Source organism: Populus alba, chromosome 3 (genome assembly GCF_005239225.2).
Source record: "Populus alba chromosome 3, ASM523922v2, whole genome shotgun sequence".
Lineage (NCBI taxonomy): Eukaryota > Viridiplantae > Streptophyta > Magnoliopsida > Malpighiales > Salicaceae > Populus > Populus alba.
This window is the reverse complement of record NC_133286.1, coordinates 15,216,416-15,281,159: the sequence shown is the minus strand read 5'-3', so window position 1 is coordinate 15,281,159 and position 64,744 is coordinate 15,216,416. Positions and strand designations below refer to the sequence as shown.

Genomic DNA, 64,744 nt, shown 5'->3' with positions numbered 1-64,744 from the left:
CTAAATAGTTCCACATGTCACCCTTTAATTGCTCAGTCAAAAAACATGTTTTTCTTCTTCTTTCTCATCCTGTTGGCTAATTCTGGAGGCTTCTGCAAACTTGCATTATGAAGAAAGAAAGAATCAAGATTTCAACATTACAATAGTGTGAACACCATGAAGCTGACCTCTATTCTAAGTTATATAACATTGTCATGGCCACGTTATGTGGTTGAGATGTCGAGCTGGGTCAGACAGACACGCGTGGATGTGACTGTACTTTTCTGCTGACTCTGCGTCTTTCTATTGGCCCGTGATTTTTTTGGATTGGTTTGAGTTCGAAAGAGAAGGCCCTCGCCACTTGTTTCGCACATGAGAAGCTTATAATTTCTATTATATTAATATAGGCACGATTAGCGGACCAGGAATGTGTTCAATTGGACATTGATTTGACGATAATATTAATTATATCCTAATGTTATATCAGTTAAGTTGTTGATAGTTTAATGATTATTTCGTGGGGGGCTCATACCTACACGTCATGTTTAGGCCTTTTGTTGCTGTCCTTTGCTTATTATTTTTTACCCGCGTGGATGTCCTACCCCTTCATTGCTGTGTTTATTTTATTAAATTTATTTTTTTAATTTTTTTAAATTATTTTGATGTGTTGGTAGAAAATATAATTTAAAAAAATATTTTAGAAAATAATGATAGAAAATTCCTAACCCCACTTGTGCGCCGATCACACCCTTCATGGCTGTCATAGATTTTGTAGCACTAGGAGGAGATCCAAAAAGTAAATAATTTAATCTAAAAATGCTTCTTTGATGAGAAATGGATGAGAATCTCTGCCCAGTCTAGGTTGACAAATTAAACAAATATAGGTATTCGACTCATTATATAAGACTACTTTTTTTTTTTTATTATTATTATTAACATGGGTGTTCGGGCCAGCTTGCGCTCACCACGACTAATCTCATGGCTCACTGAACATCCTGCAAGCCCAGTAAGCAGGTAAGGCACCGGGAGTAACAACATACCGCACAAGGAGGACCCAATAGAGATAGAAAGGGGACAAACTCTTCAACCCCATTTTCACTAGACTCGAACCAGAGTTTGAAGAAAAGAAAATTGCCCCAACAACCACTGAGCCACAGGTTGGTACTACTTGTTTTATTTTATTTTGCCTTTCGGTGCCTGTCCCTGTACAATGGTATTCTCTCTCTCTCTCGCTTTCTTTTTTTTGTTATTTTATTTTTGTCTTCCGATCTAACTGAGTCCTGGAATTATTATGCCACGGCAACTCCGCTGGATCTTTAGCTTTGTTTATGTCCACCCATCATGTACGTGGCATGCTGTCTCACGGGGCTAGCCTAATTTTTTTAAACGTAACAAAATGTTAATGCAATCCAAGTATTCATAAAATAACAAAAAAAAAATATAAGGCTAGTGTTATTAACTACATTAAATTCAATAAACTCAACTAATTTAATAAGATAAATACAAAACATATATAACAACAAAAAAAATAAAAAAATTGACCCGAGCCTATTCGGGCTAGCACGTCAAATATACGGCGTGATTGTGACACCAAAGGTAACCCCACCAAATTTTTTTTGATAAAATCATAGAGCTCAATTATCAAATAACATGATGCTGAAGAGTCAAACAATATATATATATATATATATATGAAACAAATGAAAAAAACTTGAATCAAATTATATTAACATGCTAACCCAGCAATCATGAATAAAAGATTATGGTCACCTCATATAAAAAAAAATATATAAAAACTAATTCTCAATCAATCAAATATTAAAAAATAAAATTGAAATAAATAATTAATTTTAAAAATTAAATATTGAAGGATTTTATCTAATAACAAAGCAAAAATTAAATGTGAACTCAATAACTCCGTAGAAAACAAAATGAAAAAAAAATTTTGAATGTTGATTTCTAACAAATAAAATATTGAAAGATAAAACTAAAAAAAAATATATTCAAAAAAATGTTAGAAAAAACCCAACTCGAGCTCACCTAGATTAGCATGCAAAATCTATGATCTAATTGTGGTACTTAGGTAACCCTTTAAGTAAATTAAATAAAACTATAAAACTTAATTACCAATCAATCCAATATTAAAGATGAGATAACAAAAAAAACTTTTAAAATAAATAAAAAATCCAATAGACAACAAATTAAAAAAATAGAGCCCAATTTTCAATTCAATAAATGCTCAAGAACGAAACTAAAAAAATATGAGTTTAAAAAAAATAGAAAGAAAAAAAAAAACAAGCAAATCAGAACAATTTTCTTAAATCTGGATTAACCTATTAAACTCGCAACTCATGAAATCATATACCTGATCTCAATTAGAAAGATCAATTTCCAATTAATTTAATGTTGAAGGATGAAAGCATAAAAAAATATCAATTTAAAAATATCTCAAGGGAAAAAAAAATCAAAATAGTGATAATAAAATCTAATAGGAAAGAAACAAAGAAGTATGAGATCGTTAAAAAAGTCAATTTTAAAAATTATTTTAAATAAAATAAATAGTGATAAAAAAAAGACAATCTAATAGATAAAAAATTAAAGGATGATGAAATTTTAAAAATATTTTAATTTTATAAACTATTTCAGATAAAATAAATTGTAATTAGAAGAATATAGACCAAATCTGAAAGAAAAACAACTTGAATGACTACTATGAAAAATTAAATGGTCAAATGTTGAAATCAAGGAGGAAAGAAAAGGAAGAGGAAAATAAGAGAGGAAAAGGCCGTTGACGCGAAACTATAGATCCGTTGGCTGTATGCATCACCTAGAAAATGAGGCACTGTCGAGATAAATCGAACACCACCCAAAAGGCACCATTTGATCGTTGGACAACGCCGTACCCTTCACCTAAATGGTGTTGGCAACTCATTTTTTTTTTTTTACATAAGATATATTATTTATTAAAAATATCAAATTGCCCCTTACCTTACTTAATTACAACAAAAAAAAATATCCAAGTTTTAAATACAAAATTATGCTTAAAAAAATAAGAAGATGAAAAAGTCCCACAACACAATTTTAATATTTTTTTTTATTTTAAGAGTAATTAAGTTATTTTATTGTGTTGTAAAAATATAAGAAGTCCAATTTATTCTAAAAAAAAAACTAAATTGCCTTTCATAGCAAGTTAGTTGATTTTCTTCGAGAATAACAAAATAATTATTACATTATTTTAAATTACAATGCAATGAATCTAGAGACACGGTGATTTGTTAATCCCTTTTATTTTTTTCTTAATGTATTATATATATAATGTTGTTTTAGGATGTTAATATCATTTTTTTTAATGTATTATATCTATAAGGTTATTTTCACAAAATACATGTCCGCATGATTTTCGTCCTAATAAAAAAAGAATGCTAATCTCATTTATTTATTTATTTGAATTTTAGTCTACATTTTTTTCTATGACTGTAACAATAATAGTAATAATATAAATAATAATAATAGTAGTAGTAAATATTAATTATCATATTTTCAAATACCCTTGAAATTCTATGCCATTCCTGGAAAAAAACACATGTCTCCTCTTACAGCATAAATATAAGTGAAATTGATGAGACCATTCACAGGACGTCATTACATGGACAAATGCAAACTGCAATTACAGACCCTACCACGTCATTGAAAATCTGGTCTCCTTCCTTCCCAAATTCGCTTTGGATTCCATGACAAAATATCTCTTAGCTTGAAGGACTTGATGTAAACTAGAGTAATTTTGCAAGTTGATAATAAAATAAAATTGAACATTTTACTAAAAAAAATAAAAATAAAAATACATTGCCTTCTATTCAATAAATCATACACTCTCAAAATAAAGTGAAATACATGATAATTTCAAACAACTACTAAGAATTTAATTATTTCGTTCGTTAATTAACAGTCAAAGATTCTCAAATTCATCTCCCTCAACTTAAAACATCAAACATAAATTAGTTTAATCTTATCCTCTTAGTCAACTTTTGGTCTGATTTGTCGAAGTTAAATCAATCTCTAGAGATGGAATAAGCAAATTTATTAAGATTTCTACTTCTCACATCCTGAGAATTTTGACCTTCAATAAAACAAAATCACTCGACGTATTGTTCAAAAAAAAAAAAAAAATCACGCCGTGAATTTAGCACAGTGCAATATTATGTTACAAATAATACTATCTAAAAATATATAAAATTAATGGTAATATCTTAAAAAAAAAAAAATCTAAAATCCAGCCCGTCAGAAACAGACAACTGTATTTTGCTTTGTGTTTTCCCGTCTTTCCACTGGCTGTTTCTGTCATCAAAACAAACAAATAAAGAAGTCTCAATATGTGTGTGCATACTGCATACATACATATTACCCGCGATACGCGTCTTTTCTTCGAGGCTTCCTTTACCTCCCTCTGACGACTCTCCTTTGTTTCCTTTCATCCGATCTCTTAATTCTACACAACTTTCTAGCCCTCCTCTCCGTTTTTGGGATTCCTCTGTGTTTGCTATGCTCTGTTTTTTTTCTTGATGGGTGCTAATCTTTCTTTAACCTTTACAGACCCCAACACCTGTTCTTTTGTTGGGTCTCTATGCTTACAAATATCATCGCCACCAGCAACAAAGCCTAGTCTTGGAGATTTACCAGAGGGTTGTGTGGCTTTAATTCTTGAATATTTAAACCCGCAAGAGATTTGTAAATTGGCTAGATTAAACAGAGCATTTCGTGGTGCTTCATGGGCTGATTTTGTTTGGGAGTCAAAATTGCCTGTGAATTATGAAGATTTGATTGGAAGAGTTTTGGGTGATGATTTGAAAGATAAGTTGTGTAAGAGAGAGATTTATACTAGGCTTTGTAGAGCCAACGCTTTTGATGATGGCACCAAGGTACGATCTCTTAGCTTTTATTTGTTTGGATTATGAGAGGAAATAACCTCTGGTTTTTGGTATTTTATTATTTAGTACATTAAAAATGGAAACTTTGACAAAAAGGTTTCCTTTTGAGTTGTGGCTCTTCTCCGGTTTTTGCAGCAACTATAATGGAATTTGCATGTTTTCTTAATAGTGGAACCCTGATATATTTTTTTCCTCATTTTGTTTGTTTTGGTGGATGAGAAAATTTAACGGAAGGCAGATTTTTTTTGCTGGTTTGATTTTGAAATATTCAATTACATAGAAATGGATCATGATTTTGAAAAGACAGGACGGTTATTGATTTTGAGTGTTCAATTCTGTCAGGTTTTATTCTTCTGGCTTCTTTACTTGTTGAATTAAAAATTTGCATTTGTGCAGAAAGCATGGCTAGATAAGAGAACAAGAGGTGTCTGCTTATCCATTGCTTCCAAGGGGTTAGCGATAACAGGAATCGATGATCGAAGATATTGGAATCATATTCCAACAGAGGAATCTAGGTGTGATTACTGAAACTTTTGCTGGAATTTTGATTAGAATTGCAAAATGGTCAGTTTTTCATTATTTATTTTTTAGACATGGCTGTTCAAGTCCAAGTTGATCGGGGCATTTTCTTGTCGAACTTCTTCAAAGAGGTTTTTTAAGTATCTTTCATTATTCAAAGATTTCTAGTCCATGATGTTTGAGAATTTGGAATCCAGCAACTATTTGTAGTTGAGTACCATATGAGCTTGGAGGTAATTTGATTGGATCTTCAAGGGGTAAAGTGAGTTTTGGATTATGTCAAGAGTTTTTATGACTTCCATTTCCTGGCATCAGGAATTTTTTTTTAATGTAGAAGTAGATTCTTTTGACCCTGAGCGTGAAACTAATAATGTGACTGGGGAGCATAATCTGATAATATAATTTACAGAATTATAAGTTATTGAACAACTTGTCACTAACGAACCTGCTATGGTTGCCTAGCTGCCCCCAACCCCAAGAAGGCAAGAATCCTCTTCTTTTTTCTCCTCCATAGAATATGGGCAACGAGGAAGGACCCTTGACCTAAGTTAATTTTTCTGCATTCCTTCTTGAAACAATTAATTGGCATACACGGCTGGGACCTGCATCTGATTTGGCAGTTTGGATAGTTGCATCGCTCCTTTCTTAACTATGCATGATTTTGCAGTTTGTTTGTGTGTGTGTGGATGATAATTCCAAGATCCAATAATGTTTTTATCCTTCTCGTAGCTACTGCTTCTTCACATGGTAATTCTGGTTGGATTAAAGGATGTGAATGTCTTTGTTTCTGTTGACACTTTGCATCCGTGTTATGCTTTTTATAAGTGGGTTGATGTTCATTGGATTGGTTGTTTCTATGTTTGTGATCAAATTGGTGATTATTTCCCATATAGATGTAGTCAAAATAGCACTGCAATTGATCCAAAGTTCCTTTGTTTTTCTTGTAGGTTCAACTCAGTTGCATATCTTCAGCAAATCTGGTGGTTCGAGGTTGATGGGCAATTCGAGTTCCCATTCCCAGCTGGGACCTATAGCCTATTCTTCAGACTACAATTGGGGAGGGCTGCTAAGAGGTTTGGCCGCCGCATCTGTAACACTGAGCATGTCCATGGTTGGGAAATAAAACCTGTGCAGTTTCAGATATGGACTTCAGATGGTCAGCATGCCTCTTCCCAGTGTTTTTTGAACGATCCTGGGAAATGGAACCTCTACCATGCTGGGGATTTTGTGGTTGATGGCTCCAATACATCAACAAAGCTCAAATTCTCTATGACACAGATAGACTGTACACACACCAAAGGTGGTCTGTGTTTGGACTCTGTTTTAGTATATCCATGTAAATTGAGAGAAGGGTTGAAGCATTTTTAAACTGCACTTAACCTTTTAGAGTAGAGAGGATGTTCTGCCCCTGTGGTGAGCTAGGACACATCTTTGAGATGAAGCGGAATCTAGTATTATTAGTTGGTTGGTTCTTCAGCCCTTGTATCGATTGTTCCCAAGCCAATGTATATATTGTCGTTGGTTTAGCTAGTTGATAAAGAGTGTATTTCTTCTTCGTTTCTTTCCTCGAGGAAATGCTCACTGCTCTTTTTGTTGTTGTAAAAATAGCTTCATGGATCATCCATTTTGGCTTTTTCTGTGGACGAATGTAAAGAACGTTTGCCTCCATGCTTAAATTGGAAACCATTAAGAGAAAACCAAGAGAAAAAGGAATTGATTAGCTTTCTCCGGTTTTAGGTTCTGTGTTGCCAGACAACAATGCGAGTTGGCGAGGGAGACAAGACGGTGATGTTACTCGCAGGTTTCCTTGGCTTTTACGAGATATTTTTGCACACAGATCGCACTTATCAGTACTTCTTTGTCTCGTATAATTCACGGCTGGATTTCATTTAGGGATCCATCATAAATAGAAACACTGCACCAGTTAGAAAGAATAATTTGCCAAGTCTTTCTGGCAAATTCATCAATTTGGATGGCAAAAAATGTTCCATCACTCTTACCATATGAGCTGTAATAAGAGTGACCATGAAAGAATGTGTGGCGAATAACGTGTCAAGACAAGAAAGAGTAGATCGATACATCAAATACGAGGGACATTCCACAGCATCAGCCTCTAAAAATAATAATATATAAAACAAAAAAACTAGCAAAAATATCGTGCGACTTAGTTTACTATTCACTGCATTGGTAAAATAATGGTTTTGTGATTTTTTAAAAACATTTGTCTTTATTCTTGAGGTATTTTACCATGTATTAGTTATTAAAGGATTTTAAGAATATAATTGTATTTTCTATTTTTTTAAGCACAATAAAAAAATTTAATTTTTTCCAAAATAAAAAATTTATAACAAGGAATGATTGTCTTTTCATTCATTTATGTACCATGACAATTGACAAGTATACGCTTGAAATAAAAAAATATAAATAATGAGTTCAAAATGAGCCTTTTAATCTTTTCATTTAGATTTTTTTTTTAACTATCAGGATAATTAATGATATTTTTTACTTTAAATATTATTTAAACCTAAAAAATTAGTGTAGTGCACATGTTATTTTGTGGAAAGCACATGCGTCATATGCACAGTGCGCGCTGCCTGATAGCATAAAATGTCATTACACCATGTTGTTGGATGTGTAGCCGCATCCTTTTTTTCTTGGTATGACATGTGTGGTTTGTGGTATGATGGTTGTGTATAAGATTTTTCAATTTAATCCTTTATTATTTTTATTTTTTTCTCTGACTCTTTTATAAAAGTTCTAATGTTTTTAATTTTATTTTTCAATCTAAGTTTATGCTTTATTAGTTTTTTTCTAATTTGATCCTCATTCTTTTATTTCTTTTTAGATTTATTTTTCTTTTCAATATAACCTTCCAATAAAAAAAAAATCAGATTTCTCTAATAACCGAGGTCACGAGTTTTAAAAAGGTAATGCAGTTCAACATATTTTTTTTAAACTTTTTTTTTTTTTCAATCTCATCGAATCAACATTAGTTTTTTTTTTTAAAAAAATGATGTGGTGTTTCTTTAATTTCTTTTCTATTAAGTTATCCCGATCTTATAACATAAACCATAGATTTTAAGAGTTAACATGGGTTATCTTGTCTCTTATTATCCAGGTTACATGTTTATCATGCTATCTCGAGTTGACTTGAACCACCTCCCTCTTTTTTTCTAATTATGTAATTTCCTAATGTATTTTTTCCAAGTCATTGTTGTATTATTTTTTTTAAAAAAAAATGATTGTTTTCTATTATTGATAAGTTTTTATTTTATCATCTAACTAAAATAAAATTAACTTATTAAACCCAATAAAAACTATAACATTAAACCCAAAAGAAACTATAACCCTCGATTCGGTAGGAAAGAAGGAATAATTTGAATTTTTTTGTTGGGGAGGAAAATAATTGTTTGTTTTTTCTTATTTTCTTGAAATGCGTTTGAACCACAAACATCTTTATCGTTTTTTATAAGAGAAAAAATTACACCGCAATCCCATGTTTATGTCTAGTCAGCCCTATAACAGAACCAGATCACTATACGAAGTTCAAACCCAAAATTTCCTTGTTCCCTTGCATCTAGTCCACGGTGATTGCGCCATTAACCACATGTACAGAAAGACCAGGCACAACAATTTCACAGCCTAACAAGTTCTGTGATCTGAACGTTGGTTATCAGCTACGAAATAGCTACACATATTTAGAAATAGGCAAAGAGAAGACAGCCTTGGCATGCAACAAATCCAGGGTCGTAAAAAAACATTGAAGCCACTTGCAATTCAGCGTTGGCTTTCTGTGGCATGTAATTCATGCACGGTGCCATGCTTATCTTGAAAAACCTGAAAAAAACTTAATATGGCAAACAGACAAGGATGTGATAAAAACAGTATGGTACCATATTTCATTTCTAGGGTAAGGTTTAGACTATGGGGTAGTTAATAGTTCATGCTGACATCACAGCATCTAATCTTCCTAATCAAGTTAATTGCTCACGAAACTGCAACTACTATCAAAAGCACTTGCGGAAAGAAACTCTCAAGGTCCTATACGTACGTATCTTCTATTGAATCACCCCCCAGAAGGATGGAACAGAAAGTACAGAAAAAAAAAAAAAAAAACACTTACAACCACCATCCCAACCACATAGCTCATGCTGCCACAACATGAAAAAAATCCTATTTCCATTTGAAGCATTTTCAGGATCTCAGGAAACTAATGCCTTCGTGGAAAAGTTGATGAAACCAGCACTGTCACCAACCTTGGAAGAATCCGTATTAGGAGTCATGAACACAGGTATTTGCCATAATAATAATTGACGCATTTCCTGAAGGATCGAGCAGCGACATGTTGTGACCAAAAGTCATCCCATCCGTAGCAGCATCTTGCCCTTGGCACCTGTTTGCAAGCCAGATATAATATTACCTATCTTTGCGTTAACTGCTTCATTCTCAGCCCTAATGATGATCTCCTCGAGCAAATTTTGGACTTTATGTTCCCGTCTATGCTGGCCGCCCCCAGAGGAATGGAGACCGGGAAACGCAAACTCCTGGATGACTTCTGCAATCAAAGTCTTGGGACCTTGAGATGGTGTGGAAGATGCATTTCTGCATCTTCCACACCTTTTGTATGAAAGTGACGTCTGCTCCAGTTCACCCACATTCAAGTTGATGCAAGTTTGTGATGGATATATACAGTGGCACGACACATCAGAGATATTCAATAGAGCACCCTTACTCATGCTCGAGTTATCATTGCTGTTGCCACCAAGAGCATGAGAAGCAGACAACTTATTTGGATCAGTTGGCAAACCTTGAAGGACCTCGAGCTGCTCTTTTTCTTGCAATTCATCTTTGTGGAGTTTGGTTGTTGAAAATTGCTGGGTATATTTCTTCAAGCTCTCTGCATTTTAGGTTTTACATCAGAAATGACTTTGCAAGAATCAATTGGAAACTGCCTTAACAAGTACATTAAAGTTTACAAGGCAACATAGAAAAACAGAGAATTGTAAGGCTCGAGCAGCTATTTCCAAGGGTTTTCAGTTTTAACCTTTTTAAGATGACACACAAAGATATAAAACAGTAGATATCACTTACCAATGGGTCCAATTTGATTATCCCAGCTGAATGTCATTAAGTCTTTCATGCAGTTGAGTATGTCTGCAATCTGTCACGTAATGAACACGGAATACAGAAGATCCTGAGTAGAATTCAGGTGAAAATAGACAAATCAAAACAAGTTCTCTTACAGACCTGCAAGCAACGGACATATCTCTTCGAAAACCCCAAATCACCAACCAGTTGCAAGCCTAAATGTCTTTCAAGCTCACGCCCAGCTGATAATAACCTACAAGATGGACCAGATTTATTTATGAGTTACAATATTGTCGCCAAAAACATGTTTTTCAAATATGACAAGAAGATAGAAAATTGGGGCCTCCGTAACTAATTATCAAGAGAACAAAATACAAATCAGTTTCGGAAAGCAATTTGTTTGCTGCTTGACATTACATAACATGCTATGGGGTGGTGGTCCTGCTTATTGGGTCAAATCCAATATGTTGTAAGAAGAAATTTTTAAATATCAATCTCCTCAATCTATCATACAAAATCCTATTAATCCGATAACATTTTTGAGAAATAGGAGACATCTAAGTCATACAAGTAAGATATCTATTCATTGATAAGAAAGGGAAAAATGGTGAACGGTGACATGTATCATGCTTGACCAATTCATAGAATTAGTAAGAGCAGTAAATAAAACCTCCAGGGGTTTCTTACATCGTGCAATTTTCTTGTAAATCACACAGTGGTGTACTATATGATCCGATATCATCAATGTTGGTTTGATAGTTTTTTGAAGCATGAACTAACTCATTAACCTGCATACAGGAGCATCTGTTCTGTCAAATTTAAATCTCAAAAGGATGCATCAACAATGTTCTTAGGTAGAATTGAACTTGATGGATTTATAAACAACATACAAGGACCACAATGGATCCAACATGATGGTTCAGACTGCAGATCATTTGTACCTGAGGTAGAATTGAACTTCGAGGAATTAGTTCTTCATGGTCCCGAGAACAAAATTCCCAGAGTATTATCTGAAAAGCATTCCGTGAATATAAGATCAATGTGTTATAGAATCCACCAGCTTCATGCTATGGGCTATAGCTCACCTTTAAATTATGTGCGAAGATGATACGAAGTTTACCCTCACGAACAACATGAAGTTGGTCATAGAGAGTCTCATGAACTACCTTTCCATACTCCAACACCATTAATCCAGAAGGGAGTGTGAACTCAAGAGGGCATTCAAGAAACAGAAGTTCATTGATAACACCGCTATCAAACTGAATATTATTAAGCCTGGGAAGTACTTCAAAAGTTGCCTCTGCCAAGAAATTAAAAAAAGAAAGAGATAAGTGTTCCATGGAAAAATGTTAAAAAGCATTAAAAAAAATTAGCTTTTACCTAACACCTCAAGCCTTTAAGTTAGACATTAGGGTCCAACGGTAATGAATTTGGACAGCCAGGCAGATGGAGGTAAACATTATATTTTACAGAATTTTAGCAACATGTCAATAATAAACTGTTCTTTTAGAAAGCACCATAGTAACTGACTTATAAACAACATGTAGTGCTGATTTGCTTACCAAATCCCCTGCCAGATTTGGTCCTGCACAAGTCACAATGCCATGTACCCTGCAAAATAAAGGGAAACAGGGAACAAATAGAATAAGTGAGGACATATTTATGCATGAAGAACTAGATGAATGTGTGCATCTGCCTGAATGCATCTATTTATGATTGATAATAAAAGGTATGTGAAACAAATATCAGTGTTTCAACGGTGGAAAAAAGGATATATTGACAACCTAAAACTAGCCATATCTACCTGGGAGAATACGCCTATGGCATGAAGTCTGGCACTATCACATGAAGACAAACACCACCGTTTCTTAGCACAGGGAGCATAATACTCTGCAACAAATTTTCTCCAATAAGAAATACCACTGTCCTACAGATAGAGAGAGAGAGAGAGAGAGAGTTAGAACAGCTTCAAGGTGTATCACTTTGTTGAAGTCTTGAAGAACTAGTGGTCGGACATTAAGATAGAAATAAAGTATCAACAAAAGACCCGGAACAAGTAAACATTAACATCTAAAACTACTAACAAAATATGAGAGGTGGTACTTATTAAAGAACATTAGAAATGATTACATTCTTGATCACATAGTCACTCACAGGAGGTCGTTGCCGCTGATGATACATGTATTGCATTAGCCTGCGTGAACATACATTAGCATTGAATGAAAGCATAGATTGGACTCGTGGCAAGGCCAGACTTTGCAGGTAGTCCCTCATTTGTCGCTGCTGCTGCTGCTTCATATTAACTCCCAGCAATTGAAGAGTTGACTGCAAAGTATCCTGCTGCTTTTGATTCCCTAACTTATTCTGTGGGACTAATGCATGTAGAGCTGGGAGTGCAGCTTGCAGTTGCACTGAATCCTGACTTGGCAGTAGCTGCTGAATAATATTCTCTTGTAGAATAGCATTTTTCTGATTGTCTAATCTGATTTTCTTATGTAGCTGAGGTGAAGAGGAAAGCCCCTCTCTTTTGACATCAAGAAGTGAATCTAGACTCTTTTGCAATTCAGACTGAAATGTGGTACGTATATCTCCTTGTTGACGTTTCCTTTCCTGAATTTGTAGCCTATGTTGGCCTAGATGGACATCGTCCTCTGCTATCGAGTAGCCGGCAGTGGAAGATCCAAAATTGCTTAAATTAGGTGACATCAAGAGGGGGAATGTGGATAAATCAAGATGATCCGTGTCAGTAGAAGCGCTTCCTTGTAACTGGGGACCTTTTGGAACAGCTGAATTGGACCCGGTTGCTAAAAAACTTGCTGCAAGACTCGATTCTAAGTTAGTAATGCTATTTAAAATAGTTTTTTCCCTATCCTCGGATACTTCGGCCACATTCAAATCTGGAATCTTGATTAAAGATACTGGAAATTTTCCAGATGATGCATTTGAGCAACAACCTAGTGCAGCGTGGATTTGACCTCTTTGTACTATGTTCTCGGAATTTGAGGACTTTACCAAGTCTGTGGTCACCTGACTCGAGTCCAAGGAGCTCAGTGCCAACAGGTAGTTGTCCAAGTAAGCTTGTAAAGCCATTGCTATTCCCTTGAAGCTTTTAGAGTAAAATAGAAATCTTGATTAAATTCTCACATTTAAAAGACAAATATCAACAGAAAATTCAGATGCAACAAACATCCAGTAATTCATGCTCACACACCTAGCAAAGAGCATATACACCAGCACTAATACACGCATAGAGTCAAACTGCTCAGACCTGGATGAATTTCAATCAAGGGATATTAAACCATTTTATGTAGGCATTGTATCTATTTTAAGTTCCCTGTGTCCCTTAGCTCCACTTGTTTTAGAAATAGCAATGCCTCAACGTGTATAAAGTCTAGCATGCAACCAGGTTTTCCTTGGACTCCGTAAAATAGTTCTTTAGCACCATAATGATCAATATTTTCCTTGGAAAGAAAGGTAAAGGCTCCCTGCTGGAAATATTTTCCGAGAAAAGACCATAAAGACGGGCCCGTTTAACCGCATAGGAATGTCAACAAACATGTAACAAGCAAGGTTAACCAAAGTCCCCAGCTACAAATGTCCAATCAAGCATTAAAAATAGTGCTTTAAATGAAACAGACAATAATGGGTTTATAATGTTCAAGTCTTCACGCATACAACCAACTCAGTAGCTTTAAACAGCCAATTCAAGAACAGACCGTCTCATTATCATACACATTCATGAAAGACACCAAGAACGCTGTTAATGCATAATCATACTAAAAAATATATGAATACAAAGAAACTACACAGAGCATCAAATTAAGTTAACCTTGAATCCTCAGCTGGCTTCAGAATTTAATCGGGCAAAAAATAAATTATGCTTTAAGTAACAAACACATCTCAGGAAACTTGTTTCCCCCCCTTTCACTCATTAACGAAGCAAATCCTCGGTATTACCATTTTTTTGAACATACAAAGAACTCCATAACAAAACATAAGAATATCCTAAATAAAATGGTTACATTAGTAGCCTTAACAAAAGACCCCAATTTTAAAAAAAGAAACACCATAAAGTTCAAAACTTTAGCTTCTTTTCCCACATTTTCTAAGAAACCAAACAGTCATTTCTCAAAGAAAGTGCTAAAAAACAAAAAGAACAAGAAAGGCACGAAGCTTTTAAAGGTGGCACCTTTTTAAGAGAAAATGAGAGATTATATGCTAAACCTGAACTTTGATTTTGAAACCCTTTTGACAAGGGGTCTAACAGAGTATACAGATTGTATTGTACGGAACCTTCATGGCTAAAGTGAGCGTTTCTTTTTTCTTCTTTTTGTGGGTTTTTCATTTCTGCTAAGCTGGGTTTATGTAGAGCGGGAAGAGGCACCGACTCGTAGAGAATGGTGACTGGCGGGTGACAGTTGGCTAACCTTGTTTACCAGTGAGACCGGTGAAAGTAAGGGACAGGTGGCATGTTAGGACAAGCCACGTACTTCTGTCCTGGATTGCAGGATGGATTGTTTTGTCTCCTTCTGGATTTGAAGAAGAGAATTTCCTTTTACCTGTGATCTTTTAGATTATTGCATCAATGCCCTTGTTGAATTTGACCTGCTTTCTTATTACTGTTGCTCAAACGCTAAAATAACTTAGTGAGGTTACAAACAGTAACCATTTTTTTTTTCAACACTTTAACTTTCTTAATTATAATTCCATCCCTTTTCATTTCAGTCCTCTAACGTTTTTTATTGTAACTTCGTCTTCTCAAGTTAAATTAACATGGTTTTATATATTGAGATTTCTTTTGATTTATATTCTTCCATGTATATAAAATGTTGAGGGATTCAATGCTTAATCCCTTGAATTAATGGTAACCACTAGGGATTTTTTTAAAAAATATCCTCAAGGTTCCTATAAAAAAACTTTTAACAAAACTAGGAGCACAAAAATTCAATTCATCAAAATTAAAATATGCCTTCTTTTACAAGATTAAAATCACAGGAATATTAAAATAATAAGCATGAATAAGATCACTTTGTCTTTTTATAAAAATCAAGGTATTTCCCTAATTTTTCTACATACTTTTCCTTTCTCATTCGTATTTTTTTCTATCCACTCATTTTCTCTCGGTCTTGCTTCCCCGTGTGTTTTTCTCCAAATTCTTCAATCCTATTTCTAATGGTAGAAACTTTTCTTTTAATTATTTCACACTCATGGTTTGCCTTATTTTCACTCGGCCACATATTCTCATTGTTATTTTTCATCAATTCTTGTTCATTTTTCTTGGCTTTCTTAAGCTTCAATTGATCATCATATGTTTACTTTGGTGATGATGGAGAAAGTGTGTGAATCTTTATATCCTTCTCCATAACATACATATTTTTGAATTCATCATACTTGTCCTTTCTATCGGACTACCAACATCTCCTCAATAATTGGTGTGTAACATACATAGAAACTACATCACATACAACCTCATACTTGAACTTTTTTATTGTGAATGAAATCAAAACATGCTCAGTCGCCCCTAACTTCTCTATATTCAATCAACCACTAAAGCTTATATGGTATATCATATGTAGATGTATACATGTTCAATTTTATAACACAAAGTTAAGTTAGTAAAATTATTACAATTACTATTATCGATCATCATACCACATGCCTTATTATCAATGTAACACCTAATATGAAATATATTCTTTATTTGTTGCTCTGTATTCTTTTAACAAACCTGGAACACTCAATGATCTTTTTATAACTAAGAATTCTCAATGAATAACATATTATAAATCATTACAATTATAGTTTTTACATCCCCTCCAAATCGTCCTCACTAGTCGATCTTAGCTCACCATCATATATTATAATCATAATTCTCTTATTACTGATGCATAATTGTTAGATAGCTAATTTGAAGTTTTAAGAAAATTCTGCAGCTTGACCCAATTAAAACCTTACTTTGAAAAACTAAAGTTATATGCAATAAATTACCTCCACCCTACACCTATAATAAGATGCTAACGGGAAATATAAATCAAGTCCAGTTGAGAGAGAGGTTTTTTAAGTGATAATTGTTTTTTATTTTTAAAGTAACACATGCTTTTTATTCATTAAATAGAGAATCATAACCATAAGTTTAGCTAAGAGGGAAGGTTTTTTTAGTGGTAATTTTGTTATTTAAAGCAATATGAATTTTTTTGGTATAAAGGCAAACTTGTAAATAATCCATTATTTTTTGTTGTTTTTTCTGGTGCCATATAAAGTGCTGTAAATTTATAAAAGTTAAGATGTTTTTTTATAATTCTTAAAAGAGTACAGTAAAGCGAAAAAAAATATCTAAGTTATAGGATGTTCATGGTAATTTTCCCTTCAAAATACCATGATGTTGATAAAAATTGAACTTATTTGAATATTTTTAAAAATATTTATTTTAATTACCATAAAAATTTAATAAAAAATATTTGCTGATGTAATTTTATCATGTTTAGAGTGTAACTAATAATATTTTATAGTTATTTTTTGAAATCAATTTTAAAAATTAAAAAAATAAAAATAAAGAAGAGAAAAATCCAAGATAGATATATTTTTATCATTTTTCACTATCATGGATTTTATTTTATTTTTTTCAATGTATATCTAAGAAAGTAACGCCACTAGTTATTTTTGCCGTAGCACGTGAGAATATGCTAGTTTATTAAAAGTTGACATCATAATTAAAGTTTTTCTCGTGGATGATTTCGAGGCAAGGAAAAGCCGCTATCTACTTGGACAAGCACAGCCAATGAAATCTCTCGGTTGTATCGCCTCTGCCTTCAAAATCACCCGTTTTCCCCCCTTCTAACCCAAATTGGAAAAAAAAGAACAGTGTGCGCCCAACCCCCAGAATAATAATAAAAATAAAGCATTGCAAAGAACCAGTCAACAAAAACTGAAGTTCCACCAAAATCTCAAAATCTAAGCCCAGACCAGCCAGCCCGCTGCGTTGACTCGCCCGAGTCAATCAAAAGCAAAGCACTCTAACGCAGAAATCACCATGCCTTTTGAAATGGAATCCATGGCCGCCGCTATTGGCGTCTCCGTACCAGTTTTGAGGTTCCTTCTTTGCTTTGTGGTCACAATTCCAGTGAGTTTCATCCACCGATTCGTACCGAGTTCATTCGGCAAACATTTATACGCTGCTATTACAGGGGCTTTCCTCTCGTATTTATCATTTGGGTTCTCTTCAAATCTTCACTTCTTGGTGCCCATGTTGTTGGGCTACCTTTCGATGGTCCTGTTTCGGCCTCGCTGTGGAATCCTTACGTTTTTATTTGGATTCGGCTATTTAATTGGCTGGTATGTGTTTATAATTTTGTTCATTTTTGAGAAAGAAAGCTCACCTTTTATTTTTATTTTTATTTTTATGAATCAGTTATTTCTTGATTAATTGGAGCTGAGTTATAGGATTTTTAATTGGATTAGTTGGTAATTGCTGTGCTTTGATGATTTGCTGCTTGATTAAATGGACTCGGCGTGTTATTAATTTTGATTTCTTTTGAAGGCTTCAAATTAACGCGTAAATTGCAGGCTAAATGTAGAAGAAAAGAAAACATGCTGGAGGTTAAATGATAGCATTGAAATTACTTGAACGCATGCCGTAGTTTGAAATGCTGAAAGCTCAAATGCTGCATGTTTTGTTTTATCTTGTTTATGTTGGGTGGAAGTAGGAGCTGGTGAGTGTTGTATTTTTAATTATTTATTTTGGAAAAAAAATCCATATAGAAGGAGGGATAGAAGCTGCTTTTAGCTAGAAAAGGTGACATCGTCGGAATGCTGAATTTCTTCATTGTGCAGCTGTTTTCTGTGTGTGGAGAATATGGTACTGCCTTATGAATCTCAAGGCCCCTTATAACTTCATGTTTGTTATTTGATGTTCTTTTGAATATGAGTATGAAATTTATACTAGTTAATCAAATGGGACTGAAGAAATCTTTTTTCTTTTTTTGGGATTTTTATTTCTGAATTCTTGATTATTGTATCCATGTGTAGCCATGTGTATTACATGAGTGGTGATGCATGGAAGGAAGGAGGCATTGATGCCACTGGTAAGCACGATTTCATATTTCATAATGACAATAACGGGAAATGGTATACTCTGTGAGAACTATGTATTGTTGGGTGATGGATAGTTTTCTTATATTATCAGGGGCTTTAATGGTGTTAACACTGAAAGTCATATCATGCGCCATGAATTACAATGATGGACTATTAAAAGAGGAAGAATTGCGAGAGGTTCAGAAGAAAAACCGCTTGATTAAGCTGCCCTCTTTTATTGAGTATGTTGGTTACTGCCTCTGTTGCGGTAGCCACTTCGCTGGTCCAGTTTATGAAATGAAGGATTATCTTGAGTGGACTGAAAGAAAAGGGGTATGTTTACTGTGTTTGTTTTGTGCTTCTATATGCTTTTTCTCAACGGAGACAGTCTGGTCTTGCAAAAGAGAATGGAAAAGAAAGGTCTATTTTTTTTTTTTCAACTTCTGGGACAAAGGCTTAGTTTTAGTTAGTCAAGTTGAGTTGATGCCTTGTCTTGCTGTAAATATTTGGTTCTTAGTTTTGTTAGTTCATCTTTACAGATTTGGGCCCCTAGTGAGAAAGGACCCTCACCCTCACCTTTCGGGGCAACAATTCGAGCTCTTTTCCAAGCTGCTGTTTGCATGGCCTTGTATCTGTACCTGGTACCCCAGTATAACATACCCGGGCTCAATGGTCCAGCATACAAAGGATGGGGCTTCTGGAAACGGTTGGGTTACCAGTATATGTCAGGCTTCACAGCACGTTGGAAATATTATTTCATCTGGTCAATTTCAGAGGCAGCTATTATTGTCTCTGGCCTGGGTTTAAGTGGTTGGACAGAGACTTCTCCACCAAGGCCACAATGGGATCGTGCAAAAAATGTTGACGTTCTAGGTGTTGAGTTTGCTAAGAGTGCAGTTCAGTTGCCACTTGTATGGAACATACAAGTCAGCACTTGGCTTCGTCATTGTGAGTTTATCATCTCAGCTTTTGTTTCCAGTTGGTTGAGTTTTATTCTAGGATGTAAATCTTAATTGGTACTATTCTTAGCATCCATTTATGGGAATATGTCACACAATCTGATGTACTAACTTCATGTGCTATTTGTTCTGTTGTAGATGTTTATGATAGACTTGTTCAGAAGGGGAAGAAACCTGGTTTCTTTCAGTTGTTAGCCACACAGACTACCAGTGCTGTTTGGCATGTGAGTATAACATGCAACCACTTATTCTATTTGTGTGGGTGGTCAGGAAACTTATTTTTAAATTATGCATTTGACCCTCTTGTAGCTTTATGTATAATGATGCTGCTACTTGTTGCAAATTAAAAAGATCAGTAAAGCACCAATAGGTAAAATTCTTGCGAAGAGCAAAGGAGTGTGTTTTAGCTCTTGTCGTAGCAATCTGATCCTTTCATAGTATTCCATATCTCAATTTCTCTGGTCATTGCAAATTAAAAAGACCTGAAAGCACCAATAGGTTAATTTTGACTAGAGCAAAGGAGTCTGCCATAACTTTTGTTTAACAATGTTATCCTGTATAGCATTCCATATTTCATTTTCTCAAATATTTGACTCTTTTCCTTGGCTCGTTACCTGTTTTCGTAGCATTTTCCATTTGTCTTCTCAGAAATACCTATGACTATACATGTTTTGGAGTTTTCTTGTATAATATTATTCGTTGATTTTAACTTTTTCCTGTCTTCTTCTCTCTATGCAAATTACAGGGATTATATCCTGGGTACATAATATTCTTTGTCCAGTCAGCGTTGATGATTGCTGGTTCAAGGGGTATGACCTCAAAGATCTTTTTTTTGGTCATTTTCTTTGTAGAAAGTTAAAAAGAAAAGAAGAGACTACTAACCCTCTTTCGCTACCTTGAGCAGTCCTATACAGATGGCAGCAAGCTATACCTCCAAATATGGCTCTGGTGAAGAAGTTGCTTGTGTTTATTAACGCCGCTTACACCATTCTGGTTCTAAACTATTCTGCTGTTGGTTTCATGGTTAGCACTTTCTCTTATTGGAACAAATTATTTCAGAAACTGAAAATTGATATTATTGGAGCCTAATGTTTCTCTTGTTCTATGTCATAGGTATTGAGCCTGCAAGAAACACTTGCTTTATATGGTAGTGTATATTACATTGGAACCATTGTACCCATAGCATTGATCCTCCTTGGCAACATAATTAAACCAGCAAAGCCTGCCAGATCTAAAGCCCGGAAGGAACAGTGAGGTAGGATTTTGTCCTCTGATGTTTCTCTTTAGAGTTCCTGGAACTAGAGCAGGAGCATGGCAGATAACTGACCGTCTCCTCAACTATTGCCCAATTTTTTCAACAGTTCTTTTGATCTCTGACGCTGTTACTCTGTCTGAATTTTAATTTCAATATAAACCCTGGGCATTACATCTTCATATCTACAAGCCCCATTGAGTTTACCGCTGTGCTGTGGAACTAGATATAAATGTTCAGTGGTAGGGGAAGGAAAATAAATTATTTTGAATACCAAGGCTTACAAAGCGAATGCTTTCAGCAGCCATTCTCTATCAAAAGGCCATTCAACAACTTTGTCTGGAAAATGGTGGAGCATGAGTGGTGACACTTATCGATGATTGGCTAATAAATAGAACTAATCCTCGCTGGAGTCCTATTGTGTCAAGTTTATGTTCAAATCTCGCTTTTGAATTTGTTGGTTCTTGGATAGGCTTTCCGGCTTCCACATTTATTTCATACGGTAAGTGCATGATTTTTGTGGGAGGCGTATGGCCATTGGCCTCAGGTATTCAGGTCCGCTGTTTTATCATTCTTTTTTCCAGAGCTTGAGTCAATGTTCATCGTTTTAGTTCTGGAGTTTCTTCAACGAATCCGAACCCGTATAGCGCGTTCTACCTGGATTTGACATTTTTATCCAGATGCTTGTGATCAAGAAAATCCATCAAAGAAAATCTCATTTTTGTCTGGTGGGTATTGGGACCAGCAAGTTTCTAAAAATTTGAGGACCTTGATGGGTTAACGTGGCTCCAACACAGGCAGGACCTCGAGGCTTAACACAATCACAACGGGACCTCAAATGACGCCATGGTCGCCTCACTTCCTATAAACCACAAGTGCCCCCGACACCGGAAACCCCCCCAAGTTGAAATAGATCACCGTTTAGCCCTTCTATTGCTGAACTTCATGCCCCTGGTAAAATCTCCACTGTCAATCCACAAACACAAGTTATAACATGAGTTCCGACCTTAGTAGTACTGCTGTGTTCGCAGTTGTTTGAGATTGTGGTTGAAATAAAATTTTATTAAAATTTAAATTATTTTTGTATTTTAAAATTATTTTAATATATTAATATTAAAAATAAAAATAAAAACACTTTAAAATATAAAAAAAACTAAACACAATTTAATTTATATAATTCCTTAATCAGGAGCAACTGTCCACTTACCCAGTTACTGTTACCCAACATTCTTTTACAGGACTCTAGGGGCAAGCACTCCTTTAATAACCTTAAACCTTCAAACTCCTGTCCACATGTTACAACTTGGGAGGTGATTTCATGAACTTTCCATGCTACCCTTGGTGACAACTTGCCTCTGGTCTCAGAAGCAGCAGCTTGCAGCAGAGGATAAAACTCTCAATAACAGCCATTCTTTTGTTACCCATAAAGAGAGAACAAAACACATCCTCTCATACATTTCTCTCCCAATCAAGAAAAATTTCTCTCCCTCTATCACTCTCTAATCCGCCACTCCTTATGGCTATTTCCGCCTCAACAACTACTTTCACCTCCACAAACCTCCTCTACCCCCACCACTCAACCACCACATCCACCACATCCACTCCTACTTTCTCCCTAACACCCACCTCCAAACTCCCCTCAAAATCCATCCTTTCGTCTTCTTTTCTCCCCCCCTTCACTCCCACCTCCTCAACCTCCCCTCTCACCACCACCCGCCACCGCTTTCTCACTGTCCGTGCAGCTAGAGGGAAGTTCGAAAGAAAGAAACCCCATGTCAACATTGGCACAATAGGCCATGTAGACCACGGCAAAACAACTCTCACCGCTGCTCTAACCATGGCTTTAGCCTCGATGGGCGGCAGTGCACCAAAAAAATACGATGAAATTGATGCTGCACCTGAAGAACGCGCTAGAGGAATCACAATTAACACTGCTACTGTTGAATATGAGACGGAATCTCGCCATTATGCTCATGTCGATTGTCCTGGTCATGCTGATTATGTTAAGAACATGATTACTGGTGCTGCTCAAATGGATGGAGCTATTCTTGTTGTGTCTGGCGCTGATGGTCCAATGCCACAAACAAAAGAGCATATCTTGTTGGCAAAGCAAGTTGGGGTTCCAAATATGGTTGTGTTTATGAATAAACAAGACCAAGTTGATGATGAGGAGCTGTTGCAGTTGGTAGAGTTGGAGGTAAGAGAATTGTTGTCTAGTTATGAGTTTCCTGGTGATGATATTCCAATTATTTCTGGTTCTGCCTTGTTAGCTTTAGAGGCTTTGATGGAAAATCCGGCTATCAAGAGAGGAGAGAATCAATGGGTTGATAAAATATATGAACTTATGGATAATGTTGATAATTATATACCAATTCCTCAAAGGCAAACTGATTTGCCATTTTTACTTGCCGTTGAGGATGTTTTTTCTATTACTGGTCGTGGGACTGTAGCTACCGGGAGGGTTGAGAGAGGGACAATTAAAACTGGGGAGACAGTAGATATTGTGGGGTTGAGGGAGACTAGGAATACAACAGTTACTGGTGTGGAAATGTTTCAAAAGATATTGGATGAAGCATTGGCAGGTGATAATGTTGGGTTGTTATTGAGAGGTGTTCAAAAGGATGATATTCAGAGAGGGATGGTTTTGTCGAAGCCAGGGTCAATTACTCCACATACCAAGTTTGAGGCGATTGTTTATGTTTTGAAGAAGGAAGAAGGTGGCAGGCATTCTCCCTTCTTTGCTGGGTATAGGCCTCAATTTTATATGAGGACAACTGATGTTACAGGGAGGGTGGCTACAATTATGAATGATAAGGATGAGGAGTCGAAGATGGTTATGCCTGGGGATCGTGTGAAGATGGTGGTGGAACTTATTATGCCCGTGGCTTGTGAGCAAGGTATGAGGTTTGCTATCAGAGAAGGAGGGAAGACTGTTGGAGCCGGTGTTATCCAGTCCATTATTGAGTAGGTAATAAACTGTAGGAAATATGCTCTATCGGTACTTTTGGATGGCATTGTCAAACTTCATATCTCAGCTTTGTGCAATTAAACTCCCGCCATTTTAGCAAAACTTTTGAGCCCCGTGTCATATATTTTGCAATTTTGTTCTTCTTTTGCACTTTGCCCTGATACTTAGTCTAGTTGGATATTGTCTTTGTGAAAATTCAATGTGGTAACTTAACCCTTTCTTGTTTAGGCTTCTAATTGCTGAATTTCAGTGAATTCGAATTGCATGTGTTGGGATGATGAAACAATCTATATTCATTTGTCTGTTAATACTGCCCTTGCATTTGCTTGGTTCAATTAGTGTGGTGGTTTTTTTCTTGTGTTTTTGTGGCATCATAATTGTGAATGCCATTGTTGATTAGACAGGCTATATTACCTCGATGTGCTTCTGCTCAGTGTCTTTAATCTGATTGTGTGATGGACTGGGGAACCATATCATCTCCCTACTGTTTGTTCATATGTTTGCATTTTATGTGCTGCTCTTGCTTTTGAGATTCAGTTCCTCCACTGTCATTGTAATATTTTCAGTAGTGGGATGAAGATATCGTTTGAGACTTGAGAGTGTAGTTTTGACTGAAATAATTTATAACTAGATTGCTTTGTACTTGAGCAAATAGGACCTCTGAAATGGGTTTTTCTCTTTTCTGTATCAAGTGTAAGGTTATTATTTGTTGAAGACTGAAAATTAGGGGCCAATCTTCATGCTTATGTTTTCGCAATGCTAAAAATTAACTCCCAAGTTGGTTTACATAGCAAGCAGCTAACTTTTTTCTGGATATTGGACATATGTTTATGCACACGAGTATCCATAGATGGTGGAGGTGCTAAGGCTTCCATCATTAAGGTGTGTTCCCAATTTAAAATTTTTAGAGTCTAAAGATCTCGTTATATAATTTTTAGAATTGCTTGGGATTTATGCGTGTTATTGAAAATCAAATGTTTTTTTTGCTTTGAATAATTTCTTTAATTACTTTAATGTATGGTTTTGAGTGCTAGTTTTTTTATGTGTTTTTCAGGTATTCTAACTGTGCTATTTTCAACTCACCACACAAAAAAAAGAAAAAAATATTTTATTTACAGAGAAATCTAAAAATCTTATAAATAATAAAATATCAATTTACTTCTTGAATCATATTATATATATTATTTTAGGATAATTTTAGAAATTTATTTAATTAAATTTCTACTTAATTTTTTTAGAGTTAGAATTGTAATTCTCTGTATAAATTATATTCTAGTTTTAATTTTTAAAATTTATTTACAATCAAGTCATATTTGATTAATCATTCTATTTTAATTTATGACTGATAGTTTTTATGTATGTGATTCATTAAGTTTTCTAAAAGGTTAATCCAAATATAAATAATAATTTTAAATAAAATAAGATTAAATTAATTAATTTATTATCAATTTAATAATTTAATAATTTATATTTAAAAATTAAGTGTAATGTCTAGTGATGCCAAAAAGAAATAAAAAAAAAATCTAAAACTTGATTCACTAACTCAAAAAATCTAAAACTTGATTCATTGACTCAATCAGGTTTAATATTTAATTAAATAAAAGTTTAATATTCAATTAAATAAAAGTTGAAGAATAAAACTAACAAAATATGAACTTAAAAAAAAAAAAAAAAAACCTTAATAAATTTTTTAAACTTGGGTTAATTTCTAAACTCACAATTCATGAAATTTTAGATCTAAACCTATTCAATAAACTCAATTTTTAGTATAAAATTGAAAAAAAAAAAAAAAAATAATTAAAGTAAAAAAAATAATAATTAAAAAAACGAGCATCAAATATGATAAAAAAACAAAATCAAAGGAGAACAAAACTGTAAAAAATAAAATAATTTATTATTCAAAGCATATTGTTTTTTTTTTTTTTTTGCATAATTTTCCACTTCTTCAACCTTTACGTTGCGGTTGAGCTAGTTATCCGTCTGTCATCTCAGTAATGGCGTAGATGCTGTGGATGCCTTGTGTCTGTGACTATCAGTGGGCCTGATTTGGTCAGAACCCATCTTATCTTTTGGTTGGGCCATGTATTATGGAGAACTCCATGGTTTGACTATAATGGGTTGCTCTCTGGGCCCTCGTTTACTTGTCCAAACAAGTAATATGGATGGGATGGGATTTTGTTTTCAGCATACATACATACATACATATGTATGTATGTATTGGCAGCATTCGAAGTATTTGACATTGACAACAAAACAATATGCTTTGAATAATATTAATAATGTCAACACCATTACTCTAACCTTACAACCAAGCAAACATAAACATACAGACAGACAAGGGCTACAGCTTTTTCTTTTCTTTTTGTGCCTGTCATCAGACTTTGCCTTACCATGTTCCTTCCTCCTCCTCCTACCCCTTCTCCTACTCCTACATTATTATTATTATTATTGCCTTCCAGTTCGTAGAAAACGACTGCCTCTTACTTCTGCCCTCTCTCTCTCTCTCTTTTTCTTTTTTTCTTCTTTCGCACATGTTTATTCACCCAATTTGTATGGAAATCTAGTTTTTTATTAATATATATTAATGGGAAGGATAGAGCTTAACTGGCAATAGGATCCTCTCCCTCTCTCGAGATCTTGTGTTCGAGCCTCCTTTTTATAATAAAAACTGGAAGGAATTGGACAAACTTTTATCCTACAATTTACTTATTAAGCTAAAAAAAAATGGTTATAACTATGGAGATATCAAGAAATAGCAGTTCTATCAAACTTTACTTATCAAATATATCTTTGATTTAGGTAAAAAAGAGATTTACTCTGCTTCCCTCCATTTAACTCGCACCTTTTTTTTAATGGTTAAATTTCCCATTCCATATAAACAAATGTCAACGTTTCCATTTTAATTTCGTCTTCTTCATTACAAAAATAATTTCCAAAAACAAAAAAAAACCCTTTAGTTCTGTATACATAGATTAGATTCTTCTCCTTCGCTGGCCATTCGTCCCCCCCCCCTCCCTTTCTCTCCTCCTTGCTTGCTTCAGCAAAGATATCAAATCTCTCTCTCTAGCAATATTTCTCCGTTAACCATCCTCTCAATATATAAAATTAAAAACATTACTTTGTTTTCAAAATCACCATTGTCTTTTTGTAGAAACGTGTTTTCTTTCATGTAAAATAACCCTTCTTGTATTTATAGCAGTTCAGTTGAGTCCAAATATTACACACCGTGTCCTTTGAACTCAGTAGTTGTTAACCGGAAAGCGCTGCTTCAGATCAATGAAGAGAACTTTCTTAGAGATCTAAGGTTCTTTCTTTCTTCTCATCTGCGTTTATCTTAAGCCTTAAGGCAAGTTCAGGGATATATGTAGATGGAACCAATGAAGTCAAAGATTAAGGGGATGTTTACTCAGGGGGGCAAGGAGGACTTTTATGTTAGCAGATGCAATATGAATATTGTTGAAGAATGGGAAATTAGGCCAGGAGGAATGTTCGTTCAAAAGAGAACTACTGCTGATTCCAATCACAACTCTGTTCCTGTTTCCAACATTAAAGTTAGAGTCAAATATGGTTCTTCATGTCATGAAATCAGTATCAGTTCTCAAGCAAGTTTTGGTAATTTCATAATTCTTAGATCACCGTGTCTTTGTTTATATTGATGATGCTTTTGACTTGATGTTTTTTAGAATGATAAATATTAAGGAGTTGGTTTCTGGGCTACAGGTGAACTGAAAAAAATGCTAGCGGAACATACAGGAGTGCACCCTCTGGATCAAAAGCTGATATTCAAGAAGAAGGAGAGAAATTCGAAGGCGTATTTAGATGTTGCCGGAGTGAAAGACGGATCCAAAATTGTGTTAATTGAGGACATTACCAGCCGCGAAAGGCGTTGTCTTGAGATGCTCAAATCTGCTAAGATAGAAAAGGGTTCCAAGTCATTGCAACAAGTAAGCTCAGAAGTCGACCAGTTTGGTGATAAGGTAAGTAAACTTTACTAGAGATAAAGATTACACGGGTGCCTCTAGCAGATATCAGATTTTAAAGTTTCTGAGAAATTCTTTTCATTGCAATTTGGTAGGTGACATCCTTGGAAACAACAACTTATAAAGGAGGAAAAGTAGCAGAGAAAGACGTGGATGGTTTGACTGAAATCTTGATGGCAAAATTAGTAGCATTGGATGGGATTTTTGTTGAGGGAGACTTGAAGTTGCAGAAGAGAATGCAGGTATTATGGGACTTCTAATTGTTCTACTATCTTTCTTGTCACACCTTTCAATTCGATTAATGCTCAAGTTCTTGCTTTGCCATGTCTTTCATGAAGGAAAGGAAAGTTCAGCAGTACATTGAAGCTCTTGATAGGCTCAAGTTAAACTATTCTACTGCCAATACCAGTGGAGGCAAAATCCCATTGCAGCAACAAGATAATTCAATTGGGGAAATGCCAACACCAACGCAAAAGAAGCCACTTCAATACAATAAAGGAAAAATCCCATCGCAGCAGCAAGATAATTCAATAAGGATAACGCCAATAACAGAGCAAAAACAGACAATTCAAAGCAATGGAGGCAAAATCCTATTGCAGCAACAAGATAATTCAACTGGGAAAATGGAAATAACAAAGCAAAAACAGTCAGTTCAGTCCAAACAGCGGAATGCTACAATGCAAATGCCAACACAGACGCAGCAGCGACCAGTATTGAGTAATTCCAAGTCTTTTGTGGTCACAACAGCATGGGAAACTTTTGATTAAGCTGTGGAGATAATGTTTCCACGAGCTCTTAGCTTAAGTGGGAGCAATTTAAAGAAAAAGACGGTTAGCTATGCTTGGATTTCCATTTTTCTGTCACTTTTGTTTCTTTACTCATTCCTTGCTGTTTTAGATTTATGATTTGTTTTTCTTTTTTGAAAATAAACTATATTGGCTCTTAGCAAATTGTATATAGAATATAGCGGATTTCTTATATGTACCACATTATGTTATAGAGTAGTTATAAATTCGGGCAAGTGGAATTATATTTTGAAGAATTTGTTGCAGCAGCAGGTTACTGTTGACTCAATGGTGGTGTGGTTCGGGACGACAGAACACCTAATATTGTGTTCATACTTCCTGTATTTTACCAAACAGTTCAATAAATTTTTTTTTTTGAAACTAATACAAGTTAAAAAATATTTTAAAAAATAATATAATTTAAACACAATCATAATTATAAATATTAATTTTGTAACCACAATTATATATTGAAAATAAACAATTGCTATTATGGTTGTTACCAAATCAATATTAAAAAATAGTTGTTAATTCTTAACAGTAATTATATTAATTTAAATTATGTTAGTTTTCTAGCCGGTGATATTTTCCAAATTTTTTTTACTATGCTGTGTTTTTTTTTTTCCAAAACAAATCCTCATATATACTTCATAGCCCTACTCATCGCTAATTAATGGAGAGAAAAAAATCTTCTACTCCAATTAATCAAATCCACTTTATTCAGTCATTTATTGCCTGTAGCAGATTATAGAACAGAGTACTCATCAGAGGAGAAGTAAATAATTTCTGATTCGGATCATAGAGATTCTTCGTTTCTATATATACAAGGGGAAAAGGAGACTGGGGGAGGGGTTAATATTTATGTAATAATTAGGATAAAACAAATCATTCCAAAATGATAGAAAGGTAGATTTGACATTGGAAGACAGGATACATAGCGTTGGAAAACAGGTAGAATGGTTAATCATCTCCAAGGCAACAACATGTTTAAGTGTTAAAACTCTATTTAAACACACAGATTAAGTTACTCCCGGAAAAATTCTCCATCACAGCTGTTCTCCCTCTTGCTGAGAGAAAAAAGATGCCATATTGTCTTGGTTTACAAAACTATTGGCTTGACGTGATGGGAGTACCAGTTAGATATCAAGAATTCAGAGACATGCACATGAATAGGTTTTACTGGTGAAGTTTGAGGTGACATGATGTCAAATTTTACTCATGCATAGAGAAATCAAATTCATGCAATCCTGCTCAGTGATTATGAAAGCTTTTGTTAAATAGTTCAACCTAATAATTGGACACCTCTAATGCCAGCCAGTTGTTAATAATCAAGTCTGAGAACTTTTATTAAACAGTTCAACGATATTTTTAACTTTTGTTAAATAGACTTAAAGTGGATGTTAGAAAAAAAGGAGCAAAAGGGCGGTCTTTTTTGGTTTTCTTTACCAGAAATCTCAGTAAACGTGTTATCATCTAAGGTGATGGTGCCAGAAAGAAGGAACAAAAAGCAAAGAAGAAGAAAGAGAGGAGGCCCCATGGTTACTCGACTAGGCAATAATAATACCTCGAGTGGATTCAAAACATCCCCGAGAAGCTGTACCAGTCAGAGAGAACATGAGGACTAAGAAATGCAAGAGCTGAGAGGGATTCTATTCATGTGATGCCTAAAAAGTATCTGCAAACTCAAGGTAATTCTCTCAAACATGCCAAGAACTTCCAGTTAATTAGCTTTGGAGTAAAGAAAAAGGTAGGGGCCATCCTTGTTCCTTCTTTTCTTTGTTCTTCCTTCCGTTTTCCCTGTGGACAAATGCATTTGATGGCATCAGAGTTTCCCTTCTGTATGATGGGGCACACTTGCGTTTCCTGATGCCATGAGGGGAAAGCAAGGGTTTTGCTTTTTGACAGGTGTTGCTGTGAGGCTGTGACCAACTCTTAGGAGATGGGCCTATTGCATGTGAACTGGAAGTGAGGATGCATGCAAGATGGTACCTCAAGAAAGTTGCCGATCGATCTACTTTCTTAAAAAAACAAAGTTATTAAATTTAGACAATGATATGTTGACTTTATCAGTCGGTACTAACATTACCCTAATAACATCAACATTAAGGAAACACCTATATGACATGGGATAAATCTTACTTCACATGTAGTGAAGCGACTTAATTTATTCTTTGTTTCGCAACTCAATTGGTTAGTTTGTATCATACAAACCTTTCTAGGTTCGAGCTATGCCGGGAGTAATATTTTCTTTTATACTCTTCAAAACACTGAAATAATTTTTTGAAAAAAAGAAGAAGCGGTGAATGACATGCGCATTTTTGTAACAGACTCAGTCATTAAGCCTTCATGTTTGTGCTACCTTTTTATTAGGTTTTCAGGGGTTTTAAATTCCTGTATGACCCTGAATCACAAAATAAACCTACATTGCTCATGTTTATGAATTATAATTTTTATATTTCTTTATTAATTTTAATTTTTTAATTATTTTATTTCTAGTTTTTCTTTTGGTGTTGGTTTACTATGATGTACTATTTATTATGTATTTTTAGACCTTTGGCCATCAATTATCAATAATTTAAAAATTTACCATGTCTGTTTTGTTTTCTTGTAAAACCAGAGAAAAACAAAAACAAAAATAAAAGTGATGAAAATTCAATCATCTGAGCATATATAAAGATGCAATTCATATTGAAAACTTGAATAAAATTGATTACTAGGCCATTGTTTTTACACAATAAATTAATCAAAATAACATTCTCATAACCTTCAAAAAAACAAAACAATGATCATACCTTGATAACTACTGACAACTCCTTATGAGTGATAGGAAAATGTTGAACTAAATTCCTAATTGCTATCTTGTTAAAGAGTGGCAAGATTTTTTTTATAGTTATTTTCATGTGTTTTTCTCAATAATTTACTACATTTTTTATTTTAAAGATTTTTAGGGCGACAAACCCTATATCCTTCATTATAAGCTACATTAAGTAATATTAAAGCAGGATTAACTAAGCCGATGGACAATAGTGCTAACACCCATTATAATGATATAGATCAAGGGACACAAGATATTAGAGACATTGTGAAAGCTTTTGAAAAGGCTCAGGGAACTCAAACAACAAGGATTAGAAGTCTGGAGTAGAGATTTAGCCTTATGAGACTAAATTGGAAGAAATAACATATTGTCTTAAATGGATTCTCTTAGATCATGCAAACAAGGATAAAAAAATTTATCTGGTTTATATATGGAGATTTACTGTGTGATGCATCTAATGTCAGAACTATTTATATCAAACTAAAACATTACATTTACTAGGATCTTATGAAGAATTTTATAAAGGGGTAGTAAAAGATGCTATTTTATTGGCAAGGGGAATAGATGGGGAGAGACATGGCCAGATTAACCATGACACTAGCGACTTTTGTTTTTAAACTGACATACCAACTTTTAATGGAGATATGAAAATACATGATTCAATGGATTGACTTGTTAATTGTAATAGAGTTTTGGCATGTGAAAAGATATCAGAGGAAGATGTGATAGGGATGGTCTCAATTAGTTAAAATAAAGAGCTTCATCCTGGTTAATTTAGAAGGGTTTAGGATAACCTGATCATGGGAGGTAGAGCACCTAGTAAACGTTGAGAGATCAATTTCTTCCTTATAATTTCATCTTTTTTCATTAGTATTGAAAGTGTATTCAAGATTGGAAAACTATTATGAATAGATTATTAGGTTTATAAATCTAGCAGAATGTAATCAGTTGTGAGATAATGAAGGTCACATGATTGCTAGATATTTGGATGGTTTGAATCTGCTTTGACAGCAGTGTTGTAATAGCTCGAGATTTGACAAGTGAAGCAACTTGTGTTCCTTAAACAATGTTCATCGAATGATCTAATTAATCCTTCGATATGTATATGTGACAAGTTGTACTTTTGCTTGATAGAATACAAATTAAGTTTGTTTAAGGCATCCACTAAAGTTTATTTAAGCATCAACTAAAACTTGTAATATTTGTAACTTGGCTTTCATGTCGGAAGTTTGTAAAAAATGCTGTTTTTTTTTTTTTTTTATATAACTTCGAGCGAGAAATAATGACTCCAAAGTGAGGAACTTCGAAGAAACTGGCAACATCTTCATGTAATAAGCAGTTAAATGATAAGACTTGCTGCTGCTTTGGAGATTAATCCCAATCTCCGTCACCTTGTGCAATTTGGCACGTACGCTACGTGGATCCATGTCGGTTTCTGTAAAGTTGGTGGTTGTCTTTCCAGCTCCAGTCACGGCTTCTTAATGGTAAGCTAGTTGATCCCATGGAAGGAATTGGCCATGACTCTCTATCAGCTAAGACAGAGAGCAATACTTACCGTCCAAGGGTATTAGCCTGCAATCAATCAAGCGAAGCTTGAACAATATTTCCATCTCGTTAGGAAGTATGTGGTATGATTGTGCTAAAGTGTATTCATGTTATAAGTAGATTTTAATTAACCTACAAAATAAGGATGCATGTTCATTTCTTAATTTAAGGTAGATTTAGCCTAGACAATAGGACGCAAATTCACGTCGTGAACTTCTATGAGACGTCAAAAGCCCGCATCTTGGAAATTTTTTGACTTCGGCAATAATGAAGCAGCTCAAGACGTAGCCTAGCGCATCATGGGCTGTCTTTAAGAAGAGAATGTACGTTCTTGTTTGTGCTAATTAATGTCCTTAAAAGCCTGTTTTCTTGTAGTGTAGAGTACTATTTTCTTTCATCAACAGCAGCAGTACTGAGTGTGTGTGAATTTAAAATGGGTACTATGCATGGATAATCAGCTCCGAGTCATATATATATATATAATGCCCTCTTCCCTGCATTGCGTGATGTTTCATCCTCCCATACGATCATGCAAAAGAAACAGAGCCTCACATGATCATGTCGATAATATTTGCATACTTCCACTGAACAACTCATCCAGATGGGGACCAAGCAGACATGCAAAAAGCAGAAGGCATTATCAAGCTTTATAGTTTATGATTAATAAGAAGATGATAAAAGCTGATCCTAGAACCAAACAATTTTGATGATGCTAGCTTACATGAGAACAAACGTCTATTTGTTAGCCAAAACACATGGCAGGCGCAGCTTATGAAGATGATAAAAGCTGATCCTTGAACCAACCAATTTCCAACCAATTCGTTCTGTCATTGTTGATTTCCACGGACCTTAAAAAACTTATCATCAAAATTAGGAATTCAAGGGCCATTCAAACACCACCCATTCAAGGCAAACAGGTTCATCCACCTCGAGACATAAGAATAAGGGCCAACTTCACTTCCTCTTTCTAGAATTCCCTCGGCTCAGTTTCGATATGGCACTGGTTTATTTAGATTCGCCCTTTAAATCTGGATATGGGCTAAGGGTACAGGGTATGAAATAAAGGACATAATCTGTCAAGTCGCCCACCACGTACCCCATATATATAATAAGATTTCCCTTGTTTTCTCTTGAGAGAAGAAGAAGCAGCAGCAAAAACGACTAGATCCTTTCACGCTGCTTTAAAATGAATGACATGATTTTAATAAATATTTGTTGTCCAAAAATATAGCGAATAATAATTAGACTAGTGAGTATACATGTAGTTTATATCCATGTAATTTATAAGATTAAGGTAAAATTAATATTTGCTATCATAACAAAAATTCAATCACTTAATATCTTTCGGGTGCTGCTAAATTTTCTCCCAAAACTTTGTTAGTTCCACCATTTGACTTTCTAAAATGAATACCGTAAATCCTCCCATTCATCTTTATTTCGTGCAAATAAACATCAATGACAGCTGGTTGTAGAGATAATAAAGTTGATAATACATTTAAAAGCACTCACACACGTATATTTTTTAATTTAAATTATTGAATTCGAAATAGATGATAAAATTTAGAATATATGCATGACCAAATCTTCCCCCCCTCTGAACAAATATGCTCAGGTATTTATCATGCATGAACTTTTAATAAGATAGTGGTAATAATTTCATTAATTTATTAAATATAGATTGTAAAACAGGCTCGTTTTTCTTTTCCAAATGACTAGTAAAACTGCCATGTGCTTAACACTTGTCTTCCAAATCTCCATTTATTAAGGGAGGGAGGGGGAGCATTACATTAAAAAACGTGCCGCTATGGATTGATCACCTCAACTTATTTTCTTGTAAGTTCCAGAAAACAAGCAAAATTTATGGTCAATCACGCAATTGAAAAATGATGCTCATGACCAAGATTGTTGAAAAGATTGAAGCAAAGCTCAACTTAATTTGCTGTTAACACCATGCTTTGGGAAAATATGAGCGATCTGTATGAAGTTGTTGCGATTTAATTAATTGATAGTGTAATCTCTTAACTTCAACGCTTTGGCTGTTTCCTGGTCAAGTTTTACAATCAACTCTTGACATTTCAGCTGTTCTTAATTTCCTGCTGGCCGTACAGATAAACGTTTCATCTAAACCTTCGCTGCCGCATGCTAGGAGAATTTCTGCCATCTTCTAGAATGGTCAGTTGATCGACAAGCTTTCATGTTGGAGATAAAATGGTAGATCCTTTACAAGGGAGATGATCGTGACGAGATTGAGAAACTACAACGCGGGTTTGATGAATATTTTCAAAAACGAATATATTTAGACATTACAAAATGTATTTTTTAATAAAAAAAATTAATTATAGAGATTGATTTAGTATAACCTAATCGATTTTGCAAATTCAGAAAAAATTAGGTAATTGATACAAACATTTATTGACTCCAATAAATATTCAAGAATTAGAATTTTTTCTATATAAATATTAAGACGATAATATATTTGATTAATTCAAGTCAATCTACATGTCAGGCCATAAAACCATAATAATTTTATAGAAAGTAAATTAAAATAAAATATGAAGGTCAATTTTAAATAAATTTAATATTGAAGGATAAAATTAAAAAAAAATCAATTAAAAAAAAGAACAAAAAAAAACCCTGAAAAAACCCGAGTTAACATGTTAAACCAGCAATCTGAATCATTAGATTGAGATAACCCAATAAAAAAACAAATTAAAAATAAATTATAAAGTTCAATTCTCAATCAACCTAGTCGTGAAAGATGATAATAAAAAAAGATTGAATTAAAAAATATATAAAAAAAATAATTTAAGTAAACCTAGATTAACCTATCAAATCTTTGTTTCAAGTCATGAAACGATAATAACCTAATATAAAGTAAATCAAAATAAATTATAAAATTTAATTTTTAAATCATTTAATATTAAATAAATAAAAAAAAATAATAAATAAACGGAACACTAAGAGAATATGGCAAGAGACCGTGTGCGCCAAGTGAATAACATTTAAGTTTTAATAAGAGTTTAATCTTTAACAATAATACCAAATCTTTGGACAAGAATCCTGAACAGGGGTCTTATAAAATTTATATTACTTTTAAGTTTAATAACAAGTTATGTTAACTTGCCTTGTATTTAGTAATTGTTATAATTCAATTTCATATATAAGTAAATTACTTTGGTTTATATTTATGCATGCTGTGTAATTTGTGTTGAACCAAGCAATTATCTAATCTGCAGGAGGCCAAAAATGGCCACCAGGATACACACAAACACAGAGCAACTATACGGCCCATGAACAGTGCCAAGACACTCTGGTTGAGTTGACTTTGATTTGGGTGTTTCACAATAATGGACTCCTATGTGCATGCACATAGAGGTGATCACGTGGCTAGCTAGGACGGCCAGCATGCCTCGTGCCTCCCATCCAAATGTACAGGCATGGGTGCACGACCCATCCATGTGGTATATTGTTAGGCAGATCGTACTACTGGGGGGCCATGGCCTCGCTAGAAATTCAAGATTTCCCCCCCTAATAATTTTGTTTAATATTCAACATTATTATTATTATTATTATTATTAATGGAGCGATCATTCATTTATGCAGTGCATAATTCCATTGAAATAACTACTAAAAAAGAGAGTATATTATTAATGTTCAGGCTGCTAGCCAAGACTTTCTAGGCCATGCTTCTCAACTAATCAATAATGACCGGATAATCTTTTAAAATTCTTTATAAAAATTTAGTTATTTTTATGTTTTAAAAATATTTTCAAAAAAAAATTAAAATTATTTTTTAATTACTTCAGATTAATAATTTTTTTGATATTTTTTGATTGTTTTGATATTTTAATATTAAAAATAATTTTTTATAAAAAATTTATTTTGATGTATTTTTAAACAAAACAATATTTAAAAAATAATTACCATCACAATTATATTAAAATAAAAAAATAAAGTTTATCACTCTGCTGCTGCTTTTTATATATTCCTCAACCGACTTTGAATGTATTATGGAACTTTGACAACTTAAATCGCCGGATTTAACGACAGTTCTATCGTTATATATCATATAGTCAAAATCTAAATAATTCCGTAACGGGCTTGCTTTATTACCTTCTATAGTCCAGGAAAAAAGAAGAAGAAATTCTCGGATTTACTTCCCCTGATTAGAATATCCGATCTGGGTTTATCAATCCTACTCATGGTGCCGTGCTGTTTGCGAATTCCTTGGAATGTTTTAATTAAATTGCCCCGTTAACGTACATGGTGCAACCCTAGTTTAAGTAAATATTAAAGATGAATAATGGATCAAATTTTGTATTTAATAAAATTAGTTTGGAAAGATAATCACTTCATTTGTTTTTTATTTACCCCTTCATGTGTGTTTCATGAATAATTCATAATTATTCTCTCCATTATATATAATTTACAAGGCCCAAATACTCACTATAGTATTTGCTGATTAATTTAAGATAAAAAAAAATTAATTAATTTATCTTTATTTTTTAAAATAAAATCGAAACTCTGGGGAGTACGAGCAAAAAATTTGAAAAAAAAAAGAGAGAGATTCCATATGTACATAAATAATAAGAAAAAGAAAAATTCTTTAAGCATTTTTTTTTAAAATTGTTTTTTAGCTTTAATTAATTTTTCTCTAAAATTAGAACCAATAGAAAGGAATCTAACATGTATCCCTCTCTATACCTTTAAAAGTTAAAATTAACGATTATTTAAATGAATTATAAACGGGGAGACTTATGTTATCTAATGTAACAAATTAACCATATAGATTTAATTTATCAGATTAAAACTATAAGGGTGTCTTTATAAAAAAAAATTATATTATAATTACCTCTACTATAATCAAACCCACCAATATATTAATATCACAGTTAGGCGTGAGAGAATTAATAATGCATTAGAACGAGCTTGAACTTGTTTATAAAATTAAAGGGTACTTAAACAAAAAGAAACGGTGATTAAACTATAAGCTACCAACTAATTAAGCACGAACGCAGCCGTCCCGGTCCCAACTAGGCATGTTGGTATATTTTTTTTCTAACATGTATTATCAATGTTATCACAAGAACTTCTCACGCAATTAACATACTGCAATTATAAAATCCAACTTAATCATTTTTTATTTATTTTATAACCCGAGCCCAATGTTTTTATACAATATAACTTTCAATTTAGAGCGTATTTGAAGTGTGGTTTATGTTGTTTTTAAAAATATTTTTTATTTGAAAATACATCAAAATAATAATTTTTTTATTTTTTAAAAATTATTTTTGATATTAACACATCAAAATGATTTAAAAATACTAAAAAAATATTAATTTTAAAAAATAAAAATTAAATTTTATTAAAAATATTTTTAAAATACAAAAATAGAGTAGAATAAAGTAAAACGTTACTAGAAGTAGCCGCCGCCCTTGCTATTTTTCCAAAAAGACGACGGTCGTTACACTTGGCTGCCTGCTTCTTGCTAAGAAATGTTTTGGCAGCTCATTAATCTATAGGATAAAAATAATCGATGACGGCCAATATATGGTATGGTAAAAGTAAGCGTGTGTGCGTGTGCGTGTGCGTGTGCAATCTATATATGACTAAATATATATATATATATATATCTTAATCGATAGGGTATTGACTTCGTGCTTTTGTAAGTTAGTCATATATACAGCAGACGTGTGTGTCACCTTGATTTGTGATGAGCTTAGACGGCCAATGCCGCAGCCGTCTTTGCAATCTTGATTTCCTACATTCCAATTTTATCAATAAAATCTAAATTGAACTTTTAAATTTAATTTCTTACTAATTTTATTTTTAATAAAATTAATTTAATTCATTAAAAATATAATCAAGTCCTTATACCTAATTAAATTTTTTAATTTAATCTAAATTAATTATTAAGCATCATCAAACTTTTAATTTGACTCGTAATTAAATCATATTGACTTATTAAAAATTTAATTATGTCATTAGATTTAATTTTTATACAAATTTATCAAATAATTATTTAATTTGATTTTAAATCTGCATTGTCTTTTTAATTTTGGATATAATTTGGTACAAATAAACTCTAAATTTCATTTAAAATTCCAAATTGATTATTTTGTATGTATTTGAGATCTTTCTTAACCAGTTTTTTATCAAATTACTATTTTTTTTTATTATTATTTTTTTATTTTTTATAAGGAAAAAAGTAAAATTAGGGAATAATGCAAAAATAAATTAAGATAGTTATAAAAATTATGAATAAATAACTAAATTTAGTTAAACCATTGTGTTTAATTTGAATGAGTTGGGAATGAGTTGTGGCCATAGTGTTTTTTTTTTTTCCGGGGGGTGCGGGGGGCAGGGATGTAGACGCCGAAAAAAATTACACTGTGCTGGATTTCTAAATAATTTTTGGATTGTGATATTATATTTTTTTGTTTTATTGTGCCAAGTTCCCGGAAAACTCAGTAGAAAATCTGCATCCCACGCGTTAGTTAATAGTTACTAGGGATGATGCATACATGGGATTAACTCCATGTTTTTTAATTGTTGCCGCAGGTCAACCGCGCTCATGTTCCCTTTTCAAAAGACACTTACGGTCAACCTCTTTTTCCAACTGAAATAAATACGTGCTTTGATATTTATAACAGCATTAATCATCACATGCAAACTTAAATGTGTTGTAAGTTTCTTCTTTTCTTTTCTTGTTTATCTAGAAGAGATTACATTTTTTTCTCCAGAAGAAGAAGTCTATTATTGACAGTTGAGTTATCATTTAATGAAAAAAAACATAAATCTTTTTATGGATTATGGAATATTGCAACCATGTGGCTGAACATTTATTTTTCTATCTCAATTAATTTTATTCTAAGAAATTTCTCAAAATTTTTTTAAAAAGGAAGATTATTTTCAATGAAAAAGATGGGTTTTTAAATTAGTTTGCTTAATATTATTTCTTTGAAATAACGACACACAACCATTATTAAGTTGGTTCTAACAACACAAATGAAAATAAATGAGAATGCACAAATCTGCTCAGAAAAAAAAAAAAAAAAAAAAAAAAAAAACTACACGGAATTATTCAGAGGAAGATAAAACAGAAAGAAAGGGTCCTGGTGACCCGATCCAAATAGAGGGGGCTTGGTGAGAGAAGAGTCGTGTTTGGAGTCGGCCGCCATAAAGGTTGGCCAGTCAACCTCTTTGGCTTCTCTACCCCACGCGATGAGCTGCTTGTGAGCGTACACTTCACCCTGGAATCTCAAGTTTTAGATTCCTGGGATCCTTCCTGAATATGAAATTTGTTATGCGCCAGCCTCCTTTCCCAAAGAACACACTACCACCCGAACAAGAGAACAAAAAGAAAATCAAACAGCAAAAATATATTCCCATTGTTACTTTCTTTGTATTTGAAGCAACTAATATATTCCCGTTGTTACTTTCTTTGTATTTGAAGCAACTAATATATTCCCTATCTCTAAATTTCAACTACTTCCATGATCTCTTTACAAGGTACAGCAAAAATTTAAGAATAAAGGGAATCTTAGTGATAGCTGCTAGGGAAAATCGCCGAAGAATGAAAACTCAGGCCGTCATCCTCGCAGGGGTTCACCGGAGACAATGTAATGGCATGAATATCGATTGAAATTCGTGAGAAAATACGTGGCATCATCACATCGGTTACCAATCAAACCAATGAATCATTACCATCTAATGAGCTGGATGAGTTCTTGGGATCTTTCAACTTCTCATCCTCGTCGTTGTGGTCAGCATCGTTAGATACATTTCCAGTTAGTTCCTTGGCTCTCTGGGCTTGGCATTCCCAATCTGTTCTAGCCAGAACGAACAACATGGTCACGACACATGAGCCCTGGGCAGCTAACAAACCGAACCAGAGTCCTTTAAAATCAAAGCCAGCATAAAAACTTAACCAAACAGCAACAGGCATGCCCACAAGGTAAAAGCATCCCAAATTAATATTTGCACCCATTTTAGGCCTTGCCGTGCCTCTCAAAACACCACAACCTGTTGTTTGTGGGCAATTTCCAAGCTCACAAAGGCCAATTATAGGCAAAACCATTGATGTCAATGCAATAATCTCTGCATCTTGAGTGAACATGCTAGCCCAAATCTTCCTCACCATTACAGCAAAACACAATGCTGCAAATCCCAAGAGAAAGCTTGAAGAGAGACCAACAGCAGCAGCAAGCTTGGCCTTTTGAGGATTATTAGCACCTAGTTCATTGCCAACTCTTGTTGACACACCAAAGCTCAAAGAAGATGGGAAAATGTATATAAAAGCTGTGGTTTGAATTAAGATTCCCATTGAAGCAACGGTAGCTGTTGGATTTAACAATAGCCCACAGAGTAAAATCATGATCTCATACCACCACCATTCAAGGCAAACCGAAATGCAGCTTGGAATTGCCAAATTCAATAAAGATCTCCACCCTTTTAAGCATTCCAATGATATCCCACCCCAAGTTTTCTTGTACACGCCAGAGATCATAACGTAAATGACCAATGATCCTACAAGACTGAAGTTAGTCCAAACTGCGCTTAACGCAACGCCTTTGATTCCAAGATTGAATACGGAGACAAGAAGGTAGTTAACAGGTATGTGAAGAAGAATAGAAAGGGTTGCACAAAATGTTAGAGGCAGAGTGATTGACTGACTCCTGAGATATATACGCAAAGGATGCAAAATGGATTGGGCAACAAGGTCAGGGAGAGAGTAAAGAATGTAGAGTTGTGCTTCCGTGGAAATATCATCTTCCTGACCACAAAAGAGAAGGATCTTTTTCATGTTGAACCACAATAAAGCAATAGGGATGGAAACTAAAAAAAGCAAAAGAATTGTTCTTTGCAAGGCGAGGCCAAGAAGTTTGTATCTTTTGGCACCAAAAGCCTGTCCACAAATGGGTTCCATTCCCATGGAAAGACCGGAGAGAATAGAGTAGCCAGTGATGTTAGCAAACCCAATTGCCAGCGAGCCACCCGCTAAAGCCAGTTCTCCTTGGCGACCGAGAAAGAGCATGGAGATCATGGAGCGAGAATAGAGTAAAAGACCGGTCAATATCATTGGAAGTGCTATGTTGGCTATGCATCTTGCTTCTCTGATTGCAAGAGCGAGGTGAGTCCTCTCTTGATTTTCAAATGTTGGGTCCTTGGGGATCAAAGCGGTTATTAGCCTGTCAGATTCCTGTACTTTGGATGATGGGTCTATTTTGCATTTGCAAGAATGAGAGGGTGAAGATAACTGGCACATACTTTAATCGAGAGAGAGAGGGGGGGAGGTGATTTGGGGTTTTGGGGGATTTGAGAGAGGGGAGTCACGGAGAGGTTTAAATGGGGAGCTTGTTTGGGCATATATGGACATAGTGATCTTTATTCTTTACTCTCTAGACAGCTTTTTTAGACCGATAGAAAAAGAAAATTAAAAAACAGGAGGAAAGACGAGATATTTATTACTTTGTCAGAACTTGAGTTCCAACCAAGTATTGGAAACCTTTCCAGGCGTCCTTTTATGACCGATCACAGTGCCATTGTCGGGGCCTGCAAAGGGGAAAGTCATCCCAAAAGGCAGAGAGAGAGAGAGAGAGAGAGAGATTTTGTGATGACAGCTTAAGGGGTGGCAAATGGGGTTACTACAGGTGTCAGGTATTTATTAGAAGCAGTAACTCCATGATTTCTCAATTAATTAATTTGTTCTTAGCATAACCAAAAAAACCTAAAGTCTAAAGAGGGCGTTCTTATTACAAGGCATGAAGAATGTTTTTGCGCCTTGAACGCGCAATGAAGAGGATAGGCTCGGGGTTGCTGTCAACAGAGACATATTTAAGTGGTGGACGGTTACATAATCGGACCCGTTCTGGAATACTAGGGATTAAGCTTATACCATGTAGTTAGCATCTATAATTTTTTTGCTGGCCACGTCAGTTCCATGTTGACATGAGTTACATGATTTGTCTCAAATTAGTGCATTATGTCTCATTTTGCGGGACTCCACGTGGAATAATACTATGGATCCACCCAAAGTTGAATGACGGACGAGACCTTTGAGTTGATGTAAACGGGGGAAATTAACATAAAACCACTTCACATTTAACACCTCTCTCTCTCTCTCTCTTCGGAAGATGTTTCAAATTTGAAATCCTTTAAAAGTTTTTACTCTCGCAAATGTACCGAAAGAGACTAATTAAGATCAAATTCAGTTTATAAATGACTTGAGATATCAAGAAAGGAGGTTTTTTGTTTAATTAAGAAGGTCAAGGAAAGGAGGTTACCTTGTTACGTTTCGCCAAGAACAATAAGTCTCTATATAAGCATATATAATATCGGTGTCAAAAAATAATAAAATGCACCTATTTCATTGACAAAACCTAACATTACTGATAAAATAGCCAACAAAATCCCAAGAAATGACTTCTATATTGCTAATGGAATCATCGACATAGTTTTTTTCTATTGAAAATTTAATATTTTTTCATAAGTTACTTAAAAACAATTACAAAAAAAAAATTCTTTATTAATTTTATTGAAATTAAAAATTTTTTAATTTCAATATCAATTCAAAAATAATTTTACAATAATAAATACATAGCAACACAAATAAAAATAAAGCTAGAGGTAGGAAGATTTGAGCCAAAAGAAAGGTCTTAGAAGCATGATAATATAAAGCAATGTATTACATCATTTTCTCTCAATCCTTTCTTCTAATTTGGCTACTTTCTTCTCAATCTATTCTATGCCCCTCGTTTTAAATTCTGACGTTGATGAGCTCGAATCAATCAAGTTGTTGTGTGTCTAGATTCAAAGTAGTATGACTCAATCTCATTTCTCCAACTATCAACCACAACAAGTGAGGTCTTTTGTTAATCGAATGATGGGGATAGAATACAAATCCAAGATTTTAAAAGCTTCTGAAGATTATCACTGAACAAAATACCTATCTGCTGATCTTTCATATAATAATTAAGGGGGTTAAATAAACTAATTAAGAGCCATGCATACACCAAGATTCTGTACAAGATAAAGGAATTTTGGGCAAGATAAAGGAATACCTTAGCTAGTCACCAAAATAACACAGAGACGCCCACAGCTGCACACTTGGAAAAATCTGATACAAGATTTTCCATCTCTAGGGACTAGTAAGAGAAACATTGTCAATCATCTTGACTGGTTAAAACCTTTTGAGATCAAAGTTGCTAGTGTTAGATAATATAAAGAAAATTAAAAAAGGAAAAAGTTAGGGTTTTAAAAGACCATATATATGCTAAATAAAAAATAAAAAAAAATATAAAGACTGTTCTATTTTTAATAAAAAAAAATGAAATAATTCTATATTTCTTAATAGCCAGTTTAAATAGATCGACAGTGAGAATGAATTTCTCCGTCAGTATCTTCAGTATAAACACGAGAGATTAATTTCCTTGCAATATTTATTCAGAAGAATGAATATTCTTTGAAGTGGAAATTTAGACACGTGACCTGAATATTCTAGCATAATACTGGAGCAGCCATTTTCAACAGTCTACAGTGTTTTGAAATGTTGCGGCAGAAAAGAGTGGCTGTTTCTAGACGTGCACGTAACGACCGGCAGTGTGATTGGCTGCCCAATTAAGAGTTCCAGGAATTTTCTCGAGTCATTTTGGCACGATATAAAACAAATTTCTTTTTTATTGATATTTAGTGAGAAGTTGAAATAGTCAAATCCGATAAATATTTCTTGAAATTAATTATCAATTCTTTTTCATTTTTTAAGTGATATAAAATTTAAAATTATTTTTTGAATGGTTTTAATTTGTTTATGTGGGAAATAAAAATTTTAAAAATAAAAAAAATATTTTAATATATTTTCAAATAAAAAAATACAATAAAATATAGCTATTCTTTAAATTATTTTTACTATTATTTACTGTTATATTATCCTTTTGTTCTTAAGAAAATTTGTTCAACAGTCACAACCCCAACTTTTCAAAACTATCTTGTGTGGATTAGAAAAAATTGAAACCAGTTTTAAAAAACTTTCGAACAAGCAAACAAATCTTCAAGGCAAAGTATATGTCTTTGCTTGTCGTGGACTCGAAGCCCATGGGCTCGAATTCAAACTGGCTTTGAGCCTTGTTTTCTATTCTAGAGAGAGAGAAAAAACACTCACACTGTAAACAATTCTAACACAAAAGCAGATCCAAGTCCCCAACAAATAGAAGGCAAATTAACTCAATCAGTTCCAATATATTGAAAATTCCTGATCCACAACACAAACAAACAAAGCCTTACTAAGCAAGTCTCAGAATAAAAACAAGAAATAAATTCAATAAAATCCAATAACTTTGGACTTGTTCGTTTCAAACTTAGCATCATTTTCATAAAAATACTTGCTCCAGTGAGGATGATGGCGCCACACAGTGGTCATTTCTTCAATTGGGACACCTTTAGTCTCCGGCAGCAGTTTGTATATGACGATGCTCATGACAATCACACAGACAGCAAAGCAGATAAACAAACCGAACTTCAGGTGACAAAGCATTAATGCCGTGAAGATTTGTGCGATTACGAAGGTGAAGATCATGTTTACAGAAACAGTGATACTTTGGGCAGCTGAACGGACTTCCAATGGGAAGATCTCACTCGGCACTAGCCAACCTAGAGGTCCCCAAGACCAAGCAAAGGCGGCAACATAAACACATATGAAGACTACCACGGTATAAGCATATCCATTAGAAATCACACCTGGGTTTCCGCTCGATCAAACTTCATAGCAATGGCAATTGTTATGACAATCTACAAAATAAGAGAAAAAAATAAAAGAGCAAAACTTATGAGCCGCGTGCATTTCAGAAACGCAAAGAATTGAAGAAAGATAAATGGGAATCTCGAATGTATAGTGGAAAGAAGAGATGCATGTGGTAACAAACCTGGGAAACGAGCATTTGTATCCACCGTTGAAATTGAAACAAAAGTTGCAAGCATGTTAACAATACCAGTAATGAGAGAAGAAAAAAGAGAAGCATTGCTCCCAAAACCAATGGTTTTGAACAGAATAGGTGCATAAAACACGATCACGTTCATGCCAGTGAGTTGTTGAAACATGGGAATGCAGAACGCAAAGAAAAGCTGGGGCCTATACTTCCTTTTAAATATGTTTAGCCAAGCATGTTGGACCAGTTTTGCTTTCTCACTAGCCTCGACAAGATCATTGAACTCCTCATCAACATTATCAACTTTGCGGAGCTTAAGAAGTTGTTCTTTAGCTCTGTCATAATTGCCTCGTTCTATCTTGGAATTCGGAGTATCAGGAAGAAGGCATGATCCAACATAAGTTATCAGACCAGGAACTATCGCGCCACCCAAGCTCAAGCGCCATGCCATTTCTCCTTCAATCCACTTAGCAAAGGCAAAATTAAAAAAATTGGCGATGAGAATACCAATTCTGATAAACAATTGGAAGTTATATTTTATTTAAGCGATTGAATTCTTTAATAAAAAAATATCTTTACAGGGAGTCACTTCAGAGAGATTGGCACTAACTGTATACAAGAACAAGTATAAAACATTAACTATATATATATATGTCTGTATGAACAAATATAAAAACACATTAAATATCACAAAATAAAAAACTTGGGAGTTTAAGATTTCGGGGTTTTCAATATACACACACATTATTACTAAATGATAATAATAGTTTACAAAAAAGAACAAACTTGAAAAAATAATTTTACCTGATTGGTGCATCCAATACCGAAACCAAGTAACAGCCGGCCAATAATAAGCATGGGAACATTCATGGCTAAGCCATTAACGATAGCACCAGCAGCGAAAAGTAAGCCACTAGTCATCATCGTAGGTCTCCGTCCATACTTACGAGTTGCCATGGATGCAAATATGGACGAAACAAGGGCAGCTAGATATAGTGACGAAGTAAACAACGTCAATATCTGGCTATCAAACTTGCAGTATTGATCATCTGACGGTTTGACAGAGGACTACCTCTTGTAAACGTCGGGAAAGAATTTCTTCAAGAAAACATCCATAGATGTTACACCACCTGTAGTCAGTGGCGGAGCCAGAAAATTTTAAATGAGGGGGACAAATTATTAACAAATACTTAATATTATATATTATATAAACATGTGTTATATATATAAAAAAAATTAATTTGAAATACATGTACTAACTCATGTCAAATAAAATTAATTTAAAAATATTTTTAAAATAAAAAAACTTATATTATAATTATTTTTTCAAGTTTTTATATTTTAAAACTGTTTCATAATAACTTTATTTTTAATTTTATTAAAGATATTCTTTCTAAATATATACAATTAAACTTTTATTTATCTATTTCTAAATCTTTCAGGAAATAGTGAAATTATTGGCAACAATTCTTTGTTGACTTGTTATTTTATACAAGTGGGTTAAATATAAATATTAATATATATTTTTTATTTTTTTTTTATTGTATCTCTAATTTTTTGAGTTGTTGAGTACTTCATTTTTAATTATTAGTAAGTTGATCACCATTATTTTTCATGTAAAATTCATAACAAAATATATATTAATTTATCAAAACTCATTTCAATTCATATTCATATGCATATAATATTTATTCATGTACATATTAATTTAACAAATCTATAAATTATGATAAACTCTAACATTTTTAATAACTAATTATTAAGGAATAAAACTAAAATTAGACAATGAAATAAATAAATAAATAATGAAAGAAACTCACCTAAAACATAACTTAACTAATTAATAATTTAGGATTTGAAGAAAAATTTTATAAAAGAAAAGGAGGGAGGAACAATAATTCAAAAAAAAAATTTAGATTAATTAGTAATTAATAAATAAAATTAAACTTGTTAAGTTATTATATTAAAATTATATATAGAGAGATTAAGGGGGCAATTAATAATTATGTTTTTTATAATTACCCCCTTAATCTTCATTGTGGCTCCGCCACTGCCTGTAGTACAATTAATAATTATGTTTTTTATTATTTTTTATTTTTTCCAGAGTAATATTTCATAGATTTTCAAAACCTAATTAATTGCTATACGATAAGGGCCATCACATACCTGAAATACCAAGATCATAACCATATATTAGACCACCTGTAGCTGCAAAAATACATGTTAATAACACCCTGCCAGTAAACTTTCCAGGGTATTCCTTTCCACCAGATGTTGGAGCAAAAGCCCCTCCGGCCATTCTTCCTTCTTCTTCTTTTTTTAAATATTTATATTAAAATATGTAATAAATTAATTATCTTATCTTAAAATAAATCTTTTCATCATTAATAACAGGCTCAGGACAAACATTTTTAAAAAATAAATAAATAAATAAATTGTTTATTTGGATAGTGAAGATCTTTAAGAATATAAAGCGGGCATTATTTGGCCACTTGCATTTGATTAGTGTTTGGAGGGATAAATACAAAGAGACAAAAACACATATTTAGTTTAAGAGAAATAGATTTAAAATAAAGTTTTTTACTTTCAAAACATAAAATATATAAAAATATATCTTTTCTATCATTATTTCCTTTTTATTTTCTATATCAAAACAGTAATTAAACACTACCAATTTTGTTGAAGGTGGGGCGCTATCTTCACATATGTGTCTCTTGGTTCCCGATTTATTTGTTGAATATCAATTTATTTAAGTTTAATTCAAGGGTTTTTTTTTTTTATGAAAGTTTCGTTGTAGTTCTTTCAATCTAAAGAGTGGGTTTTTTCCCTGTTACAATGGAAACAAAGAAAAAAAAGACTAAACAGCTATAGGGAAGCTAATCCCCATGATATCTGCTAGAACAAACTGTTGCAAGCCTTGAGGAGCTCATCCCAGATCATCAAACCATAGTCGCAGGAAGTTGCAAGCTTTGTCATAAAATCAGCACAGACATTAGCCTCTCTAAATATATGTTCAATTCTGATAGTCTAGTCTCTACTTAGTAATTCTCTAATCTTTAAAATAAGAGTCCTATACTTATGGAAACCCACTTGATTAGCAAATAACAATCTAATAACATCCTTTGAATTTGAGTGACAGATTATCTAAAGAGTGGGTTTTAGCAAATGTTATCAAAAACTGAAAAGTCAGAGGCTTAACTACAAGATTATCAGTTGTATCTGTTTACAAATAAAGCCCCGTGCCAATATGACGACTACTAAGTAAAAATTTCATTTTACAGTACTCAAAAATGAATACACGACTATAATCTATAGATACTGTAGGTTAGCTAAAAGTTAATTAAGAAGTTAAATGGTAGAGCTATATTTAATTACCGCTGTACTTCTAAAGCTTAATGAACATCTCAAAGAATAACATGCAAACGTTGCACGATTAATTAAAAATTAACGTTTATCTCTCATTTTTTTTATTATTATGTATGATAGCTTATATGTATTTTGATTAATTCTTATAAGCCTCGAAGTTAATAACCTTGTAAAATTCTTAATAGTCCACAAATTTATGAGACTCAAACTGATAATTTTTAAAAAACAAATATAAAATTAATTAATTAAAATACACCTCTCAAAATTATCTTTTAACATTTTAATAAATGATATGGTTGCATAAATTAATGAATCACTTGTGCTAATTTTGAGAAACAATTATATTTCAATTAAAGTTTATTCTTCTATTTTAACCTATGAGTTACAAACAGAAAATTAAGTGCAAATAATCTATTAATTAAATTAAGTGTAAATGATGATTTTTTATCTCATTTACTTACAAAATAATTATTAATTTATTTAATTAGATATTTATATAAAATTTTCAATTTCTATTTAATTTTTTATATAAAAAAATTTATTAAAAAAGCCTCCTTCTTCACGGAACGAGAGCAAAAGTAAAGTGGCTAGTAAAATAAAAAAGGTACAGTTCAATGAACAGTCCAGCCCACGTCAACCAACCAACCATAAAAGGCTATATTCTTTAACGTTATTGTATAATAAAAACATGAAACCTTTTGAGCTATAGAATAAAAAATATGAAAACAAGGGGCCCAAAGAAAGTAAGATACAGAGGACATTATTGTTTTTAATATGACTTGACAAAACGCGGTCAGTGGCAATAACTTAAATAAAAGTAAAGCAATCGAGGGCCTGAAAGGACTTTTTCAGACAAAAACAAAGGAAGGAGAAGAGAGGGAGAGGAGAGGGGTTCGGAGGAGGTTCGTGGATCCAACATCCTGAATTGACTTTAACTGGCGATGGAGGGTTTAGTTGTGAGAGTACAGTGCCGTAAGGTTCGAAAGATAGATTTTCTTGCAGAGATTCAAGTACCATGAGATGGATGATCGTGATAACCCAACCAGATCACCAACTAAAATGTGCTTGTCACTTTCACGCAGCTTTTTACACAGCTTAAATTACTGTTAAGCTTCCACAAAAACAATTAATGGGTATAAAGAATCGGTTTTGGTCGTCACCCATATTATAGACATCCCTCTGGCAACCATGCTCCACTTAGCTCCTAGTCCTCTGAATCATAAAACCAGAAGAGAAGAAAACGCCGATGGCTTTGGCACTCCTATGAGAGAAGAGCAAATACCAGCTAATAGCTAGCTAGGCGCCTCCAATGCGCGTCCGCTCATTATGATCAAAACTCTCCAATATTTAGCAGATGAGCTAGCTACTCGCCTCAGTTCAACTATCACTTTCCACTTTAATCTTTCTAAGACTAGAACCCCAGCTATGGCAACTATACCTGCATTAAACGCTGGAGTACCGCGATTTTGAGTCGACCCCCCCACGAAATCCCCACGCATTAACCTTTACAACACAAATCTACACAGAATCTCACATGTATAAATTCTTTCCTCCTTGCATGTACCTACCAACCCACAACCCCTAAATCATCTCCTTGTGGTCCTTGTCCTTCACACACACACACACACACATATATATATATTGATTTACATATGGCTGAGCCCAACCATCCACCAATGTGCCCCAAATAAACCAAACTCGGCGACTATTAGCACTACATTTTGACCCTAATTCACCTATTGTAGTGAACCCACTTGACCCTATATTGTCACGTTCTATCCCTACAAACACAAGTGAAAATCCATCTCCAAAATATCATCCTCCTCAACAATATTGTAAGCCCACCAGCATGGCCACAACTTCATCTAGCTCCAAAAGGCACCCAATGTATCGTGGAATCCGTAGCCGCAGTGGCAAATGGGTGTCCGAAATCCGGGAGCCACGAAAAACCACCCGTATTTGGCTTGGCACTTTCCCAGAGCCGGAGATGGCAGCCGCCGCCTATGATGTGGCAGTCCTGGCCCTAAAAGGTGCTGATGCAGTTCTTAACTTCCCGAGTTCTGCTGGGACTTATCCTGTTCCAGCATCAACATCACCCACTGATATTCGTAATGCAGCTAATGCTGCTGCTGCATTAAAAAAGGCTGAAATGAGCTACAATGAAGCATTAGTTGAACAACCTAGGAATGACTGTGCCGCTGGTACCTTTTTTGCATCAGGTGGAGAAGAATTTGTCGATGAGGAGGCACTGTTTGATATGCCAAATTTGCTGGTGGACATGGCAGGAGGAATGCTGCTTTCGCCACCAAGAATAACCTCATCGCCATCTGATCATGACTCACAGGGAACTTCTGATGGAGAAAGCCTGTGGAGCTATTCTCAACGTTAATTCTCCTTACTACAAATCTTTACAACTTCATCAATGGATTAATTAACAACATAAAGAAAGAAACAAGAGGGGTGTGGCAGTCATTACTGTGACTTTTTTTGGGAACTATTTTGCCTGTCCCTGAGGTATAAGCAAAGCAATAAAAATGATGGAGGTTTGGATGTGAAACGAAAACAGGATAAAAGATTCATCAAACAGTACCAGTGATCACATAAGTAGTGTGTTTTTGAATTTTGAGATAGAGAATAGTGAGTTTGAGTTGCATTTCTTTTCATGTGAACGCCGCATTGTATAATAGTTTAGCTAGCCTGTAAATATTTTTTGGCTTTGTTTTTAATATTCTCTTGTGTTCACTAATTCTCCTGTCCCTTCTTTTTCATAAATTTCATTTTCCTGCCTTTCTGTTCCTTTCCTTTTCCTTTTATTATCATTTGTTTCTACTATATATATCTTTATTTATCCTCCATTGAAATGGAACAACTTAGGTTAATAAATTTTATCATATGATGATATTAAAAATAAATTTTGAAAAATAAAAAACACATTATTTTAATATATTTTAAAAAATTAATTTAAAAAACAACATCTAGAAATTAGGAATTTATCAATAATGATAAGTTTTTGTCAGCCGTTACTTACTATGCAGAGACAAGTTAAAGCGGTTGATGGCTAACAATGAGCCTAGCTAGCTACATCTAGAAATTAGGAAATTATCAATAATGATATATAAAAATCAAAGCATCTTCCTCTCAAACTAAGCAAAGCTAAAATTGAAGATGGAGCTTCTTTTAATCATGCATGTCACACGAAAATGCATAGATCCATCCTTTATATTATTAATTATTGTTTATAGATTGCAAGTCAAGACTATGTGGGGGGCCCTTAGCTCAAGAGAGTGTCCATTTCTATGTGATGAAAGATTGAAAGAAAGCAAAAGGAGGGTGGACACTTGCATTTTCGGGTCATCATGAGAGAAAAATTATGGTCTTTGATTGAACGGTTACAATTATCATGTTACCATGTCTCCCGTTTTCTATATGATCATATATTCCTCTGTTTACCGTCAACATTACTCAGGTTAGTTTCGCTAAATACAGTCCTAACCTTCATGGCCTGATTTTCTTCCATCGTACGAATTGCTTCATGATTAAGCTGCAACAGTTTGAAGAAAACGAAATGAATCAGAGATCCTTCGGTAGTAATCTCCAGCTTTTTTCCAAAAATATATTTACGTAGATAGAAGCCTTTAAGCTTTTTGATACTGTTATTGGATGGTTTTAATATTTATACATGAAATATTCTTTGATAGTTTTCGATTATTTACCTGTAAGGAATTTTTATATCTGTGATTTCTGCTTCCTGTAGTCTTGCTTTGCTAGACAGAAAAAAAAAGATACCACGGGCTAATTTGAAAGCTTAAGAAAGATACTAGTTAGAACAATCTTGCAAGTTTTCATTTTTTTTTTTTAGAAATTAATTACTTGTAGTATCCTATATCTTGATCGAGAAGATTGAACATGATTATTAAATTTTGAAAAATTACAAATTTATATTCTTAGATTAATAAAAAAAATTCAAGTCGAACGATATATTATATTGAAAAATCAACGAAATAATACATATGATCTTTTCTATTCAATTCAAGTGATGATTGCTCTTTCTTTTTCATACTATTTCTTTTTTCTAAACACAAATCAGACACGGTGCTGTTCTTCACACGTCTCTTTTAAAATTTATGGGCAGTGGGTATTTCTCTCCTTTTCTTCTAGCGATCTAGGGTTTCAAAATCCTAGAATCAAATTCAAACTCAAATCAGATAAATTGATGCAATCCAAAGAATTCAATCAATATTTAAATTGATGTCTAGGACAAGAACTGCTGGTTGTTGATTGTTGACTTTAACTCCGGCGTATGGTGTTGTCGCTGTGGTGGTGCTCAATTTTTTACTTTGAACTGCACAGCAATATATAGCATTATGGCCTCAAAACTTGAGTAATTTCTTCTCTTTAATTTTCTCTACCGGTAATAGCATATATACTCATAAACCACCACCACTTTTTTGTTTCTACTTTTCATCTCTACATACTTCTCCACGCGTATCCTCAAGTCCTTAATCACATCATCAAAAGCAAGCAGATCTCGCCAACTGACTTTCTTCTCTTCTGAGCCTTTATTTTTCTGCTTCTTAGCTGATCCCCTCTTTTTGAGATGATCCAGAGCAGTGATTGCTTTGGTGGGAGGACATTCAAAGAGATAGGGTCCAGCATGCCCTGACCCGAAGCACCTAATCTCATCCCTTCACGATAACCCATATTCGCCATCGTCTCGGAAGCTATGGCCCGTGTATGATTTTCTCAAGTCACAAATATGGCAGTTCCTGTTTGGATACGCATCCAGATTCCGGTGATGAAAAGAGCACGAGATTGTGGTTCGATTTTTCTTCTAATTTGATGTAAAGTTATACTATTTAATATGAAAATATTTTTGTTATATATTGAATAAAATATTTAATGAAAATTTTGTAAACTATGAGATATTTCTTTTTGAAATTTTTTTAAACAGAATATTAGGTAATTTACCCTTTTAATGGAAGAACTTGAAACGACACAATAAAAGTTAGATACAAACCTGTACTGCTCGAACGCGTAGTGGCGGGGAAAGATTTGAGCACCACTAGCCAGCGACCTCTTTCACGAGGGCCTACGAGACTTTTTCAGCTCTTCAAGGAGACAAACATCTTGTCATATCCAGTGGACCCTGAGACATTTGTGTGCACCATACTCACAGTTCTATTCATTGGAACAGTTGTGAACAATTTAGAGTGTGATGGCCTCATCTGTGCAATTATCTTCTGACGAAATTTTCACCATATATGAGAATGTTTGTTCTAACGTAAGCTGTGCACCTGTAAATCGTAGTCTTCATCTCTCCGGCCATTTTTTCAGTATAAAGTTGTTGCAGGGATGAGAGTTACGAAAAGATGGAAGTAAAGTAGAAAAATTGCCGGAAAAAAAAAAAAAAAAACACCCAGAAGAAAGTATGTTTAATGGCACTTTTCCTCACTGGACAGTTTGTTATTTTGGCACATTAAACTTTGTGGTTTTAGAAAACGCTTATATTTTTAATGTGCAAAAATCACAATATAGACTAAATATGCCATTAAATCGAAGAAAGTATACATGTGTGCTTGACAGTGTGAGAGACATGGATACTCGCATGTTTAATATATGAAATGGAGTGGTCTTTTTTTCTACATTTTGGGAGATTTTTCGTATATATGAGCGGTTTTCAAGGTAAGTAACAAATATTATTTGATTAAAAAATCAGATTATTTGTATAAATATCATTTTTAAACATGAATTTCTATAAATTCAACATAATTAAAAAAAAATTGAATGGATCCAAAATCTTCTCTATCGAATTAATAGATTAGTTATACTAATTAATTGATGAAGTTACCATAAGAAAAATATTCTTGTTCAAGACAAACCACCATTTAATTATTATGTTCTTAGTCAAATCAAAGTATTTCCAAAGAATAGCGATTATCCATACATGAAATATCTAGTATATAATGAAAACCCTAATTAGTTCTGTTTTCAGCTCATAAAATATTTTAGCGATCCCCTTCTTTTACAGAAATTTAAAAGAGAGATCAACAGAGTGGTTGTAAGTCGGCCATGAAATCCAAGAGGGTCCCTTCAAACCTAATTTTTGTGGGGATAAATAAATATCTGACACCAAAAAAAAAATTGAAGGAGCCGAAATTCGCCCTAATCTTTGAATTAGCAGAAATTAGGTTTGACTATGGGAAAGACAAGACATGGCCGACAAAGCATCCTCTGCTGTCTTCTCTTCACTTTCACGACCTGGTTGGTGATGCGTCTCTCTCTTTATCTCTCTGTCTCTCGCGCATACATACTTGACTGTACGCGTGCAAGCTTACACATACACGCACGTACATGGAATCCCCTCACAAAACCTTGATCACAAGATTGCTATACTTGCCATGTATGGAATTGACATCTATTTTTCTTTTTTTGGGTAGAAAATCAGAGAAATATTTGATACGCTCTAGCCGACTAGATGCATGAAAACATATCAAAAACTTACAAAACGTTTTTTTAAACTTAGAGGTGGACATGGACACAATAGTTATCCCTTTGAATGACCTGCTTAGAATCCGATTAGCATAACTATACCATTAAAAATATACCAAATGCTAGCTATCTACAGTGTTCTTTCAGCGTGCACTGGGAATCCGTGCTTAAATTAAGTTCCTGAAGTAAAGTGTGTTTGAAGAGCCTGAAGGAGTTATATACTTTTACGCCAAAGTATTTTTATGTTGCAAATTTCCAATAGGGAATGCCTGGTAATGATCTGATTAGGGAAACTGAACAGATAATTGATCATAGACATTCCATTTTGGGTAACGCGGAACATAGCTAACCAGCTAGCAAGACAATAAACAAGTGCTTAATAGTATTTTATTAGCAATTAGTAGGTGCAGTTAACTTAGATGGTGCGGTTCTCAAAACATCTATGGAGACGAGGGGACAAGCATCCACAGTGGTTAACGCAACATTGAATATCCTTACTCTCGGACTTTCCCGGCCTCCTCCTGCAAAACAAGAGGGTTTCTTGAGCTCAGAGTCAGTGGTCCACCACAGATGTTGTCTCCCATTGTTACTAATCATTATGTTCTTCGGGTTTCTTAGTTATGATGATCGTTCCTTTTTTATCTCTATATTCTTTCTTACACTTGTCAAATATCCATGATGATGGATTTGAGTTGATTTTTGAACTTCGTAATGGCAGTCCTGGACCCCAGGTCTAGGATGAAGATATGACTTGAATTTCTGTTTTTTATTTTATTTTACATTGTTGCAAATTCTCTGTGCTTATCAATATATTCATTCATGCATGTACGTGTATAGTATGCATACAGCAATTGAATCACTAGCTTATATTTTAATTAAACATGTTTTCCAGCTCTAGTACTGCTGTAGTTACAGTCTTATAGAGAACTTGATCAGAAGGGATAATTTATACGCGCTTCAAAAATTAACTCTAACAATAAAGCCAATTTATACGCGCTTCAAAAGTTAATTCCAATAATAAAATAAAATAAAAAATATAATTAATATATTTTTTTCACTAAAAACAAAAATTTTAATTATGAATTAAATAAAAAAAACACGATCTATACTGTTCACATTAATGAATAGTGAAGATCATGTTTCTTAATTATTCCGGCCACTGTGAATAGTTAAGAAACACGATCTCCACTGTTTCACTATTCACTTAAGTGAATAGTAGAGGATGACTCCACTGTGAATAGTGAAGAGTGATTCACCCTCCACAGAAAGCAGCTAAGAGCTACTTTGTCTCACCCTGTGTTGCAAACGCAGATAATAATGGGGCTCATGAACAATAAATAATGTTTTTTTTATTATCAAACATGCTGCTCCTGCATTTTACTTCAAACGCAATCTCATAAACAAACGTAGTCTAATTAACCAAAGTTTAACTCCTCAATCTCATCACATAAGTTATAGATGTGGTTGGTTTTAATAATATTATTGTTTGGAAAAAATATTATTTAATTATATGATAATCAAAATATACACCAAAAGCAATTAAATAAAATTCAATAAACATTTTTAAGAAGACTATGAAGAGTTGCACAAAAAGAGAGGTTCCTAAAATTATGAAAAGAAAATGCTCTAGTCTAATTCAAAAACCAAGAAAAAATCAAATGATATTTTAATTAAAATCAAAGACCATCCAGATCTAACATCCACATATTTTTAATTAATCTATTTAAATAATTTAAATTTAAATTTTAAAAAAAGGTCATACAACTAGATGGGTGGACCATCACGGCTACCACGTCGAAAACCATTTTTCAGATTATGATTGTTAGCAAGATAGTTAAAAAATCAAGCCAATTGTTTTTAAACCAAAAAAACCATTTTTAAACCTAAAAACACTTAGAAAACACTCTTATAATCTTAATAAATCAATTTATCAACCTAGAACCCCAAAAAATAATTAACAAATACAAAATTAAATAAATACAATTTATTTCTTGACCTTGATATGCTTTTTTCCACCAAAATAAAGGGGGAAACCTTAATGAAACTCCTCTAGTTAAATAATACCTATTGATACCAAGAATTATTATTATTATTATTTTGTTAGAATGTTGACAACTAATGAGTTTCTCTCTCATCTCTTGTTTTTCATGACTTTTTCTCTTTTATCTCAAACTGGGGACTTAAACGCAAATAAATATAAAGTTTTGTGGCAAAATAAGGAAATTTCAAAATTATAGGGTTCTAAAAGAAATTCAACATGGAATATTGTGGCTAAATAAAACTTTTCCATGTGAATTTGAGATAGCTCAAAATGTTTTTTTTTATTTCTTGATTTAGTTCTTAGTCTTTTATTTGTATCTTAATGCTTCAAATTAAAACCATATTTTATTAAATTGACCTATAATCAAACTCAAAAATCTTATAACATTAATATCTCAAGAAAAAGCGAAGAATAGATACTATAAATTGAAAACACATTTAAAAAAAAAAAGGACAAAAACACAATGGGGTGAAATTAAAACAAAAAATTTGATAACAAAAAAAAAAATTTATTATTTCAACCCCGATAAACTGTAAGATGAACTACAAGACACGAGTGCGTGGATTTTTTTGGATAAAGACATGGGTGCATGGTAATTAACCACGCCTATTAAAGATTGCAAGGCTTGTACTTCTGACGCAGGAAAATAATCCACATCCATGCATCAGAGTATTGTATATTCCTATAGTTAATTGTAAATGTAATATTTAGTTTTTCTTTTTTGGATAATATTATAGTTGAATCATTGACTATTAATTATATTGCATCGATATAATACATATTTTTTGAGTAAGTTATAATGATATTTTAAAAGTATTATGAAAATACAGAGATTGCTATGGAGTTAAAGATATATTTGATAAAAATCCTCCTCTTTATTTAATAAAATATTAAAAACATCCTTTTTGTTAAAAAAGACTTTTGATTACCATTAACCAAGAAAGTTATATTAAAAAGAATATAAAAAATGGACCATCTTGTTGTTTTAGGTGATGAATTAGTGGTGTACCTACGCTATGCTAGAAGGCCTTTTTTTAGGTTAAAAATAATGTTTATGTAGCGCAAATGTGTTTTAAAAAAATAATAATAATTGTAAATCGAGTTATACACCATGCTAGATCAAATAAGTTGGTTTTATTTTAAGAAAGAAAACAAAAGAAAAAAAAAAGGCTAATCGGCAATAAATCAGACCACCATTATCTACAAGCACCACGCCACCATGAAAATGATGCAACAACGCTTTTCACAACACGGCAGAAAGGATTTTTGGATGCTGAAAAGCTCTGCACAAGTCTCCCCAACTTTTTTGTTTTATATATATACTAGTTACATGCCTCGCGCAATGCCGTGGGTCAATTATTTTTTGCATTTAAAAAAAAGCCAAGATCTAAAAGTGTTAGGTTTTTTTGCAAAGTTATACCCAAAAGTCTTATGTTTGGTTGTAACGCCTGACCCAAGAGTAATATTTATAATATTAATAATAACATTAAACTTGGGTTAACCCTTAGCATAAAAGTGTATGGACTGCAATACCAGACCCAATAGCATTGAACGTGGATTTGACTGCAAAGTCGTGTCATAAAGTGTGATAATTAAATAAATTAGTTAAAAAAAAAAAACAAAGAAGAAAAACCAACAAGAAAAAAAAACTAATGAAGAAAAAGAAAAAAAAATAAGAATTAATTGGGTTAACCCTTCAAACCTAGTTAACCCGTCATACCTTTAATTCGCATCATGAAAGTTTTATAATTAAAAAGAAAAAAACAAATTAATGGGTTAACTCGTCAAAACAAATTAATCTGTTAAACCTGAAATTCGTATCATGAAAATTTGATAACTAAAAGAAAAAAATTTAACATTAATAATTTAAATTAAACAAAAAAAATTAATTAAAAAGCAAAAAAAAAAAAAAGCATCGGCCTTTTCATTGTAGACTGCACGGTGCAGTCCACAGTCAAAGACATAAAAACAAAAAGAAAAACTAAAGGTATCAGTCGAGAACTACTTAGAAAAAAATTTAATATTAATAAACTAAATTAATTAAATAAAATTAAGTAAAAAGAAAAAATAAAAGAAAAAAAACTCTAAGAAGAAAAAAAAAATAAATAGAAAGAAATTTAATATTAACAAACCAAACTAAACGAAAAAAAATAATTAAAAAGAAAAAAAAACAAAAAAAAAAATTTCAGGTTAACTCGTCAAACCAAGTTAACCCGTTAAACCCGGATCCGTATCATGAATGTCTGGTAACTAAATAATAAAAAAAGTGAACATTAACAAACTAAACTAAACAAAAAAAATTAATTAAAAAGAAAAAAAAATTTCGGGTTAACTCGTCAAACCATGTTAACCCGTTAAATCTGGGATTTGTGTCATGAAAATCTAATAACTAAATTAAAAAAATTTAACATTAACAAACTAAATTAAACAAAAAAATTTATGAAAAAAAAAAAAAATTGATGGGTCAACCCAGAATTAACTAGGTTCACCCATGAAACCAGGTTAACCCGTGAAACTTGGGATATGTGTCATGAAAGTCTAATAACTAAATAGAAAGAAATTTAACATTAACAAACTAAACTAAACAAAAAAAATTAATTAAAAAGAATAAAAAGCAAAAAAAAAAATTCTAGGTTAACTTGTCAAACCAGGTTAACCCGTTAAATCTGAAAAACATATCATAAAAGTCTGATAACTAAATAAAAAAATTTAACATTAATAAACTAAATTAATCAAAAAAATTTTGTTAAAAGAAAAAAAAAACAAACAAAGAAGCAGAAAAAAATCCCAAAAGCTAAAAAAAATAATACATCTTTAAAAAAAAATAATAATAAAAAACACACACACATCCACCTAAAGAATCAGTGTTTAAGGAGTCAGAAAAATAAAGAAAAAAACAACCTAAAAAAAAAAAGCAAAATGTAAAAAAAAAAAAAAAATGACAGCTTAGCTTTTACTGTGGACCTTATAATATATATATGGTCAAATATCAAACTACTCTAAGTTGACCTTATAACAACCAAAAAAATCATTGTGAAAATATGAAGAAGAAAAAAACCCTTTAATATCAAATTTATCTTTTTGCTTTTAAGAATATTTTGATAGTTTCACTGTACTTTTAAATTTTTATTATTTTTAAATTTTTCTTACGATGTTACCGATGGAATATTGCCTCCAAAACATTAGAAGGAAAAGTAATGACACTAATGGATCAATTTTTTTTTAAAAAAAATAGGTGATAATAATGACTAGAATAAAGCGAATGCTTATCAAGAGGAAAAAAAAAATATAAAGTTAAATTCAAAGATAACCTAATGTTAAAGATCAAAACTGAAAATAAAAAAAAAAAAAAAAAAAAACAAAGTGCTTCAAGTCAACTGAAGCTAATATAACATACTCGCAGCCGGAGTTATGATGTTAGACTAAAATCATAGAAAGAATATTGAAAAAATAATGATAGACAATTCTTACAAATCCAAATGTAGAAAGATAAAAAAAAATCAATCAACATAAAAAGGCTCAAAAAATAAAACACCAACAAACCTAGTAAGGTTATCAAATCTCACCATTCAGATTATATGAATGGAATAATCTAATAAAATAAAATAAAAACAAAATTAATTCTTTTTATAAAAGAAAACTCAATTTTAAGGACAAAATAAAAAAAATATATAAAAAAGCATAAAAAAATCATGAGTTAACTGACTAAACCTATCAATTATGTCATGATATTGGGGTAACTTGATTGAAAGGATACCAAAAAAAATCACAAAACTTTTTTTTCAAAATAATCAATTTCAAAGGATAAAATAGTAAAAAATGAGTAAAAAAAAAACAATGACAACCCGTGTTAACTTTTCAAACTCGGAACCCGATTCGATAAACTAGAAGCATTTCCATTTGAAAAAATCATGAAGCTTCATTAAAAATAAAATTCAACTTTATAAAAAGGATCCAAAACAAAAAATTAAAATTAAAAGAATAAAGATTGAATTTGAAAAAAAATAACAATTCACAATTATAGATTCAGCAATGAAATTAAAAACAAAACTAAATTTGAAAAAAGATTAAGAATAAAAATAAAAAATAAATATATAAAGATTAAATTTAAAATATTAGTAAATGAGGGGACAATTCTAGGATTTTAAAAGTCCAACATGAATTTCGAGTTAATCATTACTTTCATATGTTTTAATAATAACCGAAAAAACTAAAAGTCAGCACATCGTGACAATTTTATTATTTTCTTGTTGTTGAAAAAAGTTTACATCAATCTCCTAACGTAACAGATGAGGTGAGCTGGACACAACGCCCTGCCACGTCACATCAACGGAGAAGTTTCAATGCTTAGGGTCTGTTTGGTATTGAGGTTGCATTAAAAAAAAAAAAAAAAAAAAAAACGAGGTTATAAAATTTAAAGTGGTTTAACATAATCGTAGAACGAGATTAGGCCACGGGATAATGATCAACGAGAATCAATTCAGTAAAATAGATTACGCAGATGAATCTAAAATTAAGGGGACCATGTTTAAGTTCCAGCCCATGCTTTGTATATTTATAGTGGGCTTTTATCTGGGGTTTGGTGATGAGAGAAGTAAATTCCGAGCTTGTCAATGCGTTTGGGGCTTGGACTTAAATGTACTGGATCCACAGTTATAAAGTTTTATGTTCTCTGTAGGCCCATCTGATTTGTTGAAAAATCATTTACTCTTTTCCTCCCAGGACAATAATAGCTCATCGTGAATGTATTAATTGGAATATGAATGGCCTAAACTTTTTTTTATATATATAATAAAAATAAATACCCATGGGCCATGAGAGTTCCAATAGCTAAAATAGTAAAATGCACGCGTAAACGTTTTTTTTTTATATATACCCATGGGCCATTCTCATTTCTTCAAATAAAATTTATTTCTCCAGTTTATTCATTTTTTTTTTATCTTGAGAAAACCATGACTTTTTTTATTGCCAATATAGTTATTCGAATAAAAAGTTTAAACAACTAAAATAAACACTGGTAAGAATTCAGATGATTTAAATTTATTATATAAAAAAAAGATATATTTTCTTAGTAGTAAACCCCTTCTTATTATTTATTTTTTCTACATTGATGAAAAGATGTGTCTCTTTTATTAGACACGTAGTTTTTAAAATAAAAGCTTGCTATGATTTGTGAAGAAATTTTTAATCAATGAATAAAAAAAATTTCAATTAGTTTGATTTGACTATAGGAAAAATAAAAGATTAGTTAGTTAAAGGGAGAAAAATTAAAAATCAGAAATATAGAAATAAAAAATATATATATTTTATTCTCAGTAAAAATTTATGTGCAATTGTTTTTTGAAAAACTATTCATATAGTTTCATATATATTCATTAAAAATTATAAATATTGTCACTAAAAGCTTTAATCATATTAAGAAAAGAATGAAAAAATTATATATATATATATATATAATATCATTGTTATTATTTACCTAGATAAAATTTTATTATAAAATATAAAAGAAAACAAGAGCCAAAAAACACAAGTTGAAAGGATGGCAAGGGCACACCTTACCTTTTTAAAAGGGCCAGACATATGGGCCTTTTAAAAGAAGGTTGGTCGAAGCTAAACTTAACAATTTAGGTCTGATCTACTTTTCATAAAATAACGAGACTTAAATTATTTTTATTGAATTTTTTCTACTAAAACAAATTTATTAACATTAATATTGAGTTTCTTTATCATTGAAATGTAGTCAACTTTTCACTTTTTTTCTCCAGTTACTTGCAACTGAGTTACTTTGTCCTTTCTCAATCATCACGGATTGAAATGTAAAATAAAAATAAAATATAAAGTTTGAAAAAATAAGTGACTAGAGTTAAAACAAAACAAAAAAATCTTTTTAGTACATGCCAGATTTAGTACGGTCACAAAAATTAAAAATCATAAAACCACGATAAAAAAATATTCTCCTCCGCTCGAATAGTTGAACAGGTACATTTCTAGATGTTATAGTTATGTTCTTTTATTTCTAATCTATTCTATTAATATTACAATATATATAACAATTTTTTTCATTCAAAGTTTTTTTTTTTTTTTTTGAAAAAACTTATCTTTAATTTATATATAAATTATGTATAAAACTTATTTCACATTGGACATTGAGATGAGCTACTTGTAAGAAATATAAAAAAAATTCAAAATTTATGATAACTAAAAATTTTAACTAGTTTTTTCAGGTAAATAATTGGTTATGTAGTAGAGAATAAAATAATCATTTTATATATTTCATCCCAAGATAAATTGCATTGTTATTTTTTTTTTAAATAAAGATACATAATGTATTTACTTATTAAGAGTTTGTCTCAACAAGTATATGTTTATTTTTTTTATTAAAAGTAAAAGAACTAAGACCTAAAGCAATAATTTGAAATCAAGACATTGTAACTAGGCTGAAACATGGCATTGAAAATGAGAACATGATAAACAATAATAGACCAAATTCACTCATATTATAGAAGAAGGGTATCCCAAAAAAAAACATGAACACCTTAATAAATTCACATACACATCCACAAGAACATAGAAAGTCTAATTTTTAATGACAAATGAATATTTACAATTAAAACTTAACGTTAAGGTTTGTTTACGAATATTTATATTTTTTAAATTTAAAAACAATGTTTTCATCATGGGTTTTTATCATTCAAATGAAAATAAAAGACTAGTAAGTATCTGGCAAGGTAGGTGTGCCCAGGAAGTTAATGCCAAGATGATACATATGGTGCCAAGGTCCATGGCCATCGCATGCATCGCAATGCCCCACGAGCAATTTAGTGCAGAAACAAGGTCCAGGGTGGCCCATCTTTGACACTGATTTAATCGAAGCATTTTAAATTGTATGTACTTTCGGACACTGTAAATGTATTATTTTTTTAGTACAAAGTCACAATAATCGATCAGAAGGAGAGAGTGGAGATGGCAGTTTGCACGTGTAAGAAATGTGATTAATTTTGGAGGACTCATCTACGAAAATTGTTCAAGAAAAATTAATG

The 64,744-nt window shown here is 32.9% G+C and overlaps 7 protein-coding genes and 1 pseudogene across 10 annotated transcripts; 5 read left to right on the top strand and 3 right to left on the bottom strand.

Moving 5' to 3' along the window:
• The first annotated feature begins 4,357 nt into the window (after positions 1–4,357).
• On the top strand, positions 4,358–6,984 carry LOC118028519 (F-box protein PP2-A12). Its single transcript, XM_035032121.2, has 3 exons — positions 4,358–4,895; positions 5,301–5,419; positions 6,371–6,984. Exons 1-3 carry the CDS (start codon positions 4,539–4,541, stop codon positions 6,789–6,791), a joined length of 897 nt encoding a protein of 298 aa, XP_034888012.1. The 5' UTR covers positions 4,358–4,538; the 3' UTR covers positions 6,792–6,984.
• A 1,903-nt stretch (positions 6,985–8,887) lies between these two features.
• Positions 8,888–14,887, bottom strand: LOC118028521 (probable transcriptional regulator SLK2). 4 transcript variants are annotated; one of them, XM_073408011.1, is made up of 10 exons: positions 14,736–14,887; positions 12,642–13,617; positions 12,316–12,438; positions 12,074–12,122; positions 11,597–11,811; positions 11,453–11,521; positions 11,199–11,299; positions 10,671–10,764; positions 10,515–10,584; positions 8,888–10,320 (listed from the first exon to the last, which is right to left on the bottom strand). In XM_073408011.1, the coding sequence occupies exons 2-10, from the start codon at positions 13,599–13,601 to the stop codon at positions 9,782–9,784; spliced, it is 2,220 nt and encodes a 739-aa protein (XP_073264112.1). In that variant the 5' UTR covers positions 13,602–13,617; positions 14,736–14,887; the 3' UTR covers positions 8,888–9,781. The 4 variants fall into 4 exon arrangements, with proteins under 4 accessions (XP_073264112.1, XP_073264113.1, XP_073264111.1 ...); XM_073408012.1 differs by having other exon boundaries at positions 14,701–14,879; XM_073408010.1 differs by having other exon boundaries at positions 12,642–14,878.
• Positions 14,888–17,338: 2,451 nt separating this feature from the next.
• Positions 17,339–20,974, top strand: LOC118028523 (lysophospholipid acyltransferase 1). Its single transcript, XM_035032126.2, has 8 exons — positions 17,339–17,843; positions 18,537–18,592; positions 18,694–18,914; positions 19,121–19,529; positions 19,679–19,764; positions 20,286–20,349; positions 20,445–20,563; positions 20,654–20,974. Exons 1-8 carry the CDS (start codon positions 17,542–17,544, stop codon positions 20,792–20,794), a joined length of 1,398 nt encoding a protein of 465 aa, XP_034888017.1. The 5' UTR covers positions 17,339–17,541; the 3' UTR covers positions 20,795–20,974.
• Positions 20,975–22,195: 1,221 nt separating this feature from the next.
• On the top strand, positions 22,196–23,987 carry LOC118028522 (elongation factor Tu, chloroplastic). Its single transcript, XM_035032125.2, has one exon. It carries the CDS (start codon positions 22,309–22,311, stop codon positions 23,758–23,760), a length of 1,452 nt encoding a protein of 483 aa, XP_034888016.1. The 5' UTR covers positions 22,196–22,308; the 3' UTR covers positions 23,761–23,987.
• A 2,394-nt stretch (positions 23,988–26,381) lies between these two features.
• Positions 26,382–28,791, top strand: LOC118028524 (BAG family molecular chaperone regulator 2). The gene is made up of 4 exons (XM_035032127.2): positions 26,382–27,372; positions 27,481–27,737; positions 27,836–27,982; positions 28,079–28,791. The coding sequence occupies exons 1-4, from the start codon at positions 27,129–27,131 to the stop codon at positions 28,505–28,507; spliced, it is 1,077 nt and encodes a 358-aa protein (XP_034888018.1). The 5' UTR covers positions 26,382–27,128; the 3' UTR covers positions 28,508–28,791.
• An 11,452-nt stretch (positions 28,792–40,243) lies between these two features.
• LOC118028525 (protein DETOXIFICATION 49) lies at positions 40,244–42,438 on the bottom strand. The gene has a single exon (XM_035032128.2). It carries the CDS (start codon positions 42,151–42,153, stop codon positions 40,573–40,575), a length of 1,581 nt encoding a protein of 526 aa, XP_034888019.1. The 5' UTR covers positions 42,154–42,438; the 3' UTR covers positions 40,244–40,572.
• Positions 42,439–45,201: 2,763 nt separating this feature from the next.
• On the bottom strand, positions 45,202–48,107 carry LOC118028760 (sugar transport protein 12-like; annotated as a pseudogene).
• Positions 48,108–50,354: 2,247 nt separating this feature from the next.
• LOC118028526 (ethylene-responsive transcription factor ERF026) lies at positions 50,355–51,962 on the top strand. The gene has a single exon (XM_035032129.2). It carries the CDS (start codon positions 51,024–51,026, stop codon positions 51,561–51,563), a length of 540 nt encoding a protein of 179 aa, XP_034888020.1. The 5' UTR covers positions 50,355–51,023; the 3' UTR covers positions 51,564–51,962.
• The last annotated feature ends 12,782 nt before the right edge of the window (positions 51,963–64,744 follow it).

Bases quoted from the DNA above. Each gene is read 5' to 3' on its own strand.
- LOC118028522 (XM_035032125.2), top strand. From the start codon at position 22,309: ATGGCTATTTCCGCCTCAACAACTACTTTCACCTCCACAAACCTCCTC.
- LOC118028525 (XM_035032128.2), bottom strand. From the start codon at position 42,153: ATGTGCCAGTTATCTTCACCCTCTCATTCTTGCAAATGCAAAATAGAC.
- LOC118028519 (XM_035032121.2), top strand. From the start codon at position 4,539: ATGGGTGCTAATCTTTCTTTAACCTTTACAGACCCCAACACCTGTTCT. The intron at 4,896-5,300 runs GTACGATCTCTT...GCATTTGTGCAG, and splicing joins CTTTTGATGATGGCACCAAG to AAAGCATGGCTAGATAAGAG. The intron at 5,420-6,370 runs GTGTGATTACTG...TTTTTCTTGTAG, and splicing joins ATTCCAACAGAGGAATCTAG to GTTCAACTCAGTTGCATATC.
- LOC118028526 (XM_035032129.2), top strand. From the start codon at position 51,024: ATGGCCACAACTTCATCTAGCTCCAAAAGGCACCCAATGTATCGTGGA.
- LOC118028524 (XM_035032127.2), top strand. From the start codon at position 27,129: ATGGAACCAATGAAGTCAAAGATTAAGGGGATGTTTACTCAGGGGGGC. The intron at 27,373-27,480 runs GTAATTTCATAA...TCTGGGCTACAG, and splicing joins CAGTTCTCAAGCAAGTTTTG to GTGAACTGAAAAAAATGCTA. The intron at 27,983-28,078 runs GTATTATGGGAC...TCTTTCATGAAG, and splicing joins AGTTGCAGAAGAGAATGCAG to GAAAGGAAAGTTCAGCAGTA.
- LOC118028521 (XM_073408011.1), bottom strand. From the start codon at position 13,601: ATGGCTTTACAAGCTTACTTGGACAACTACCTGTTGGCACTGAGCTCC. The intron at 11,300-11,452 runs GTACAAATGATC...TCCTGTATGCAG, and splicing joins GAAGTTCAATTCTACCTCAG to GTTAATGAGTTAGTTCATGC. The intron at 10,321-10,514 runs GTAAGTGATATC...CCTAAAATGCAG, and splicing joins TAATCAAATTGGACCCATTG to AGAGCTTGAAGAAATATACC.
- LOC118028523 (XM_035032126.2), top strand. From the start codon at position 17,542: ATGCCTTTTGAAATGGAATCCATGGCCGCCGCTATTGGCGTCTCCGTA. The intron at 17,844-18,536 runs GTATGTGTTTAT...ATCCATGTGTAG, and splicing joins TTCGGCTATTTAATTGGCTG to CCATGTGTATTACATGAGTG. The intron at 19,530-19,678 runs GTGAGTTTATCA...GTTCTGTTGTAG, and splicing joins CAGCACTTGGCTTCGTCATT to ATGTTTATGATAGACTTGTT.